This window comes from Rana temporaria, chromosome 2, assembly GCF_905171775.1.
Source record: "Rana temporaria chromosome 2, aRanTem1.1, whole genome shotgun sequence".
In the NCBI taxonomy this organism is placed as follows: domain Eukaryota; kingdom Metazoa; phylum Chordata; class Amphibia; order Anura; family Ranidae; genus Rana; species Rana temporaria.
Genome location: NC_053490.1, coordinates 432345449 through 432400696, shown reverse-complemented (window position 1 = coordinate 432400696; position 55248 = coordinate 432345449). Strand labels below are relative to the sequence as shown.

General features: G+C 43.9%; 1 protein-coding gene across 2 annotated transcripts; it reads right to left on the bottom strand.

Moving 5' to 3' along the window:
* Positions 1-317: 317 nt before the first annotated feature.
* MKS1 (MKS transition zone complex subunit 1) lies at positions 318-49520 on the bottom strand. Of its 2 annotated transcripts, XM_040338326.1 has the most exons (18): positions 49300-49517; positions 49114-49229; positions 45961-46025; positions 43019-43174; positions 40243-40340; positions 40016-40144; positions 37243-37347; positions 36840-36948; positions 32886-32942; positions 29517-29559; positions 27644-27706; positions 22755-22825; positions 19902-19971; positions 19704-19808; positions 18442-18575; positions 13785-13867; positions 7763-7860; positions 318-541 (listed from the first exon to the last, which is right to left on the bottom strand). In XM_040338326.1, exons 1-18 carry the CDS (start codon positions 49374-49376, stop codon positions 438-440), a joined length of 1683 nt encoding a protein of 560 aa, XP_040194260.1. In that variant the 5' UTR covers positions 49377-49517; the 3' UTR covers positions 318-437. The 2 variants fall into 2 exon arrangements, with proteins under 2 accessions (XP_040194260.1, XP_040194261.1); XM_040338327.1 differs by lacking the exons at positions 318-541; positions 7763-7860 and adding an exon at positions 17410-17494 and having other exon boundaries at positions 13784-13867; positions 49300-49520.
* Between the last annotated feature and the right edge of the window lie 5728 nt (positions 49521-55248).

The window sequence follows — 55248 nt, the reverse complement described above, 5'->3', positions numbered from 1 at the left end:
GTTGTGTTCTGGGAGCTGAATGTTTCTCAGAACACAACGAGGGGTTGACGCGGAAGGGCCGGACTCCCACGGGAGTCTTTACCCGGAAGTGGTGCAAATTCCTGTTTTATACAGGTATCTGCGCCCCCCTCCCCCGCTGAAAGGTGTCAAATGTGACACCGGAGGGGGGGGGGGGTTCCGAAAAACGGAGGTTCACTTTTGGGTCCAGACCAAAAGTAAAAACTTTGTGGGAAATCAAACCCAGCCCCACACAAAACTGAGAAATCCAATTGCAGCAGAGTTACTCTTTAGTAATAAAAAGTACAAAGAGAGACATATACATAAAAAACTCTTTATATAAATTTTGGGCAAAATGTAAGGAACAATAATTGTAATATTTATAATATGTACACAATTTTAAAGTCTGTCTGTAGGCTAAAATTACTGCTACAGTGGTTTTAAGCTGTTGACTGCTCAAGAGATGTTTTTGAAGTGGTCAAAATGGCCTTCGGAAGGCTCTCTCTAGCCAGCTGCATTCGTCGTCGCGCTCTCTGGAAAGCATCTGTAAAATAACAAAGAATTGGCGTTTGCTTTCAAGTAGAAATACAGAAAAAAAGGTATTAACTCTTGGAACTGAATTCCAGGAATGGAATCCATTGTATAGTTAACATTGATCCCATTTTGGCTAATATAATTATGTTTATGTCTTACCTGTGGGCCTGCTGAAGAAGCAAAGAATCACTGTAATAGTCACCACTACTACAGTGATCAATGCATGCCCAGTGGCTGCCCTGCTGCATAGTAACCAAAGTGGGTCACATGCAGGGCTGGACTGGGACAAAAATGTGGCCCTGGACTTTATCCAGACTGGCCCAGGGCACAGCACATCAGGGTACAGTGCACGACAGGGTACAGAGCCTGGCACATCAGGGCATAGCGCACATCAGGGTACAGGGCACATATCAGGGCACAGAGCCCGGCACATCAGGGCATAGCGCACATCAGGGCACAGCGCACATCAGATCAGAGTACAGAGCCCAGCACATCAGGGTACAGGGCACAGCACATCGGTGCACAGGACACACCACATCAGGTTACAGAGCCCAGCACATCAGGTTACAGAGCCCAGCACATCAAGGTACAGAGCCCAGCACATCAAGGTACAGAGCCCAGCACATCAAGGTACAGAGCCCAGCACATCAAGGTACAGAGCCCAGCACATCAAGGTACAGAGCCCAGCACATCAGGGTACTTGGGACACATCAAAGCACACGGGGGAACATTCAGAGCACATTGGGGCACATTCAGGGAACATCAGAGCACGATCAGAGCACATGGGGCACAATCAGGTCACATTCAGGGCACAGTGTTTACTTGTAGTTTTCTTCAAATGCAGAGTAGCGCCTGTAATAGGTCCTCTCTCATGTCACGCAGCGCTGCTCCCCGGCGGCCCCTCCTCTCCTCGTCCATTCCAGATGGAAGAGAGGAGGGGCCGCCGGGGTGCAGAGCTGCGTGACATGAGAGAGATAGACACTTCCTGCGCTACTCTGCATGCATCTCGATCTACCCGTCAGGCGCCAACTGTCGGCGATTGACGGGTAGATCGCTGCGGACCTCCGGGGGGAATTCACTTACCGCAGATGCAATAGGTGGCCGCTGAAACCGGCCCACTGGGAAAGTCCCAGTAGTCCTGATGGCCAGTACATGCCTGGTCACATGCTTGGCATAGGCACCATTCACAAAACACCTTGCATTTTTGTTGCGCTATAATGCTATTATGGGATTGGTTTAGTTTACATGCTTACACTAGAAACCTGATCTGAATATGTATTTTAATTCACGCTTTTATGAATGTTTTTCATGGATTATGTAGTTTAATAAAATGATTTATTTTAATCATTGGGTTCCTATAAAGTCCATGTTGTCATGCATTTCCTTTTGTGTCTGCCTATACACCGATGCCCCCTGCCCCAGCACCAGAACCAGGAATTGCCCAAAAGGTAAGTATTACAGCCCTCTTCTAATCTATTTACATTAAACTGCTGTGGTGGGGGTGGTTAGGGTGTTTAAAATAGCTTTAGTATATATGAGGTCCCAGCAAACTTGGCTGACTTTGCAATGCCACGAGCTACAGGCCTCATGTGGCTTTACTTGATATGCGCCAATCACAAATCCCTTTCTATAGAAGCATTTTCTTGAGCCAGATTATGTAATAAAAGACAAGTAATCAGTGAAGCATGTGCGTCACGTTACCGTCTGCATACCTTTGAACAGTCCCGCATTGCATGGGACTGGCTTGAAATTTTTGTAAAGTCCCAGTGTCCCACAAATCCAGGCTGTGCCCTGCTCCCAATTGCACCCCAAAGAAAACAAGGTGTGTGGGTGCCAGTACATGTTTTTTTTCCAGACAGTGGCAAGGACACCAGAGGTTCAAGATGGGCAGTACCAGAAGCAGCTGCTGTAGGAAGCCACTAGTACCCCTGAGAGGAGGACAGATCTCAGAGCTCCAGATGGATGGGAGACAACAGACCCTGCTGCTTCATCAACACTTATGAAAGCTGAGGTGGTAGTTGTAAGATCTTAGTTTGGGGTGGTATGTTAGAGTGTACGTGTGTGTTAGTGTATATAAGTGTGTGTTGGCATTTATGTGATTAGTGTGTATGCATACCTCCCAACAGTCCCAGATTCTGTAGGATTATAAATGGAATTTTTAACAGTCTCACTCACAACCTGACCCTCGGAATGTTTTGAATGGGGAAGTGAAACATTGCAAAGAGTGGAGGAAAAGTCAGAAGCACAAGTATCACTGCAGAGGTGTGGAACTACAAAAACAATATGTTTTAAATCCTTACAGTAATCGTGGAGCAACTTAATACCTGGTATACCTCGGTTTCACTAGGTAAAGATGCTGAAAATCTGTGCTAAGTGCTAAATAAACTCTGCCACTGAAAGTCCTTGCCTGTGCAGAAAGTTTGAACTGACTGGGGATCTTTTTAAATAACAACAGCACATGTTCTCATCAATGATGCTTATAATTATTTTATTAAAAAGGTTGTGAAAGCCTTTTTTTTTTTAAATAACAAACAGGTTTATACACTTACCTGATCTGTGCAATGGTATTGCACAGAGCAGCCCCAAACCACCTCTTCTGGGGTCCCCCACTGGCAATCTTGGTTCCTCCTCTAAAGTGAACTGCTTGCTAGGGGGTGCATATATGAACTCGCTCCTGAGCCAGGCTGTGTGCATCCATAGGCACACACAGCGCAGCTCGGTGCCACCCCCTCTTCACAGGATTTTTTTGACAACAGCTGGAGCGAATGGCTCCCACTACTTCCTCTGTGTTCTGTGAGGTGAGAAAGAGACCAGCACTGCTGCAGACGGGCACAGCACTAGATCAAGGGAGGGCTCAGGTAAGTATTAGGGGGGCAAGGGGGTGATACAAATACTGGAACATTTTTTACGTTAATGCATTAAGATATAAATATGTTCTGCCTTTACAACTAAAACCCTACATCCCCATTAAATCATTCTCTGCAGCCATTACCTTTTTTACCACCACCCCTCCCTTTTAGAATGTAAGGTCTACGAGCAGGGCCCTCCTGTACCTTTTGTATTGAACTGTACTGTAATTGTGTTGTCCCCCCAATACACATATTAAAAGCGCTACGTAAACTATTGGCGTTATATAAATCATGTATAATAATAATAATAATACAACTACTTTAAGTTAAAGCCCGACTCCAGGAAAAGTCCATGGGCCAGATTCAGATACAAATGTATCTTTAGGCGGGGGTAGCGTATCTCCTATACGTTACGCCGCCGCAACTTTGTGACGCGAGTATGGTATTCAAAAAGATTATGTGCCCGAAGTTACGGTGGCGTGGCATATAAGGGCCGGCGTAAGCCCGTCTAATTCAAAATTGGAAGATGTGGGCGTGTTTTATGTTAATTCAGTGTGACCCCACGTAAATGACGTTTTTAACGAACGGCGCATGCGCCGTCCATGAACGTGTCCCAGTGCGCATGCTCCAAATTACGCCGCAAATAGTCAATGCTTTTGACGTGAACATAACTTACGCAAAACCCTATTCCCGAACGACTTACGCAAACGACGTAAAACGTAAAAAATTAGACGCTGGCCCGACGTCCATACTTAACATTGCGTACGCCTTATAGAGCAGGGGTAACTATACGCCGGAAAAAGCCTTACGCAAACGACGTAAAAATACCTAATTTGCATATTCAACGCGTAAATCTCCGGAAGCGCCACCTAGCGGCCAGCGTAAATATGCAACTAAGATACGACGGTGTAAGAGACTTACGCCGGACGTAACTTAGTAAAATTCTGGCGTATCTTGCTTTCTGAATACAGAAAGAAGATACGCCGGCGCTTCCTAGAACTTACGCGGCATATCAATAGATACGCCAATGTAAATTCTATCTGAATCTGGCCCCAAATCTTGCCTTGATTGGGTCTATGCACACTGTGCAAGGGTCAAATGCTCATTTCTATCCAGGGGCAGAAAAAGCTGTTTATTTAGCCGATCCTCTGCTACCCCAGCAGTCACCGATCACTTATGCTCTGGCAATGGATCTGTCCCTCGGCATCCTCATGTCCAATGGGCCCTACATTGGTCTTGATGACACCAGGGGCATCCAACTGCCGGAGTGACAGGGAGAACCAGCTTCGAGAGTGGAAGATTAGGCAAGTACCTGGTCCCCCTACACAAACTTGCAGATTAGATGCAGGCCTACTGCAAGGGAAGATTTGTCGTTTTTCATTATTTAATAAACAGCATATATGCAGTCCATATATGAGTGTTTCAAAGATCATTTCAATCTATATAGTCCACTCTGGTGAGACAGATACACTATTTGTTATTGGAAAAGCGATCCATAGTTCTTGGAAACACAGTGCAGTGATTGTGTAGACTTGTTAACATGAATATTAGTGATGTGTTCTGTACAGTTATATGCTCTGTAGCTGAAATTTGAAATCTGACTGAAGTTTTAAAGCTACAGTGTGTCTGAGCAACAGCAATCCCCCCAACTGGCCTGTATTCTGTAGTGTTAGTTCTCTGTGTATTTTTTTATTTAATCTTTTTGGGTTTTTGTAAGATTCTCACTCACAGTACAGTACTTATGGAGTTTTTGTGAATACAAGCAGTGTAACAGTGTATACAATATGTAAGCTCAGACTCTTGCTCCTTTAAGTTACACCCAAATTTTAGCGCAATTTAGTTCTGCCCATTTTAGTCACAGAGCGCCGCATGTCTTCTCAATCCCCAAGTGTCACTCATTCTCAAGTTCCAAAGTTGGAATGTATGAGTCTCATATAAGGCGACAACAGATTCCCTCATAGTAAGCTCATGGGTGACATCACCACATAGTCATTGCAGGCGTCGGTGATCTCTCCTTTTCACTGAAGCCAGCCGCTGGGGAGATCGTGTGACTGGACCAGAGCACCCTGAGAATAGCCAAGTATAGGCGTCTTCACTTTACAGGGTAGTTGGTATAGGGCTTAGAATGGGAAAAGGAGCAGGCTTAAAGAGTAACTCCACTTTTTTTGAGAAGAAAAAAATAAAAAACATTTCCCTCTGGGTGACCCATGTACATTACAAGTATTTTAACAAACTTTGCTGCAGAGTCCTACCTTTTGTTATTCTGGAGAAATCCCTGTGTGTTTGTCTGTGTCCATGTGGTAAGTAGATCTAATGGGGGTGGTTTTATAATTATCAATCATCTACTTCACCTTCAGGGCTCTAATGAGGAAAATAGTATCCCATTAGATCAGTGGTTCTCAACCTTTCTAGTGCCGTGACCCCTTGAAAAAATTTCCCAAGTTGTGGGGACTCCTAACAGTAAAATTATTTTCATTGGTCCCCATCTACGCCACGTGCAGCGCCTATATATTTAAGCCTTATATAGTATATCAGCTTAGTTTATTGGTAAAAATACTCGTAAAATGCAGGACTTCAGTGGGTGTAAAAAGATGTCTGCTTGCCGTCTTCTAACTGTAGCCTTACTGCTGACGAGAGTACCAAGATGGCGGCGATGGAACGTCACTTCCGCGAGGTCTCGCTGGCGGAGACGGACAGACTCCGGGGGTACACACAGTAACTTCGGGTCTGTCTCGGCCAGCCTTGCAGATTGGACTAGCATTCGTGACCCCCTGGCGAATCAGCAATCAACCCCCCCCAGGGGGTCGCGACCCCCGGGTTGAGAACCGCTGCTTTAGATGTTATTTCCTTCTGGGAGTAACTCACCAAAAATAAAATTTTTGTTTCAGGGGATTCCCGATATCGGACTTGTATCCTAGTGCAAACTTCTGGGAAAATCAATGAGCCAATCACACAAGCAATTGCATTGCACTTTACAAAAAATTACAGAGCTACATATTGAAAAGGAAATTTTTAATAACATTCAATTGCAATATGACTTGAGTCACAATTGTATATGCTCTATTATTATTTTTTTTTATTTGCCATTTTTTTTTGCCAGGAAAGTAGAGTAAAGGCCCGTACACATGGTAGGACATCCAACAAAATTTCCCTTGGATTTTTGTCCTAATTGATTTGTCCGGTCACACCCATAGCATACGCACAGTCAGACTTTTCTGCAAACTTTTCTAAAACTTTCCTAACATCACGTGTTTTTTTTGCTCTTTTCTGCTCTTTACCGCCACCCTTTGGTTAACTTCTGCTATTGTTTGTTTCTTTTAACATTGGTTCTGAGCATGTGTATTTGCACTTTGTCCAAAAGTTGGTTGGATTGCTGTACACACAGTCAGGCAAGGCACCATCGGACTTTTGTTGCCGAAAAGTTGGTCCGTTCGCAGACCCAACTTTTTGTCGGATGAAACCAGAAAAAGTTGGTCCGATGGAGCGTACACACGATCGGACAAATTTGAAAAGTTGCAGATTTTGAAGTTGGTTGGCCAAAAGTCCGACCGTGTGTACGGGGCTTTACTCTAATAGGTAGATTCACATAGATTGGCCCAACTTTAGGGCGGCCTAGCCTAGCCTTTTTAGGCTACACCGCCGTAAATTAGTTAGGCTAGTAGTGATTCTCAAACCACTTACCTGCTAATCTACGGCGGTGTAGCCTAAAACGAGCAGGCGTAAGGGCGCCTAATTCAAATGACTTGGAGGGGGGCGTGTTGTATGGAAATGAGGCTTGACCTCACGTTTTTTGACACTGCGCATACGCCGGGCGACTACATTTCCCAGTGCGCATTGCGGCTAAGTAGGCCGTACGGGCCTATTGATTTCGACGCGGACGTAAACGACGTAACCCCTGATTCGCGGACGACTTGCGCAAACAACGTAAAAAATTCGAACCTCGCCATACTTTATCGTTGTTATTCCACCTCATAGGTGGAATAACTTTAGGCCGCCTAAGGCCTTACAGAAACGACGGCGTAGGCCTGGCGTACGTTCGTGAATCAGCGTATTCCCTCATTTACATAATCTACGTCGGCCGCAATGGAAGCGCCATCTAGCGGCCAACAGAAACATTGCAAGCTGAGATAGAACGTCGCAAGCCGGCCTATCTTAGCTTTGTTTAAGTGTATCTCTGTTAGAGAATACACTTAAACAAACGCCGGCGCAGATTCAGAGTTAGGTCAGCTTATCTACTGATAAGCCGGCCTAACTCTTTGTGAATCTACCTATAAGTATAGTTAGTATTTGACTGGACTTCTACCGTGAAAATTGCTACACCAAAAATGGCCACTAGGTGGGTTAGTTTAACATATAAAAAATACAGGAACTGAAATACATACCAAGGACATTGAGAATAGAGCTTTGCTGACTGGAGCCTCCCAGGCGATCCAACACACTTTGCATTCTTTTCCTCAGAGAACTGCTGTCAAGGAAGGCCCTAAGGAGCAAAACATACATAAATGGAGTAAAGACACAACTCAGAAAAGCCTTAAATGGCTGTAGGGAATGCACAAAACAAAGCATTTCTAAACAGAGAATATTTTCTGATTTATGTAAAAAAAAAATTTTTTTTTTTTTTTATTAATAACATTTATGGAAGGCCAGGTAAATGTAGCTGGAGATTAGCAGCACAGAAACTTTTTTTTAAAATGAAGGTTCCATATATTCAGGGCTATTGTTCTAATGACAGCTGATTTTCGGTGCAGGGATTTCAAGGAGTCTGGCAAACAGTTTTTTTTACACTTTCAATACATTTTTTATTGAAATTTTTCATAATACGGGTCAAAACACGAAGAAACAGAACAGAACTGACAATGTGCTGTTGGGGTTGTGGTAAACCTTTTTTTCCCCCTAACAGTACATCAGGCTGCACAGCCAAGTTTCATAACTATAAGATAGAACTTCGGCAACACAGTTTGGGTCCTTTTATATACATAGATGTACACGATTTTAGCAGGCACACCTACATTTTCAGTTTAATATAGCTGGATACATTCCAGATTAAAAAAAAAAAAAAAATGAAAAAACATTAAAACAAAATACGGGCAAAGTCGTGGGGCCTATTTTACATCTTTATATTGTTACATGTCTGTTTTTTGGGATATTTTGCAATGCACAACAGTACGTTTGGTAACCCACTGCAAGATGGAAATCAGACTCCAATGCCTCGTACACACGATCGGTTTTCCCGACGGTCAAAAGACAGTCGAGAAAACCGAGGGGAAAACCCAGAATCGGCTCGGTCCCTTTTCCCCTGTACACACGGCCTGTTTTACCGACAGGAAAACTGCCAGGAAAACTTTGGTCGGGAAAACCGGCCGTGTGTATGCTCCCTCACAGTGTTTCCCATAGGAAAACTGCAGGGAAAAAAAACGCAGCGATTTGCAGCGAGAAAAAAGAGAACATGTCGGGAAAACTGCTAAGGAGCATACACACGGCCGGTTTTCCAGACCAAAGGAAAACACGGCAGTTTTTCCGACAGGAAAAATGATCGCGTGTACTAGGCATTAGGCTAGTTTCACACTGGGGCGGGGGGCGTTAGCGATTGTAGCGGCGCTATTCGGCCACTAGCGGCCCAAAAGATGCTGCATGCAGGACTTTTTTCCTGTCCTGCAAGCGCACCGCCCCAGTGTTCCAGGCTTTCACACCGGGGCTAAGTTTTTCAAGCCCTATGTTTATCCCAAAAGCACCTAAAAAACATCTGTGTGAAAGGGGTCTATGGCTACTTTCACACTGGGGCATTTTTCAGGCGCTTTTGGGTTCAAAATAGCACCACTTCGGCAGTGGTGCTTTGCAGGCGCTTTTAACCCTGTATGTAGACATACAGTATATTAAAGCATGATGTAACAGTCATCTGTTTTTATGAAAACTATTACGGCAGCAAAGTATATTAGTGCACAAAGTGAACATGAAGAACGTTTGACCTAGAAGAGTCAATTTACTATGCAAAGATATGATGTACGGAGCACTTAGTTGAAGAGCCTATGTTGATACTGCTTTCTATGCCAAGAATAAAGAGTAGAGAGACAGAGAAAAAAAAAAGGTAGGTAGACCAAGAGCACAGAATATGGTCTAGAATCCAGAAAGACATTTACAATCAAAATGAATGCACAGCAAGCATATAAAAACACAAATCCTCCTGCCAGGGCCGTCTTTATCGCAGGGCAAATGGGGCAGGTGCCCTGGGCCCTGTCACTGTTGGGGGCCCAAAGCAACCCCCTTAAAAAAAAAAAAAAAAAAAAAAAAAAAAAAATTTTTTTTTTTTTTTTTTTTTAGGGGTCCGGAGGCCCCCAGGGGCCCGGAGGACCCCAGGGCCCCAGATGGCAACCCCCCCCTTTTTTTTTTTTTTTTAAATAATAAAAAAAAAATTATATATTTTTATTAAAGGGACAATTTAATATATTTTTATTTTATTTTTTATTAAAGGGCCAATTTTTTTTTTAGAGATCTGGGGGTCCCCAGGGGCCCATAGTTCCCCAGGGCCCCGGATGACAACCCCCCTTTTTTTATAAAAAAAATATTTTTATATATATATATATATATATGTTTATTATTATTATTATTATAGGACCCAGAGGTCCCCAGATGGCAACCCCCTTTTTTTTTTATAATTTTTTTTTTTTTATATATTTTATTTCTTTATATATATATATATATATATATATATATATATATTTTTTTTTTTTTTGTTTTATTAAAGGGCTCAGAGGTCCCCAGGGCCCCATGTGGCAAACACCCTTTATCTTTTTTATAAATGTTTATTTTTTTATTTTTGTTTATATATTTTTTTTATTTTTTTTTTATTTAAGGGCCCAGAGGTCCCCAGGGCCCTGGATGGCAACACCCCTTTTTTATATATATTTTTCTTTATTTCTTTTTTTTTTTATAAATGTTTCTTTATATATATTTTTTATTAAAGGGCCCAGAGGTCCCGGATGGCAACCCCCTTTTTTTGTAATTTATTTTTATTAAAAAAAAAAATATTAAAGGGCCCAGAGGTCCCCAGATGGCTACACCCCTTTTTTATATATATTTTTGCTTCTAAATTCGCGGCAGCCCCCCCCTGCTTCTCAATTTCAGGCGGCAGCACCCCCCATCCCGGTTCTCTGCTCCAGGGGGCCCATGCCTGAAGCTGTGTAAGTGGCCCCATAATTCCCATTAAGCCCCTGTGCTGCCCACAAATCAGGCTGAAAATCATCAGCGGCACGCAGCCAGTGACAGTACCGCTTCCCTTCCCAGTGTTTTAAAATGTACAGCACCCCTGGCTTCCCTTTAGACGCGCACTTCTCCCTTCCTGCCACTGGGTGCTGCTTGTATATAAAAGAGAATTAGAATGTGATTTTATAACATCCCCAGTTTGCTCTTCCTGAGGCTGACTTCTTCATGTCCTGCTCCTCAAGGTATGTCACTGTTTGCTAATCTATATTGTAAATTGAAGTTTTCTGTAGAGTGTGCCCAAAGTCTTTATAATATGTGATGATTCACTGCAGGTCTGGTCAGTGTTTTAAAAAGTTCCTCTATTTTACACATGGCATGGGGTCACAGCACCGTCTGTCCATTCTGCTTTAGCACCATGGGACCCCATGCCATGCCATGTGTAAAATAGAGGAACTCTTTAAATCACAGACCAGACCTGCAGTCCAGGCTGAGTAAGGTCTCAGAGCACATGGCATTACTGTCTGTATTTAACTGCTTGATGGGCTTATTTTGGGCCGGGCTGGTTCACATGTATGTGTTTTGGCGGCCCACATTTGCGCAGGCACAGCAGCCCATTCATTTGAATGGGCCGCCATGCCTGCGTTTCCTGCAAAGAAAAGCGCATGTCTCATGTAATAGGCTGCGCACACGGCACGTCTATGCCCATCAAGCACTGAAATACAGCACTGTCTGTCCATTCTGCTGTCTGCTGTGACTTATCTGCAGTTCCCGCACTGTCAAACTTGCTGCATTTTTAGACGTTTAGGTCACGCTTTTAAAAACACAGTGCGTTTGTGTGTGCAGGAAATGCAGGTAAGTAGCATGGTGCAAAAGCAGAATGGATTTCAAGGCAACTGTATTTTTAAAATGCTGAATGCACCTTTTTTCTGCAGGAAACGAAGGCATGGCAGCCCATTCAAATCAATAGGCTGCTGTACCTGCACAAATGAGGACCGCCAAAACATACATGTGAACCAGCCAGGCCCAAAATAAGCTGGAGGGGTGCCCAAAAAAAATGTTTGCCCTGGGCCCAAACCATATTAAAGACGGCCCTGCCTCCTGCGCTCTGGTGTTCCGCCAAACTGGGTACAGCAGTGTGGTCTAACGGCAAAATCAGAAGTCTTGCAGCCCTCCACAGAACAAAGGGTGTTCATATGGCTAAAACGAAAAGAAAGGAGGGCGCACCGACCTTGTGCATTACCACTTAAAATTTAATTAAAAATAGAATAAAAAGCAATGGTCCTACTCACAAGACAATCAAAATATAGGCGCTTTATAGACAGCTGGACTGGACCTCGCGGCACCTGCCAGTGGAACTTCAGACATCTGAACGGCTGACGCATTTCTGGGGCGTACTCCCTTCCTCAAAGCCTAGACAGTCCGTGATACCTCTCTCCTACTGCGTGTACTCCTTTTATTTAAGTGCATGTGTGTAGGTATGGGTGTCCCCCAAAGGCTACTGGCCAGTGGCTGCAAGCCCCACCCCTATCACGGGGCACCACCTAGCATGGATGTCACCCCAGACTAGCAGCCACAAATGGGAGGGACAGACAATGCCAGAGCAATCAAGCACCTCTGTAAATTCCCCAGTCTCTCTCTCCGTACACAACCAGTGGCAGGAGTCACCAGACCAACCAATGTATTAAAAGGTAATCACAGTCCCAAATAGCAAGCAAACAGCAAGCATATATACATTGCTGTTCCACGGACCAACATTTTAGCCAAATTGTTCTTCACATAATCACAGAAAGGGGACTCATTTGAGAAATAGAGACAACAACTCTTTTGGAAGCTTGTCAAAAGCTCATCAATGGGATCCTTAAACACTGGTGCATCCGCAACTGGTAGGGTCAGTCACTGGTCTGTAAAGCATTTGGGGGGAATGAATCGTTTATCTTAAAGGGTCACTAAAGGAAATTATTTTTTTGCTGAAATGACTGTTTACAGGGTATAGAGACATAAGAGTTAACTGATTCCTTTTAAAAATGATTAAAAATAGATAAAAAAGCAATCATATAATGTGCCTGCAGGTTAGTTTCACTTTTAAACTGGTTTCATGTTCCTGTGAACTAGAGAGACACACAAAACAAAAACAAACAAATCCAGGGCAGAGTTTTGTTTTTAAAATTAATCTGATTGGTTCTGTTAAGTTTTAGACACACAGTAATGACCGCTTAGACCACCGTAAAAAGCTCCCAGTATGATGGTTATAAGGAGCCAGACAAGCAGGAAGTGTGGAGATCACAGCAGAATTACAGCCACTTCAAAGAAAAAACGAACAACGAGGACATGAAACCAGTACTGCAGTAAGGTATTTAAGCTATTTAGCTAAAAAAAAAATTCCTTTAGTGATCCTTTAAGGAGTTTACCTGTCTCCATACAGAAGAGGTTTAAGCAAGTAATGCACTGGAAAATTGTTGCTAGTCTTGGAGTCCTTCCAAGATCCAGACTAGTAACAGTACTAGAAGATGCGGTGGCTGTTCTATTTTCAGAGTGACCGATTGAATCAATAAAGAACAATATGGTATCATTAAGCCTGGGAGCCATGGCAGGTCCTTCGTGCTCCTCAGGAACAAATTCATCCATCAGAGATTCCTAAGACTTTGTCCGATAAAAATTCAGCAATAGAAAGCTCAGAGACCATTACAGCTGCAGGTACTGTATGTGTTGGGGTTCTAAATACGATTTAAACCTAAAATGCATGTTCAACTTGCGCGTGCAAAGAAAAACAAATGCTCTGGCAGTAAGAGAGTTAAATAAATCGTCTGTCACTAGTGCTGCATTTTTGGGACTCATTTATTGGGGCAATTTAAAACATTTGTAGCCACTCTCCATTAGCAGAACTATTTGTCCCAAAGATGTGCAGCCACTCTTGTGCTCCTGAAGCTGGATGGGCTAGGCTGCTATCCTGCCATCATTGATAGAAAAGTAGGAGTCGATATACTTTTTTGTATGCTTGTAGGGGATTTCAAAGACCTCAAACTACAGGAGCTAGCAAAGGTTTGTCTCCAAGATACTCCTGTAATGACCGCAAAGTGCACTCTGTGAGATGATCCCATCAAACCACAGCTTTACACTACTGGGATCCGCAAAGCACAAGTAGACTGTAGTTCCTATTTATCGTTTGAATCACAGCTACCTCCTGTATAAATTGCTTACTCTTACCTTGACTGGTGTATAGAGTGAATTCGAAATGTCACTTTGCCAGTTGTCTCTGTTCTAAATCCAAAGCGACTCAGCCGCTCTCCCTACAGGGAAATGGTAGTAGAAAATACATTGGTTAGTGCTTCTGCCTGGCAACACTAAGGTCGTCACTTTGAATCCCAACCACTGCACTGCACTGCCTGCCTGGAGTTTGCATGTTCTCCCTGTGCCTGTGTGGGTTTCCTCCATGTACTCCTGTTTCCTCCCACAATCCAAAGACAGCTGGTAGGTTTATTGTCTTCCAAGTTGGCCTTAGTGCGAGTATGTATGAATGTGAGTTAGGGACTGTGACGGAACGTCCGTCCCACACTCCGCTTGAGTGCTTCCGTCAGTATATCGCTTCCTAAGTCTTGGAACACTAGACCAATGGATCGGTCTATAGTAACCTCCAAGAACCAGACAACACCAGTCTTGGTGTACATCAGGAATAGCCTTTTATTTGAGATCTCACACAAATATATACACAAGGATCACAATATAAGATGTAGCCAGAAACCTAATTAACATGAGCTAATTATCTAATCCTTTAGACAGCTTAGGTGACCTTTAAGTTCCTAGCCTGGCTGTCTCCTAGCTCCCTAACTACAATACACATTATCATAAATACAAACACATGACACCTTCACACAATTGCAGGGTTAGCAAAAGCAACAATGGATGCCAGAGAAGCCACACTAGACTAATTTACATTAAAGAAGACAAAAGACAGACGGGTGGTTGGAGGTGATGACATTAGCATCTCCTGAGGCCACGTACACACGGTCATTCCAAACCGATGAGAATGGTCCGACAGGCCATTTCCATCGGTTCACCGCTGAAGTGGCCTGATGGTCTGATGTGCGTACACACCATTGTTCCAAAAAACGATCGGTTCAGAACGCGGTGACGTCAAACACACGACGTGCTGAATAAAACGAAGTTCAATGCTTCCAAGCATGCATCGACTTGATTCTGAGCATACGTGGGTTTTGAACCGATGCTTTTCTGTACTAACCATCGGTTTGGACCGATCAGGCAGCGGTCCATCGGTTCGATTTTGAAGCATGTTTTAAAATTTTGGACCGAAGGAAAACAGACCGATGGGCTATATACGCGGTCGGTTTGGACCGATGAAACTGAACCTCGGTCGATTCTCATCGGTTTTGTCCGACCATGTGTACGCGGCCTTACAGTATATGTCCCAACAGTATGAATCAGTCACTCTTTCCAATATGGCATATACAGGGTTCCCAGAGTCTGTATGTCTTGGACCTGAATCCAAAGTAATACCACCTCAGGGGTCCCCAGGCATACAGCTCACAAAGAGCACCGTCGTTCCCCCAAATGCCAGAGCCCATGATCACAAGGCAAGAGGCTAGCACTCAGTCCCCTCCAAAAGCCTCTGTCCTGGCTGAGTCTGTGACCTTAGATTGTAAACTCCTTAAGGACAGGGACTGATGTGAATGTTCAATATATGTAAAAGTGTTGCGTAAATAGTCGGCACTATACGAGTACTGTACCTGTAATAATAATAATAATAACTAGCTACTTTTTTTTTTATGATTTATGTTAGTTGTCTTGCATACAGTACAACAATAAATCATTACAATGAGAAAACCTACCGTTGTTGTCTCTCCTTATTATACATTAGAGACATTAATACAGTACATTGTTTAGTTACAGGTTTGCAAACACAAAGTAACAGAAAAAAAAAAAAAAAAAAAAAAAATAAGAACTGGAGCATAAACTAACCAGCTCACTTGGGATTGCAAAGGTAGATGCCGGCCAGGCCTCCCAGATTCGGTTGTGGGTGACCTCTACTTTATTTTTGTAATATCAAGCTATTACTTTGAGGCTTGTTCACATAACCTAATTTTGTAGCCGACTTTAAGGCCCCATACACACGACAGAGTTTCTCGGCAGAATTCACAGAGAATCTCGGTCAAAACCCGGATTCTGCCGAGAAACTCTGTCGTCTGTACACTTTTGGCTCGATGGAGCCGCCGAGGAGCTCGTCGAGAAAATAGAGAACATGTTCTCTATTTTCTCGTTGTTCTATGGGAGAAGGCGGCCCGCCGAGCTCCTCGGCGGCTTCATCCCAGAACTCGACGAGGAACTCGGCCGTGTGTACGGGGCCTAAGTGTTTCAATTGTGGAGCACAAGGGAACTATACAGTAATTGTTACCAAGCAAAAACTGCAAAAAAAATAAAAGAAATGCAAAAAAAAAAAAAAAAACACTGCAAATAACTCTGGATGACAGAATGAAGATCAGCAGCTCTGCAAAGAAAATTGGCAGCAAATCACCCCTGTACACACAGATCCCATGCAGCATACCACCCCTATGCATACATATCTCTGGTAGCTCAGATCAATATTAGTTTAACTCCCTGCTGAACATATATCCCCTAGCTCCCCAACCTCGGTGCTTCTGCACAGGAGAGCAGGGAAAGGAGAGGTGAGAGAAGCTGCTTGCAGCCCTGACAGCTACTATATTAACATGCAGATATCACTGCACTGACTGGTTGGGAAGGAATGGGGGTGTGGTATTGTGTGCAGGGGAGTGAAGAGGCGCACCATCATAAGTGTTTTCTCAGAGATCAAGCTCTGTCTTCCCAATGCAGGCTGCCATTATCACTAATCACATTTAAACTTCCAAGACTTTCTTGTCTGAAAAAAAAGGGCTAGATTCAGGTAGGGGCGCGCATTGTTACGGAGGCGCAGTGTATCGTATTTACGCTACGCCGCCGCAACTTACAGCAGCAAGTGCAGTATTCACAAAGCCCGCGTAATTCAAATGTGGAAGGGGGGGCATGTTTTATGTTAATGTGTGATGACCTGACGTGATTGACGTTTTTTTACGAACGGCGCATGCGCCGTCCGTGTACATATCCCAGTGTGCATTGCTCCTAAGTACGCCGCAACAACGTATTGGTTTCGACGGGAACGTAAATTACGTCCAGCCCTATTCGCGAACGACTTACGCAAACAACGTAAAAAATTCAAAAATCTAAGCAGGAACGACCTCCATACTTAACATTGCGTGCACCTCATAGAAGCAAGAGCAACGTTACGCCGAAAAAGCCTTACGCAAACGACGTAAAAAACTACCGCCGGGCGCACGTACGTTTGTGAATCGGCGTAACTAGGTAATTTGCATACTCTACGCCGAAAACGACGGAAGCGCCATCTAGCGGCCAGCGTGAGAATGCACCCTAAGATACGACGGCGTAAGAGACTTAAACCAGTCGGATCTTAGGCTAATGTTGGCGTAGCTTGCTTTCTGAATACAGAAAGAAGATACGCCGGCGCAGCTTTGAATTTACGCGGCGTATCTATGGATACGCCGGCGTAAATCATTGCTGAATCTAGCCCAAAGTATCCTACAGTTTGTGTTTTTGGAACACATTTACTGCATTACATAGGAGGCAGGCAAAATTTAAACAAATCATCAGATTACTGTTTAAAGTGAGTAAAATGGACTGGTACACTACAGGGACATCGATGTAAAGATGAATCCCTGATGTGGTAGGCCGTGTTCCCTATTTGCATTTCAATGATTCATTTTTTTATTTTCCTTACAGTGTAGATTAATCTTAATTCACAAACCTGAGACTCAATCCTGTAGGGCCCTTAAAAATCCAGCAAGCCAGGATTTGCAGAATAGACTAACTGGTACTATAGCTTGTCCCCCCTAAGAAACATAAAATAGAAGTTGATAGTTTTTAAGAACAAAAACACCTAACTCGGAAAAATTGGCTTGCCACGGTCAATATACAAGAGGGGTACCAGTCAGTGGGCAGGCGATTGTCAACACATCCAATTATGTACCATTCCACCTAACAGATAAATACTTTGTTGAGATTTAAAGGGGTTGTAAAGGTACATGTTTTTTCACCTTAATGCATTCTATGCATTAAGGTGAAAAAACATCCGAGGATTAGCGGCCCCCTAGCCCCCCGTTTACTTACCTGACCCCTCGAAAGTCCTGCGCTGTGAACGTGCTGGCTTCTCAGCTCATTCATTGGTTAATAGCAGTGCAGCAATTGGCTCCCGCTGCTGTCAATCAAATCAATGACGCGGAACGCTGGGAGTGGGGCCGAGTGATACAGTCGGCGGCTATAGCCGCCGGCTGTATCGTGGGAGCGCGCACGCAAGCTAACTCCCTTGGGAGAGAGCTTCCTATTAAGGGGGTTAGCTGATGCGGGGAGGAGCCGAGACAGCTGCCGAGAGACCCCAGCAGAGGGGCTACTCTGTGCAAAACAAGCTGCACAGTGGAGGTAAGTACGACATGTTTGTTATTTAAAAAAAAAAAAACGGAACCTTCAGTGCCCCTTTAATACAACCTCTACCTGTGTTATAGGACTCTTTGTGAAGAGACAAAAAGGCCATTTTAAACCAAAATATGCCTTACGGTGCCTCAGACTTTGGTTAGAGAGAAGAACTGCTGCACACACAGGGTGTTTTTTTTTTATTTCAGCATTCCAAATGGAACACTCAAGAATAATAGTGAAGCACATCACCGCTAAAACACCACATCTCAATATAGGCTCCGAAAGTAACATCTCCATGGATAACAGATTTACCATATGACAGTCAAAGTTAATCAAATACAGTACAAGTCCTTAGAATATGCTTTACCTGGAAAGTTCCGGGTGTTCTAACATAAGCTATATCTTCCAATTCTGGGGATCCTCCGATAAAAAACCTTCTGAGCTCTGACACTATCCCAAGCTCTACAGGCCGCCATGTTTGTGCAGCAATCTCATGCATTCCTTGGGATAAGATAAAATAGAAAGTCTGTTTTAATTTTGCATGTGTACAATTCATGAGGCCATAAGCTCTGGAAGAATAGCCTCATCGTTTGGTTTCATTACAAGTATATATCCACTATACTATATTTAAAGACGGTGTTTATTGTTTGTGAACCAGAAACAAAATTTTAACAGATTTTAAGGCACTCTAGGTAATTGTCTCCTCTCCAAATTGGCCCTAGTATGTGTATGCATGAATGTGAGTTAGGGACTTTAGATTGTAAGCTCCTTGAGGGCAGGGGCTGATGTGAATGTACATTATGAGCTAGAAGCAGAGACATTTTAAGCCAGCGTATCTATTCATACGCCATGTAAGTTAAAGCATGCTCCGTCGTATCTATGCGCGGTATTCAGGGAACAAGATACGCCTGAATTTCTGCTTCATCCGACCGACGTAAGTGTTAGTACGCCGTCGTATCTAGGGTGCATATTTACACTGGCCGCTAGGGGCGCTTCCGTAGATTTACGCGTAGAATATGTAAATGACCTAGATACGCCGATTTACGTATGTACGGCCGGCGCATCAATATACACTGTTTACGCAAGGCGTACGACCGGCGTAAAGTTACCCCCGCTATATGAGGCGCAGCCAATGTTAAGGTATGGACGTCGGAACAGCCGTCAAATTTTACGTTGTTTACGTAAGTCGTACGGGAATGGGGCTGTGCGTAGGCTACGTTCATGTCGAAAGCATTGAGCCGACGTAGCTTAGGGAGTATACGCGACGTGATTCTGAGCATGCGCCGTTCGTACGGCGCTTCATTTACATGGGGTCATGATTAATTTCAATACAACACACCCACTACCAGCCTACTTTGAATTAGGCAGGCTTACGCCAACCCTATTACGCTACGTCGCCGCAACGTACGGGGCGAGTGCTTTGTGAATACTGCTCTGGGCTCTCTGCGCGCCGTAGCGTATATTTGATACGATACGCCGGCAAAACTATGCGCCGAGATACCTGAATCTAGCTCTATGTATGTAAAGTGCTGCATAAATTGACAGCGCTTTAAGTACCTGTAATAATAATAATAATAATAATAATAATATACACCTGGTGGGGAACAAACAATGCAATTGTTTACTTGCCTGGAGTATGTGGCAGGACAACAGATCCATAGCCTTCAACTCGATACCTTTGCCAAAAGTCCAGAGAGAGGACTTCAAAGTAAAGAACTGGCCACTGCGGCACCTCTGAAATGAAAAAAAATTGCATTTGTGTTTTTTTTTTGTTTGTTTTTTCCCTTACAACTGTATTTCTGTACTTTTCTACTTTTCTCTAATCACCTTCAGCCTCTACCTCCTCAGACAGGAAAATCTCAAAGCTGAATGGATAGCAGAAATAAGCTACATTGTCCTGGGGGAAGAGGATTAGAACATTAAAGACTCGATATGGAAATGTTGCCAAGATTTAATAGAAGAGGAAATAAATATAAAGATGCATTTCAAGCTGCTGTTCTGTACAGGTAAATAGAGACAAAATATGCCATTTATAGTTCTCATGCCGGTGGTCATCTCTGTGGGGGTTTGTATATCCAATTTGTTTTTCAGATTTTGTTTTCTCCAGAGGGTCCAGTTTCATCTGTAAAAGGAAAACTAATTTTGTTCTGGCCTATGGCCAAATAGAAAAAGTTGGGATTCTTCTCTAATGCTCTTTGCAATGTTTGAATAACCAAGTCTGAAAGTGTGATGACAGCGGCTAGTACTTATGTACATGTGTGTCCTTTACATGGTACAATATGTAAAAGCATAAAAAAAATAAAAAATCTGTTCTCTGGGATGGCTGTGGCCGTCAACACAGATGGGTACAATGCTGAACAGCATATACATTAAAAGTGAAACATACAGCCTCCATAGTGTATTTAAAAAATATAAACGACCAACATAAACAATAAAGATGGCTGCTTCTACACACAGTGCACAATTGCAAACTATTGTATGTATCAGCTGTAGAGCTGCTATAACTGTAAGGCCTTGGACCAGCCTTTCTGGTCCAAGGCCTTACAGTTGCTATTGGTTCCTTGAGCAGTGCGGAGTTAACTTCCTGTTTGATGATGCCCCAATAGTTCTGGCACCAATCTCACTTGGCAGAACCACTTGCATGGCACAAGCGTAGTCTCTCATCAAGGCTAAGTCTTTCACGTAAGCAACTACTGACACCAATGATCTTTCTGGATGTCTGCAAATCAAGTGGCATAGGACCAGCATAGCCCCTCCCAGTGATGCTCTCTCTCTCCTCATAGGCTCAGAGAAAGCTGCAGGAGCCATTTGCTCAAGCTGAAGTCAGTCAAAGCCAATGAGCAGAGAGCGGGGGGTGGCGGTCGAGCCGCACTGTATGTGTTATTGACACATAGAGCAAGCTCGGGAGTGAGCCTGCATGTCTGCCCCACAGAAAGTGCTTGCTAAGGAGACAGACAATGAAGAAGTGCACCAGCGGAAGGACTCCAAAAGAGGAGGGTCCAGGCTGCTCTATGAAAAAAATAATTATCATTAAAAAAAAAAAAACACCACAACTGATCATTTACAGTCACTTTAAGGTAATAAAATATTAAAAGGAATAATAGGTGCTTAAAATTGGAATAAATTACAAGGGTGGATTGGGCATCTGACTAAAAGCGCAGTTCCTGTCATTTGTTTGTTTATTAAAAGTCAGCAGCTACAAAAACTGTAGGTACTGACTTTTAATAAAACACACACTCACCTGTCCCCTGATCCAACGGAGCACTCACCAAAGCCGTGTTCTCCCTCGGCAGCGGTGGCATCCTTACCATATGCACCCGGCTGTCACAGCTTGCGGCTTGACAGCCAGATGCCCACTGTGCATGTGCGATCGATGCTGCGCTTTGCGACTGGTCCTCAAGTCTTCTAGGACCTGTCATGTGTCCCAGAAGACTTTTCGGGAAGGAGAACTTCTGCTTCCGATCTCCTAAGGTGACCGGAACAGAAGTGGGAGCAGGTACCTGTCAAAATTGGGTACCTGCTCTCCTCCTCCTCCCCAAAAGCTCAGCTTCACAAACAGGAGTCGGGGGGGAGGCCTTAAAGCGGAAGTTCCACTTTTGAGTGGAACTCCCCTTTAACAATTCATACTCCCCTTTGAAAATGTAGTTTTTCTGGAATAAATACAAGGCCTCTTGTACTCTCAATTTTGGTAGCTGTAAAAATGATATTGGGCAAATGGTTGAAAAAAGATTGTCTAAGAGTCACAGATGTAATGAGACATTTGTCCCCTAATATTATTCTGGAATTTTATAATTACATATGTCTGTGAAGGTTTGCGCAAGTAAAAGAAAGTACATTAAGCCATGGTATTAATACTTTGAGCAGGAGAAAAGCAGCGCCAAAATGCGCCCAAAGCCGTGTTTTAGTAAATGCGTTTAGGTGCGCCAAGCACTTGCGCATTATTTCATTGGCCAAAACAATAATTTGAATGGTATTTTTTTAAAACTCTACTAAAATAAATAGTGCAACAATAATTAAATCATTTTAAACACCTAGCATTAAAACGTGCATTTTGATGCATTTAGACGCTTTAAGTGTTTTTCTGCCAAAGTGCTGCTGCACCTGAACATGCTAGTGGTATTTTATTCTTCCTTCAAATGCCTGAAAACTCAACTGTGGGCTTGGACACATAGGTTAACATTGAGCGGTGTTTGAAGGCCTTAAGAGGTTTTGTATTGGGAGTCTGTGTTCACATATGAAAAAAAAAAATCCTGTGCATTTAGTTGACAGGGTCTCTTTATCCTCAGTAAGTAGCCAATACTGTAGCAGAACAGAATGCACGTTATTCTATGCAAAAGATAACCGGCGGAGTCACCTTATAATTATCCAATATATAAACATATAAATACAGGTCTGCTTTAAAGTGGAAGTAAACCCTTCAATTTGATAGTTACAAAAACAGTTAACATTCCCGGCATGCCGGAAATGCTAGCTGTCACATTTGTTTGTGCTCTCAACCAAACTGCCAAACCATCCAATGGCTGGTTTCATAACAGGTCACATGTACAGCATCATGGCAGTTGCAGATTAAACAGAGGTCAAGATGGCCGCTTCCTTGGCTGAAAACGATAGGAGGGTTTACTTCCACTTTAAGTGAAGAAAACAAGGGAAAAAAGCACAAAAGTGCCAGAAGACATTTACCCATCCCAAGGTTTTAGATGTACAGCTTTGAGTAACTCCTGAGAGATCCTGGAAGGCAGGACTGGACCAATCTGCAAAGCCAAGACATAAAACCAAGTAGGTAAACAGGAAAGAAACATGACTTCAGCCTATTATTTCAGAGTTTGCCCCCAAGCACCAAAATGGTACGTTTCCAAGATATAAACACCTAGAACACAGCTTGCTATAGGGCCTTTTGGAGCAGGTGAAAAGTGTAAAAATTAGTAGTAATGGATGCCAAGAAATTATCTTCTCATGACCTCATCAGTACCAGAACCATAAGTAGTAGAAATAGTTTTAGGGTAAATCCCCTAATAACTGGTGCTCCAATGAACTGATAAATGATTTCCACCTTGGTGAAGTAATCAATAGGAAGGAGGAGTGGTGGAGCCATAGATCCCGAGACAGCAGCTGCATAAAATGGGACAAAATTCAACAGGCAGTACGAGTGGAAGAACATATCCCGTAATGACAGAGTAGGAGCAAGGGGTTCATGCACTGCAGGTCCTCAGGTGCATCATCCTCTCCAGCAGGTCCGCGGGTGCAGCATCCTCTCCAGCAGGCCCTCGGGTGCAGCATCCTCTCCAGCAGGCCCTCGGGTGCAGCATCCTCTCCAGCAGGCCCTCGGGTGCAGCATCCTCTCCAGCAGGCCCTCAGGTGCAGCATCCTCTCCAGCAGGGCCTCAATAGAGCAAAAAACATTCAGTAGTGACAACTCTACAGTGCACAAGATCACAAATCTTGGTATAAAATTTGCCTGGAAAAGTCTTAGACACTGTGCCCGGTGATCTATGACTTCTCCTGTGTTGATCAGGTAAGGTTGCCTACCCCTGTCTCAGATGATGTCACACTACCAATATGCAGCGATGAAGCTACACAAACAGGAGTAGCATAGGCCAGGGTCAGGAAATTGCCATGCCCAAGAGAAGAGTTAGAGGTGTTGCTTAGCCAAAATGAACCCTACCAAATATTCTCTATAAGACAGCAAATCTTCACTTTTTTTTTCAATTCTTTATTTTTTATATTTTCTTTTTCCACAAAAATAACCATAATACATCTTTACGAATAAAACATCTTATACATGCATTCTACTTATATTACTCTTAAGTACTTTTAATTATTCCTATCCCAAGTTTCTACTTTATCTTTAAACTTATATTATTTCCCCAAGAAAGAAAGAAACCGAAAATGTCGGTTTAATCTTAGAATAGTTCAACCAAAAAAGACAAAGAAAGATAAAAAAAAAAAAAATCTCCTTCCTCCCTTCTCTTTCTTTCCTTACCTCTTCCTTTCCTGTTGGTTCCTTCCTTCTCCCTCTCTCCTCCCCTCACCCCTCCCGCTCCCTGTATATGACATAAGGAGCCCAGATCTGCCGATGCTTGTTTTCCTGCTCTTTCATACTCATAGTGAGGTTTTCCATTAGTTGGACTTCTGATATTTTTGCCATCCATTGTGCTTTACTTGGAGACACATTACTTTTCCAGAGAGCTGGAATGCATGCTTTTGCCGTCAACAGCAGATGTCTCAGCAGCAAATTTTTATATTTTTCCATCGAATGCAGGAGATCAAAGAGCAGGAAGGCAGCTGGATTATCTCCCAGTGACACATCAATCATTTCTTCTATTGTTTCTGAAACCATTGCCCAGAAATTCTTTATTTTGAACATTCCCAACAAATGTGTATCATGGTGCCAACAGACCCTGCGGATATATACGCTTCAGTACTTCTGGCATTCTATACCACCTACTCAGAACCTTATAGCTTCCCCTCTTGATACCTAGTTGCTATTGACACCTTGGCCCGGATTCACAAAGCACTTGTGCCGACGTATCTCCAGATACGCTGCGTAAGTGCAAATATGCGCCGTCGTATCTGTGCGCCGTACCCACAAACTAAGATACGCCTAAAAACAGGCTTAATCCCGCTGACGTAACTTGCCTACGCCGGCGTAGGGTGGGTGCACATTTACGCTGGCTGCATGGTGGTGCTGCCATTGAATAGCCATGCAAATGAGGAAAATTAGGAAAATACGGCGATTCACGAACCTGCGCCCGCCCGACGCAGGCTACGAGAGGTGCGCGTAAGTTGTACGTCCGGCATAAAGTTAAGCCCCATAAAGGAGGTGTAACTCAGCAGCACACATGTAAAGGTCTGCATCAGGTAACAGAAGCCGGCGTTTTTTACGTAGTTTACGTTGGACGTGTGTCTGGATGGGCGAAGATTACGTTCATGGCGTAGGCAGTGATCCGGTATATCTTGGGTAGTTGTTCCGACGTTGTTATTGAACATGCACACGGGGATGCATCGACGACACGACGCATGCGCAGTTCGTTCAATGTACTTGTCTGGCTCGCAAACCATCATTTGCATGGGGACACGCCTCATTTGCATGGGTTTGCATGGCTCACGCCCACTTCCACCTACGCCAACTTACGCCTTGGAAACCCAGCGCAGTCTAGGCAGCATTGGCTTTGTGAATTCAATGCTTGCCTCTCTGCGCTGCGTCGGCGTAGCGTACATTGAGATGCGCTACGGCGGCGTAATGTGCGCCAGTTCTCTGTGAATCCGGGGCCCTTGTGTGTAAACCTAAATATCTTATTTTTTTGTGCTTCTGAGAAAGTGACCCCCATCTCTCTCTCCCATGCCTGTATGAAACCAAGGTTTTGTGGGGCCTTCAACTCGATCACCATGGTATACAATATCGATATTGCATGTCTTACTGACTCTCCGTTTAAACATAGATTTTCAAACTTGGACGGTATAGCCATTTCTCTTGTTCGCTTCGAAATCGACCTAAGAAATGCATTTAACTGCATTCTCCTGAAAGAATCGAAACTTTCTCCAAACTCCGAGTCCAACTCTTCTCTGGACATTACATGATTGTCTACCATGACATGTACAAGTCTGCTTTTACCCTGTCGTTTCAGGGTCATGAAACTTTTATCTTTTAAGCCCATTTCAAACTCTGGTTGCCTAAGATAGGAGTCATTGGGTTTAACAGAGTCGATGTCCTAACTTTTTTAAGTGTTCTTTTGACTACGCCAAGTGTCGCTCCCACTGTCGGATGTTGCTTTACTGCTTGCGGTATGGCATAATTTTTTTTTTCGTTTTGGATTAAGTCCAGAGGGATTAGAACACCTGTCAGTTTTTATTGCTGTCTATGCCTCTGTTAAGGAGATACAACCTTCCTATTTGTCCTGTTTACCATTATCATTAAAAGTGAAAGTAAACCAAAATCCCAAATTTTGGGTCGTCTCCAGAAAAGTAATATAGGGGAAATCTTCCAATGGTGAGCTGGGGGTTCTCAAGGAATTCCCTTAATTTGCAGGGATTTCCTTTCACTTCCTGTTTGGCTATTGGACAGGAAGTGAGGGGAAATCTCTGCAATGGGATACAGAAAAAAATAATAATCTGACAGGGGTTATAACCCACCCTTGCTCTATTCAAAATGATAACGTTTTGCCTATAGTTCTACGATAAAAAGAGAGACAGGTGCAGAGCTCAAAATACAATGTCCTTAGACCCTTCGGTCCTCAGATGTTAATAATGGCCGAACACTTCATGGAATATATTTGGAGAGTGAAGAAGGGAAAATAACCACCACGGGCACCCAAACACACTGCCTCTTAGGACCCCCATCACAAGGGTCAAATGAGCATTGAATGAAATGAACACCCTTGTTCCTGGTCATCCACAATCGCCGCCCATGACGACGTCAGCGTATGACGAATCTTGTAGGGAGGAGTTTGAGACGTGATGCGTGTGTACGCTGGGACACGGTGGCGGCCATCTTATTGGCAGTATTAGCCAGGAGTTGTGTGATTGTATCCAGCAGCAAACAATTATCTTTTATTTGGAAATGCGAGTGCAGATTACTACACCATGATGATTCTTCCTTTATATTTTATGGGACGATATTATATGTGGATCCAACGGTGTGACTACTGGGACGGAGCGAGGAGATTGGCATAACTGTGTCCATCCTGTTTTATCTGCTTTATTTGATAGATTGTGGATGACCGGGAACGAGGATGATGAGGGTCCGAAGAGGAGGGTAAAAGGCAGTGTGTTTGGGTGGCGGTGGTGGTTGTTATCTTTCCTCCTTCACCCTCCAAATATATACCCAGAAATGTTCTGCCATTATTAACATCTGAAGATCGAAGAGCCTAAGCACATTATATTTTGAGAGCTGCACCTATCTCTCTTTTTATACTTGAATTTCTGTTCATCAACATTGTGCTGGCTGCTCAAGAGACTTTTGTATTATTCTCTATTTTATGGTAGATTAATCAGACACTTACCATTGTTATAGTTCTATGTTAAAGTGGATGTAAACCCGAAATGTATTTATTTTTTTATGTCACAATGTACAGTATAAGATTTCCTATCATCTGTGCCCAGTCTTGCCAGAGTTAATCCAGATCTGAGCAATCCTCTGTTATTGTTCAGTGAGATAAAACAGACTTACAGAGAAAAACATTGGTCCGTTCCGCCCCCTTGCTGTGAGCGACAGGTTATTTACATATCTCATACACTAGCCTGGAGACAGGCATTCTTTTTTAATTCCCACCCCCACTCCTTTTCTGAAGTCATGTGGTTACTTTTCTGAATTTTGACTGGATGTTAGTGATCATAGCAGAATTTAGTGTAAGGAATACACAGGAAGAAATGCATGTGCAAGGGAAGTGTAGAGGAGAATCTGCAGTTTTTCCGTTCTTATAACAGACAGAGGGGAGACATTTGACAGGTAAGGATACATGCAGGAGGCATCTATACCCTTATAGATCAGCACTATGGCAGTAGTTTAGAAAGGATGAGAGTGGGTTACATCCACTTTAACATACAAACCCATGTTCTATACTAAATACTTACGTTTAGGCAGCTCTAAGAAGAAATGTATATAAAGATTGTCACATTCATACTCCTGAGCAGACACTAAACAAAAAAAAAAAAAGAACATAGGTTTATAAAAGCAACAATGTTTCAATTGAAAACATGTTCAAACTTTTGCCTGAGAGACAGTTTCAGATATACAACATGCTAAGAGAACAAGATGCAAGGACAGTAGCTCCATCTCACATTGGTTCTACAGTATAAAGCCTGATAGGAACAGAGAAAAGCCACCACCCGCTGGACATATTTGGTACTGGAGTTTAACCATGCCATACAAGAATTCTGTAGAAATAATTATGCTTGTATTTTATCAGCACACTTTAGATTACCAAGCACTGCAGATATCAGTGGGCAATTGATGTTTATTACTTTAAATGAGATTAAAACCCATATCACAAGAGTAGCTTGTGTTCTCCTAACCCCATGAAGGTAAAGTGTATGTATGAGAAAATATGACATTTAAAGACTATGGGCCCGAATCTCCAGGTAAGTCCAAATGTGCGCCGTCGTATCTATGCGCGTATTTAGGAACTGAGATACGCCTGAATTTTGCAAGATACGACCAACGTAAGTCTCCTTACGCCGTCATATCTTGGGTGCATATTTACGCTGGCCGCAAGGGGTGCTTCCGTAGATTTACGCATCGAATATGCAAATGACCTAGATACGCCGATTCACGAACGTACTTGCGCCCGTCGGATTTAGCTACGCCGTTTACGTAAGGCTTACGTCCGGCGTAAAGTGACCCCTGCTATATGAGGCGCAGGTAATGCAAAGTAAGGACGTCGGAACAAGCGTATTTTTTTACTTAGTTTACGTAAGTCGTACGCGAATGGGGCTGGGCGTAGATTACGTTCACGTCGTTGCCATTAAGCCGTCGTATCTTAGGGCGTAAATTCGTCGTGATTCTGAGCATGCGCACGCATGCGCCGTTCGTACGGCGCTTCATTTACATGGGGTCACGATTCATTATAATACAACACGCCCACTACCAGCCTACTTTGAATTACGCGGGCATACGCCGGCCCATTTACGTTACGCCTCCGTAACTTAGGGAGCAAGTGCTTTGTGAATACTGTACTTGCCTCTCTAGGTTACGTCAGCGTAGCGCATATGAGATGCGCTACGCCCGCACAGAGATACGCCAATCTCTCTGAATCCGGCCCTATAATTTTACTATAAATATAACAAGAGAACCTGCATCTCAGTGTTTTAACCAGTTATTACCAACCCAAAACCATCACCTCTATCATTTCAGTACAAATGATTTGTTAGTATTATACATTCTTGGCTCAATTAATTCATTTCTACTGTGGTCTGCTTTGTCTATAGCATAGCAAGCACAGTAATTGCCCATAAACATGATCCGAAAATCGGACAAAAAATACCGCTTTCGGCGCGATCGCACTTTAATCGGATCGTTAGTACAGAGCTTTCGAGAGCCGATCACGACAGTTCATCCGATATTATTTTATCAGACATGCACAAAAAAAAAATTCTCGGATATTAACAGATTATACGATTTTCATTCAATCAGTACAGTTGTCATCCGAAAATATAATACAAATACACTACAACACATGACATCACTTTTGATTTTTTATTCTGTCATACGAGAATTTTCGTAACATTACTAAACTCTTCAGGTTTGATATATGACTAGCATGCAACAAAAGATAAAAAAACGGACGATCTGTCGTCTGATTTTCGTATCGTGTGTGGGGGCATTCGAAAATCAATTTTAACAGCATGGTTAACGGACTGACACAGCTAAAAAAAAAAATCATACAGTAAACGGCAAGAATCGGGTACAGTATATATTATACATGCACAAACAATTTAAATCACTTACCAATCTCCCCATTTATAAAAACTCTCAGAGTACCAGCTGGCGGCTAGAAAATAGATAAACTAGCATAATCAGGATTGCAAAGCAGAGATATCTAGAATAAAAGGATTTTTGTACTTACCGTAAAATCCATTTCTCTGAGTTCATAGACGGACACAGCCTTCATTGACCTTAGGGTTATGCTTATTCCTACCAGGAGATTAAATCTCTTGGTAGGAAGAAGCATAACCCTAAGGTCAATGAAGGCTGTGTCCGTCTATGAACGAAAGAGAATTTTTTTTTTTTTTTTCCAGAAACAAGTTTATTAAAGAACAAGTTTTACAAACATGTCTTAACTTCCAGTTCCACCATATCACAGGTTACATACATTATATCTTGTCAACTCCACCCCTGTGCCCAAGGCGTGGTAATTTCAACATACATTTTATGAAGGTTGCCCAGCCACCTACATGGCACGCTGCGCCCGTCATCCTCTAGCGATGAAATCTAGCATTATTCCTTTTACAATTGACTCAACGCAGTAACCTATCGAGTATGAGGTCTACCGGGGATAAGCCCGGGGAGCTCAGCCAGGGTAACCACTGAGTTTCAAATTTACTAGGACTCCCCGTGTTGAAAGATAAACTTTCAAGCCGTAACGTGTCTCCCACCTTGTTAATTCCATTCCCTGTGCAAGGGGGGGATTGGTCGCCTTCCATCACCTAAGGATCAGAAGACGTGCCTGAAATAGGACTCTTGCAATGGGCGGTTTAAAGTTGTCCTCTAGTGAAAGGTCATCTAGGATGCCTAAAATACACGGTTTGGGGTCAGTCGGGATAGTCACTGAAAAGGCTTTGTTGATGGTAGTCAGAACCCCTGTCCAATATAGATGTATTTTGGGGCAGCGTAACAGCTAATGAATTAAGTCTCCATGATCTCTCGCACACCTTGGACAATCCGAGTTTGGTCTAGCCCCCATTCTGGCCAATGCACCCTCAGTATAATGTACAGCTGTGACAGGCGCTGTGCTACATTACAGGAAGATATTCGTAACGCCTGAAGCGCCTATTCCCACTGTTCCCCCTCTAGGGAAACCCACGTTATGCTCCCCCCTGGTCACTGTTCCTAAGGGGAATCCCGTCAGGAATACCCAGAGTAACATCGAGTAGCAGTTGGAAATAAAACCTCTAAAGCCGATCGCCTCCTCCATATAGTGAAATATGGGGGTTGGGGATAGAGTCCCTGGAGTCCCACCAAACTAAGCCCTGATCGCGTGTTGCAGTTGGAGATAGTAAAAGTGCATTTTCGGTGGAAGCCGAAATCGCTCCCGCAGATCAGCAAAGGTGCTCAATTTACCTGCCACAAAAATGTGGCGTAGGTGCGTGACTCCATGCCTCCTCCACCGAGCCCCACACATTAGTGTTTGTAGTTCCGTGTAGTACCCGTTGTTCCATATTGGGCTGTATTTGGTATAGCCTTCTACTGCCTATAACTGTCTGGACTTGTTCCATGTTTTCTGGACTAGGGCAAATGTGGGGAATCTCGTATTGGACTTTGCGTAGGCCAACAGCTCTAAGCCCTCCGCTACATCTGAAACCCCCATTTCGTGGCACAAGAGTTTTAATGGAGTCTACAGCGGATTGGCCCTCCATCCCTCCGTCCAGCGGGGTAAGGGCTTGGGGCACATGCTGCAGCTGGGAAGTGATATAATAAAGCCACAGGTTAGGCAAGGCCAAACCCCCCTCGTCCTTGGGTTTCTGCAGTTGTTCCAGCTTAATCCAGGGGGGCTTGTCCTGCCACAGAAAGGACCTAAAAACGGAGTTAATAATGCATTTTTTTTTTTTTTTAGGAGGATTACCATGGGAGTTTTATGTAGTATATAGAGGAGCTGGGGCATGAAAATCATTTTGATCAAGTTTACAATTCCTACCAGGGACTAGAATAAGTTATTTAAATGTAATGTATCTAAAAGCAACAATGTACCAAGAATAAAATGTGCTTTAACGCGGTAGTACACTCTGTTAGTCATCGAGCCCCCAGACACTCATGTAGTCAGAGGACGCATACCCAGAAGGAAGACTGAGGGAAGATGTCAGCCCTCTCAGCGCGGCACTGGAAGGCTTCTTTCTAAGGGTAGTCTCTCATAATGTGCTAGTATGCCAGCACTAGTAGTCCCAGTGTTAGCTGGTGTCAAAGGCTAGGTAACACCACTACCTCAGTCATGTGACAAAACTTGGGCCTAGCAGTTGGCTGTTAGACCTGGGCAAAATTACATTGTGGGTGGTGATATGCTCCCCCATAACTCAAAAATTGGGTAATGTTGTATGCTACAAGCGAGGAAGGAGCACTGTCAAGCTGATTTCTTAAGGAGTCGAGGAAGGGTAAAGTTGTGGGAGACCTTTATACGGTTAGCACACAAAAAAGTGGTCAGCTGCTTTTTAAATGATTTTTTTATCCCTGGGATTGAACAAAAAAATTAAAATACTGGAGCTGAGAGTGCCCCCAAACTGCATCTCTTCTTTAAAGTGGAGGTTCCTCCAAAAAAAATATATTTCACCAAAAACCTAAAAAATAAAAATAAATGTTTTACTCACCCTAAATCGCTGTTGCTATGCGGAAGTGCCGAATCTGCCTCTTCATCGTCCGCGGTGGATTCTCTTCCTCCTCCTACACTGGGCGTCTTCCTGTGAATGGGGCGCGCTGCATTCTGGGAACTGTGTGTGTCCCAGAAAGCAGCCGGCCCATTCACAAAGCGCCGTGCTGCTCGCGCATGCGCAGTAGGAAACGGGCAGTGAAGCCGTACGGCTTCACTGCCTGTTTCCTTTACTGTGGATGGCGGCGCTTGGAGCTGCCAGGATCGAGGATCGGCCTCTGTGGGGGCTGACATCGCTGGCGGCTAGGACAGGTAAGTGTCCTTATTAAAAGTCAGCAGCTCCAGTGTTAGTAGCTGCCGACTTTTAATTATTTTTTTTTTTTTTAATGGAACCTCCTCTTTAAAGTACTAAAAAGCAAAGCTGAAATAAAACTTGAAGCAACTACTCAGAATAACAGTAGATATGTCACAAAATAAACAGGTCATACTAAGCATTTTGTGAAGAAAAAAAAAGTATCTTTAGCAGAGACAATCAGTAAAGACAGAGATAAAGGCAGATGATATGCAAATATTTATTTTTCCTTCCTGTTAAATTTCACCTTCAAGACTCCTTAATGGTCTTTGTGATGGAAGTCCACACTGTCAATATGGAGGCTTGAGGTGACACCAAGTATGACTTTTACAGGAAAAGCTGTGCTTTGCGTATCTTAAGTATAACATTTGCTGTAATATTAATGTATTCCATTTAAAACTACATAGAATTACTGTGTGTAAACAAAAACAATTACTGGTTATCTCACCATTTCAAAATCAGAGCCCACAAGACTGTTCAGATATTCTTTATGCCTGCCATACAACTGAAAAGAAAGCATTGGGAGAGTAAAATCATAACACAGACTTACCAATCAAAACAGAATATGGATTCAAGTAGTTAAAATGGCCAACATATCCTCTCCATGCTATATGACTGCCTAACTAGGTGTAGGATACTCCCAATCTATGAAGTTTTAATCTAACATACACATCCTAATCCTGTGCCCTATAATCCAAATAATATGACACAACCAGAAAAGTAGATAGAGAATACTGCAGCTTGTTTCAAATGGCAATGTCTGGAGAAATACCAGCATCTGGCACGGTACTTATGAAACACTAAAATCCTAGGCCCAGATTCACAAAAGAGATACGCCGTCGTATCTCCTGATACGCCGTCGTATCTCTGTTTTAGGGTCTTCCTAACTATGCGACTGATTCATAGAATCAGTTACGCATAGTTAGCCCTAAGATCCGACAGGTGTAATTGAATTACACTGTCGGATCTTAGGATGCAATACCTCGGCCACCGCTGGGGGGAGTTCGCGTCGTAAACCAGCGTCGGGTATGCAAATTAGTATTTACGGCGATCCACGACGTTTTTTTGCGCTCGCTACGTCGCTGCTAGTCTAGTTTTCCGTCGCAAAATTAGTCGTCGTTTTTGCTGCCCTAACTTTACACAGCCCACGTTTGTGCTGTATGGGCGTCGTTCCCGCGTCGAAATTTGAAATTTTTTTGTTCTTGCGTAAAACGTCCGGGAATACAAAAGTACGCTACGCACGTCGCCGTTCGAAAAAATTACGTCACTTCGCACAAAGCACGGCGGGAATTTCAAAACGGAGCATGCGTAGTAGGTCCGGCGCGGGAGCGTGCCTAATTTAAATGGCACACGCCCCTTTGAATTACGCGGGCTTACGCCGGAGGCCGCCAGCGTAAGTTTTCATGCAAGTGCTTTGAGAATCGGGCACTTGCGATTAAAACTTGCGGCGGTGTAACGTATCTACGATACGTTACGCCGCCGCGATTCTACGTGAATCTGGGCCTTAGTACTCTCATGTCAGTCTCCTAAGCAGACAGACAACAATCTGTGGTTCCCACTAAATGCTCAATATATACCAGAAATTGTGTTAAGGGAGTATTTTTCCTTATTTAGCATTTTTTTTTTTATTACCTTTTTTCCCCCCAACAATGTACTAATCTACAAGTTCTATGGAAATTTGGTAAAAACCTGGGATTACTAAACGTTTTCCCAATGTTGGTCTATAAATAACAGGCACATGGAGGAACTATGTAAACAGCTATGTAATTGGGGTGGCTTATTTGCTTAATTCAGTGTTTCAAGTTACGATTCTGTTGTATATTAACCACTTCCATACAGGGCATTTTCACCCCCTTCCTGCCCAGACCAATTTTTAAGTTTTCAGCGCTGTTGCACTTTGAATGACAATTGCGCGGTCATGCAACACTGTACCCAAATGAAATCTTTATGTTTTTCCCCCCACAAATAGAGCTTTATTTTGGTGGTATTTGATCATCTCTGCGGTTTTTATTTTTTGCACTATAAACAAAAACAGAGCAACAATTTTTAAAAGACACCATATTTTGTACTTTTTGATTTAATAAATATCAAAAAAAAAAAAAAAGTTTTTTTCCTCAGTTTGGACCGATACGTATTCTTCTACAGATTTTTTTTTTTTTTTAAAACGCAATAAGCGTATATTGATTGGTTTGCGCAAAAGTTATAGTGTCTACAAAATAGGGGATAGATTTATGGCATTTTTATTTATTATTTTTTACTAGTAATGGCGGCGATCTGCGATTTTTATTGTGACCGTGACATTGCGGCGGACATATCGGACACTTTTGACACGTTTTTGGGACCATTCACATTTATACAGGGATTAGTGCTATAAAACTGCACCGATTACTGTGTAAATGTGACTGGCAGGGAAGGGGTTAACACTAGGGGCGCTGAAGGGGTTAATATGTTCCCTGGGAGTGATTCTAACTGTAGGGGCAGGGGGACTCACAAGGGGAGGAGACTGATCTGTGTTCCTCTGTACTGGGAACACACATCGGTCTCCTCACCTCTGACAGGAGGTGGATCTGTGTGTTTACACACACAGATCCATGGTCCTGCTGTGATTGCCGGCAATCGCGGGTGCCCGACGGACATCGCGGCCGCCAGGCACCGGGTCGCGAGCTTTGCCGGCGACGCGCGAGCCCCCTAGCGGCCACGATGCAAAGGACGTCATATGACGTCCACTCTGAGGGACAGACAATTCCTGCCGACATCATATTACTATGGCTCGGTAGGGAACTGGTTAAAACGGGTTGTAAAGGTAATTTTTTTCCTAAATAGCTTCCTTTACCTTAGTGCAGTCCTCCTTCACTTACCTCATCCTTCTATTTTACTTTTAAATGTCCTTATTTCTTCTAAGAAATCCTCACTTCCTGTTCTTCTGTCTGTAACTCCACACAGTAATGCAAGGCTTTCTCCCTGGTGTGGAGTGTCGTGCTCGCCCCCTCCCTTGGACTACAGGAGTGTCAGGACGCCCACTAACACACAGCTCCTTTCTCTATCTGCAACGTAGAATGTCCTGACTTTCCGGTAGTCCAAGGGAGGGGGTGAGCACGACACTCCACACCAGGGAGAAAGCCTTGCATTACTGTGTGGAGTTACAGACAGAACAGGAAGTGAGGATTTCTCAGAAGAAATAAGGACATTTAAAAGCAAAATTCGAAGGATGAGGTAAGTGAAGGAGGACTGCACTAAGGTAAAGGAAGCTATTTAAAGGAAAAAAATTGTACCTTTACAACCCCTTTAAGTATTTTGGATGAACTCGACATGGAGGCGTTTACTAAAGAGGCGATTGCAGGAGCAAAGTGCAAATTGCTATTGGTTCACTGGAAATCACTCGCTCACCTTAGGCCCCGTACACACGGGCGGATAATGCACTGAAACCGGTCCGCCGGACCGTTTTCAGCGGACATGTCCGCCCGGAGATTTCTGTCTGATGGTTGTACACACCATCAGACAGAAATCTGCGCGTAAACAATACGCAGGGCGTGGCCGCGGCGACGTGGGCGGCCCTGGAAGTTCAAAGCTTCCACGCATGCGTCGAATCAGTACGACGCATGCGAGGGATGGCGGTCGGTCGGACGTGTCCTGTGAGTCTGTACAGATGACCGAACACGTCCGACGGACAGGTTTCCAGCGGATAGATTTCTTAGCATGCTAAGAAATTTTTATCTGCTGGAAACTGTCCGATCCGCCGGACAATTGTCCGCTCGGGCCTACACACGACCGGATCTGTCCGCTGGAACTGGTCCGGTGGACCAGTTTCAGCGGTTCGATCCGGTCGTGTGTACGGGGCCTTAGGAGAATGGATAAAATGTATTGGTGATACCCTAAGGTTGGAGAAACAGGTCTATTAGGGATGCAACGATATCGCGGCCACAAAAATCATAGCCCAAAAATAGGCTTTTTCACTGATATATATAAAAAAAAAAAGACAACAATGGCATGCTACCTTCAATTGACTTCAAGGCAAAAAGCGCGACCCGTTGGCTTCAAGGCAAAAAGCGCGACCCGTTGGCTTCAAGGCAAAAAGCGCGACCCGTTGGCTTCAAGGCACAAACGCTAGCCACATTTAAATGTATTTTTTAAAAACTATCCATTTTGGTTTTTGGCCAAGTGCATCTTGATTTTCACAAGTTATTACATGGGGCATACATTGATAAGCCCCAAGTCTTAAAACTACTTTTGACTTTCAAGTCCTAATTAATAAGACAGTACATGCCACAGCGTTCTTATTATAATTATACAATTTATTATATTGTCTTTGTTGCTGAATAAAATCTGCAGTGCTTAAAAACAGACTATTTCCTCTTTCCAGTCCCCATACATCCTCAAGCATTCTTCATCCACTGCCCCTTACATCTTTGTATACTGCTTCTTCCCGCTCTTGTTCCTCCCTCTGGATAGACTCCGAAACATGATGCAGAGAATATCTCCATAGCTCGCGCTTCTGATTCTCAATTTCCAACCTAAGAGGAATGCAAAGGAAGTTTGGCTTTAATGAGATCTTATGAAATGAATATTATCTCTGAAAACTCCTCTAATCGCCTTGCACCAAGCATAGAACAATTCATACGAAACGCCTTATCCATTAAATGCACTGTTGGAAACGGTAGATATTTTAAAGAATCCAGGTCACCGACATAAAAAAAAAAAACATAAAAACAAATTAGGCAACACCTGCAACTTGGAGAAGCACTGCTACCCTGCAACTAGGATTTGTCAAGTCCTGTCCTAAGCTACAACAATATAGCTGCATGTACCTGTAGGGCCCTTTTGTTCCAGTGACATCAGGCTTCAGTGTGATGACTCCATTACCATCTACACGTATTGTACAAAGGACATGTTCATTTTCCTTGAATCCCAGTCTAGAAATGAGAGCAAAAAACACATGAGGGTATGAAAATGCAGCTTTTAAAAGGAAATTCCACCCAAAACTGATATTTATAGTATACATGTAGCTGTCAGTAGACTGAGCTCTCGTTCCGATCTTTACATGAAATAACAAGTCCCAAGAAAACAATGCTGTATACAGCTCCACCATCCAGCCATGGTCATTATATAGTCAGTGGGGTAGATTCAGAAAGCAATTGCGTCTGCGTATCCATAGATACGCAGCGCAATTGCTAATTTGCGCCGGCGTATCGACTTTTCTGTATTCAGAAAGCTCGATACGCCGACTGCAGCCTAAGATATGACTGGCATAAGGCTCTTATGCCGTCGTATCGTAGGCTGCATTCTTACGATGGCCGCTAGGTGGCGTTCCCGTAGTGGTCAGCGTAGAGTATGCAAATTGCATACTCACGCCGATTCACAACCGTACGCGCGCCCTGCGTTCGCATTTTACGTCGTTTGCGTTCGTCGGTTTCTGCGTAAGGCTGTTAATACTATTAGCAGGGGCAGCCAATGCTAAGTATACCCTTCGTTCCCGCGTCGCGCTGGACGCCATTTACGTTCACGTTGAAGCAAATGACGTCCTTGCGACGTCATTTACCGCAATGCACGTCGGGAAAGTTTCCCGACGGAGCATGCGCACTACGTTCGGCGCGGGAACGCGCCTAATTTAAATGATCCACGCCCCCTACGGGATCATTTAAATTACGCGCGCTTACGCCGGCCAGTTTTACGGAGCGCCCGCGCAAATTACGGAGCTACTGCTTCGTGAATGAAGCGTAGTGCACGTAATTTACGGAGGCGTAGCGTAAAAACGGTACGCTGCGCCTCCGTAGTAGTGCGCGCTCCTACCTGAATCCACCCCAGTGAGTGCACTACATCTGGGCGATTTTGAATTCTGTACAAAAAGGAACTCATGGGGCTGGATTCAGATACATTGGCGTATCTGTCCGCCCGGCGTAAGGTATCTCCGATACGTTACGCCGCTCTAACTTTGGACGCAAGTTCTTTATTCAGAACGAACTTGCGCCCTTAGTTACGGCATCGTAACGTATGTGTTGCGGCGTAAGGCCGCGTAATTCAAATGTGGAAGGGGGGGGCGTGTTTTATGTTAATGTGTGATGACCTGACGTGATTGACGTTTTTTACGAATGGCACATGCGCCGTCCGTGTACATATCCCAGTGTGCATTGCTCTAAATGACGTCGCAAGGACGTCATTGGTTTCGACGTGAACGTAAATTACGTCCAGCCGTATTCGCGAACGACTTACGCAAACGACGTAAAATTTCAAAACTCGCCGCGGGAACGACGGCCATACTTAACATTAGCTACTCCTCATATAGCAGGGGTAACTATACGCCGGAAAAAGCCGAACGCTGACGACGTAAAAAAAAAAGCGCTGGGCGGACATTCGTTTCTGAATCGGCGTAAATCCTCATTTGCATATTCCTCGTGTAAAAATACGGAAGCGCCACCTAGCGGCCAGCCTGGAATTGCAGCCTAAGATCCGACGGTGTAAAACACTTACACCTGGCGGATCTTAGGGATATCTATGCGTAACTGATTCTCTGAATCAGTCGCATAGATACGACCGTCGGAACTCAGAGATACGACGGCGTATCAGGAGATACGCCGTCGTATCTCTTTCTGAATCCGGCCCATGGTGTTTAGCAGCATCAGAGTGGTACCATTGGAATGGGCTCAGTGGCAGGCTGGAGTTAAAGTTGAACTTTAGTCAGAAAGTCCTGACAGATCACATCAGGTCGGCCCCTTCTGCAGATATAGCTATGCAATACGTTAAAAACAAATCCCTACACTCTTTAAAATGCAGTAATGCACTGTCTCACCCTGCTCTGCACATGCTCAGTTGCTCTTTATTCTCAGCACTGTACCTAAACTCAGAGCCACTAGAGGCCGACCAGCTGACAGCTTTAGGAATTACTGTTACTGAAGGAGAAAGAAAGCAACAGACAAGACACAGACTGTGCAGAGGAAACACAGATTAGGGAGTGAGAAAAGAAAAGAAGGAGAGAGGTGACAGGACAAACTCTGCTGCTAGAGAGACAAAAAAAAAAAAAAGGAGAGTGTCTTATCTCATCTCCCACATTCGCTCTACTTTAGTCATCAGCAGCTTGGGTTCACACATGTGCGAACACAGACATTGCATGCGATTTGCACCTGCATTGCTGATCACATGCGATGTCTGTGCAATGCGAGTTCGCATTGGATTTGCACAAAAAAGGTGCAGGGACTTTTTTTTTCTCCAGCACTTCAATAGATTCCTGTCTGAATCCACAGTTCGCACTGTGATCTGTGAACCGATCTGGTGTTGTCATTAACTTTGTACTGACACCCGCAGCAGTTCGCAGAGGGCAGTGTGAACTGCCTTCGGGGGAGATGCGATGCGAGAACCCGCACTGGAATCGTGCTGGTTCCTGCATCGCAAGAGTTTGAACCCAGGCTAAAGCTTCCTACCAACTACTAGTTTGTTTCAACCCAGGGTTGAATGAAGAAAAAAAAAAACTGACAGCTCAGGTCTGAGCCGCTGTACTAACAATCCGATGTTAGTACAGCGATCTCCCCTGCTGTGCTATTGTGTTCTGACAGAGGGAGCCCCCTGCTGGAGGCTGGAGATACTCACTTTCCCCTGGGACCGAGATCTGCCATGATGTACATCGTCTGTACTGGCGTATTTAATATGTGGTTAGTTTTGATAAACTCTTCTGAGGGATCCACAATAACAAGCCGATTACGTATCCCAGCTCCATCCCTGAAAGTTAATTACAGGTATTAATTCAATCCAAACTGTTAATTTCAGTTATTATCATGAATCAATGGTATAAATGTACTTTAGCTCTAATCACTTACAATTGTCTTTTGTCTTGTCGACGTCGCCGGACGTTTGCCATTCGTTCTGCTAAGAATGTGGGGGTCTCTTTTTCAGAGGTGGTTACTGACTGAGCGTGCTATATAAAAAAAAATATGTTATAAAAGTAATCGAGCGAAGGCAAGAAATTGTGCCTAAAGTATATCGAACCCCAATAATAGAAATGGAATACATTGCAGTTTACCAGTCCTTGGATGTGGTGGCTGCATTAATTTTCCTTTTTTTAGGCCAAATATATTTATGCAAGTACAGAAAAATACCCAACGATCCTATAATATATCAAGTGCCCTTGTAACATCCAAAGCTTTAAATAGAAATCTCAGACTATCTTGTGTAAACAACAAAACAGCTCCTCACTATGTAATGGGGATGGGAAGAGAGAAACTATCTGTAGTCTAATTCAGGAGAGCAGCCTACCGTGACCCCTTTATACTGCTACAATTGACCCGTCATTGAAACCCCTAATCAAAAGACACTGCAGGAGCCAATCAGCTGGGGTTTGCTGTTGTGCAGAGAAATGTGTAGGTTGCCATTACTGAACTCTTCTTTTGAGAATGCCATTCGCCTGGCAGGCGTGCCGATTCTTTGGTTTGAGGCCAGCAATGAAAACCCCTATATTTCACAGCGACTTTTAGCCAATGCAGAGATTCCTTTTCACAACAGTGGGCCGGATTCAGGTAGAATTGCCCATTATTTACGGAGGCGCAGGGCAACGTTTTTGCCCTGCGCCCCCGCAAATTTGCTCCGCTGCCCTTGATTCACGGAGCAGAAGCTCCGTGAATTGCGCGGGCGCGCCGGCAAAATGCCCGGCGCAGGAGCACGCAATTTAAATGATCCCGTAGGGGGCGGGAATCATTTAAATTAGGCGCGTTCCCGCGCCGCTCGTAGAGCGCATGCTCCGTCGGGAAACTTCCCCGACGTGCATTGCGGCAAATGACGTCGCAAGGACGTCATTTGCTTCAAAGTGAACGTGAATGGCATCCAGCGCCATTCACGATTCACTTACGCAAAGTACGTAAAATTCGAATTTCGCGATGCGGGAACGACGGGTATACGTAGCAGGGGCAGCCTTGCGCGGAAACCGCTGTACGTAAACGACGTAAATTGCGTACGCAGGGCTCGCGCAACGTTGTGAATCGGTGTTAGTATGCAATTTGCATACTATACACCTAGCGTCCACCGCAAGAATGCAGCCTAAGATATGCAGGCATAAGAGCCTTATGCCGCGCAGATCTTAGGCTGCAGTCGGCGTAACGAGGTTCCTGAATCAGGAGCACTCGTTACGCCGGGGCAAGTAAGCAATTGCGCTGTGTAACCTATGGTTACACAGGCGCAATTGCTTATTGAATCCGGCCCAGTGTCTTTTTTATTGGTGATGGTTGGCAATTCCTGTCTTTATACTTACCATTGGATTAATTTTGTGTATAATAAAATTTGTTACGTTTTTATAGATTGAGCTTGGTAATTTATTACCCAATTTCTACCACAGCTTGGAGGCTCACATACATGGTCCTTAAGGCGGTTCTGTTTATCTGTCATTTTTTTATATGCATTATATTTTTGACCATAGAGCCCCTCTTTATTTAAGTGAGTGGGTAATTAGAGGTCTCCCCTCATTAACAAAACAAAAAAGGAAACCTACTTTTAATTTGTAGGTTTCCTTTTTTGTTTTGTTAATGAAATGCCATTAGCAGACCTCTAAAATGTAAAGGTTCATCTATCAAGGTAAGAGCGTGCCCACATGGGAAGGTGAGGTCACGGTTTGGATGGTTGTCCGATTCCTTGTAGACGCACAGGCCCAGATTCACAAAGCACTTACGCCAACATATAACAAGTTACGCTGACGTAAGTGCAAATGTGCGCCGTCGTATCTGTGCACCAGAGCCACAAACAGACATGCGCCTAAAACCAGGCTACACCCCGGCGACGTAGCTTGCTCATGCCGGCGTAGGGTGGGCGCACATTTAGGCTAGGCATGGTGCCACTCCCATTGATTAGCCATTCAAACATGCAAATGAGGGAAATACGGCGATTCACGAATGTGCGTGTGCCCGGCGCATGCTACGCGAGATGCGCGTAAGTTGTACGTCCGGCGTAAAGTTATTCCCCATAAAGGAGGTGCAACCCGGCAACAGACATGCACAGGTCTGCACCAGTGAACACAAGCCGGCGTATTGTGCGTTGGACGTGTGTCTGGCTGGGCGTAAGTTATGTTCACGGCGTACGCTGTGATCCGGCGTAGCTTAGGAAGTTTTGCCGGCGTGGTTGTGAGCAGGTGCATGGGGTTGCGTTCACGTCACGTCGCATGCGCAGTTCGTAATACGTACCTGTCTGGCGCTCGGCCCATCATTTGCATGGGGTCACGCCTCATTTGCATGGGTTCATGCCCACTTCCACCTACGCCGACGTGCGCCTTCGAAACCCACGCCACGCTGGCGCAGTGTTGGGAGCACTGGCTTGCTGAATGCAATGCTTGCCTCTCTGCGCTGCGTTGGTGTAGCGTACGGTGGTTACTCTACGGCGGCGTAATGTGCACCTTGCTCTTTGTGAATCTGGGCCACAGTTTGCAAGATTCAAAGATGCCAAAATGTATTTTGAACGGTTTATACAGAAATATATCAAATTTAGATATATATTTGTTGTCATTACTGATCGTGAATGTTCATATGTTTAGTTTATTGCACAGAGGGTACAAGTGCAGCATAAATAATTCTTTGATACTGCATATTTAATCAGCTGTTTTTTTTCCAACGATACCTCTTCTAGGTTGGTATATCGATCATAGTCTGTATAGGTAAAGATACGTCCGTTTTTTCGTCCACCACTGCGTTCCATAGCCAGTATGTCTTGGTGATACTGACGATCCAGAGGAGTCCGGCAAGCCGCCTCATTTTTATACAGCTCATACTCGAACTAGAAAAACATTCAAAATATGCATAAAATATCTGTAAATGCATCCGGGAGCGGTTTTAATGACTACTTTTAATTTACCATCAACCTTCTTCGAAGTCAAACAATATATAAAACAGATCTTTACATGCTTCTACCTCGATCCGTTGTTCAAATGAGATAGTACACCTTACCAAATCAGCCTAAATGTTGTCTAATCTGGAAGTAATGGATACCAGTATGTTATGAACCACTGAAAGACTAAACCATATAACCTAAATTAACTCCTCATGAATGGCCAAACATTTCCTAGGGCTATATAGAAGTAGAAAAGAAAAATGATGATGAACCACGCACCTTATTATTCCATGCTACATAAACAATAAAATGCAAATGTGCAATATCATGAACGACCACTAGATGTCCCTAATGGATTAATTGCCATTGGTGAGCATACAAGTTATTGTGTATAAATCATTATTAACCAATTGTGTATTGAAATTGCCACCTATGGGGGTCATGCAAGTCCGGTGAGTAGGCTGTGTGAACGGTATTGGTGGAGGAAGATACTAGTCACTTGTTTGTCGGATTTATGAAATCATATGTACTACTGGAAACCATTTGCTGACAATTTTTGGACATTTTTACTAATATGTTTTTTGGACACTACACAATATCTGTCACCTACTGGTAACAATAGGTGGCAATTTCAATGAACAATCGGTCATTAATGATTTATTACAATAATTTGTATGCTCACCCATGGCAATTAATTTACTAGGGACATCTAGTGGTCGTTCATGATATTGCACTTTATTGTTTATGTAGCGTGGAATAATAGGGTGTGCGGTTCATCACCATTTTTCTATTCACTAGGTTTTCTAACCTCACAACGAGCAGCCCCTAAATTAATAATATAACACACAATTTATAAAGCTTATTCAATTGATATATTTGCACATTTAAGGGAACAATATCAAATTGGTTCCCTCATTATAGTATATAGAAAGACCCTAAACCAGCAAGTAGCCGCTATACTGGGTCAGAGGGAATCACATTTGCATTAAAATCAAAGCAATCCTCTTTTAAAAAGTACGCCTCACCCTGGACATCAACTGAAACTAGATTTAAAGTGGAACTTGCATAACAAACTTGCTATCAAGCAGGCTTTTTAATACAGAAGAGGCATACTATATCTACTTGCTGATATACTGTACTACCTGCCAGTTCACACTGTATACCGAGATGCATGCGCTCAGCTCAATGTACAATTTTGGCATTAGCTGGGATGAATAAAAGGCTGTAAAGCCTTACTTATACTCAGTAAAGTGACTGGCCTCAGGTGATACACAGAGATGAAACAAATCCTACTACATAGGTTGTACCCGTTTATCTGCAGTTCTCCCTTCTCTACCTTCTTTCAAAAAGCAGAATCTATACAGCTTGTCTGAGCTTCCAGAAAGCATGGGGGATGAAGTTGCACCCTGCAGAGCTCAGGGAGGAGCGCCGATTGGAGGGAAGTGACACACCCCCCTACACAAAGCACAAATTAAGGCTGCTTTCACATTGGGCAGCGGAGGTGCGATGACGGTATAGCCACACTATTTTTAGCGCCGCTATACCGTCGTATTTACCGCGATATTCTGGCGCTAGCGGTGAGGTTTTAACCCCCGCTAGCAGCCGAAAAAGGGTTAATAAAAAAAAAAGGGTTAATACCTCTGCAGAGGCGCATTGCGGGCGGTATTACCGCGGTTTCCCATTGATTTCAATGGGAAAGCGCGGTATAGGAGCGGTAAACACCCCGCTCCTTTACCGCTCCAAAGATGCGGCTAGCAGGACTTTTGGAGCGGTCCTGCTACCGCACCGCTTCAGTGTGAAAGCCTTCGGGCTTTCACATTGAAGCCTGCAGGGCAAGATTTATTCATGCGGTATAGCAGCGCTATTTTTAGCGCTGTACCGCATGAATAACGCCTCAATGTGAAAGGGGCCTTACTGTTGAGGCTGTCATAGACTGTGTGCTGGAGCTTCCTCCCCTGTCATTTTTTTTCCCCTGGTGTCAGGAAACCCTGCTGAAAGTGACTCATGCTGATAGCAGAAGAACAGGGCAGCAGACAGGAATTACACTTAGTGCTCTGGATTGAGACAAGTATCCACTATAGAGTCATATGCTTTGTTCCTATATCATGTCTGATGTTTACAACCACTTGAACACCAGCACATGCGTGAGAGTGATGTAATCTTGATGCAGCCAATCATCGGAACCCAGAAGAAAACCAAATAAAGATTTCAACAACCAACAGGGAGCTCCTGGACACTGCATCACTAGAGTGGAGGCAGTATAATTCTGATTTAAAGTGGAGTTTCAGGCTAAAACGATCTACTCTTAAACCCCCTCCCAACCCCCACCCCCCCTTCTAACTCCTATTCTAACTATCCTGTAAAAGGAAAATGCTTATACTTACCTATTCTCATGGCACAACGTCCTGTCATGTGATGGGATATCCCCAGTGAGTGCCTTGAAGGGAGAGGTGAGAGCTCCGACAACGTATGGAATGCATGGGCGGTGATGTCACCCACAGGCATCAGTTGTCGGCTGTGAAGGCGCTGCTGGCAGCCGATCACACGACCAGACCAGAGCGCCCTGAGAATAGTTAAGTATAAGCATTTATCCTTCTACAGGGTGGTTAGAATAGGAGTTACAAGGGGATGTTATCAGATTTTAGATAAAGATAGTTATAACCTGGGCTTCCACTTTGCATGTTAACATATCAACTAATAGTTTTTTTTTATTATTCAATTAAATGGATTACCTCACTAAAAAGCTTCTCTTGCCAGGAAATCACAATTTCTTCCTTGTCACCATGTAGATGTCCACCTTTTGTTTTAAAGGAAATGAAAACACACACTCTTATGTAGCACAATATACACAGTATTGAAAAGTAGAAAGTCATAATATCATTTAAAAAGCTGAAGTCACATAAAAGTTTAAGTTGAACTTGTATGCCATAGCAGGCGATTCCATGTGTCTGCATATTCTGAAAATCCTAGAGTGTGAAACCTGCAGTTCTGGGGCAAGCACCAGCTACTATGCCCAAAAGCCGGGCCAGTCCCTGCCACAGCTTACCACTGACCTGTTATTTGCTACTAGTGAAGTGCAAGAGGCATGAGTGGCAGCCACATGCTCTAGAAATACTAGAGTTGGGTGAACAGTTCAAACAGAGCATCGCCTGTTACGTGAACACCCAAATTTGCAGGGCACTCGGCTGGATGTTCGCCCAACGAGCGCTGCACAGTGCATTCTAATCCTCGATTGGGCAAAGCTTTGCCCAATCAGAGCACAGTGAATAGCTGGTTGTTAAAGCTTTTACAAGGTGGTCTTAAACTAAAGACCACCCCTCATTTTTGGATTTTTATCTCATATATATAATTTTTTTCCCCTTCATACCTTTTTTGTCCCCCGATGTAGATCCATCATCAGTTAAGATGACACTGCCAGACACGGAAAAAAAAAAAAGCAATGAAGGCTAAACCGCTGACTGCAGGCTCTGCCATTTGGCAGTTCTTATATAAGTAAGGGGCAGGGCCACCTGGCGACGTCACCTGGTGGCACCACCCCCATGCAACATCACCGACCAGGTTGAGGTCAGGACTCTGTGCAGGCCAGTCAAGTTCTTCCACCCCAAACTTGCTCATCCATGTTTTATTGGACCTTGCTTTGTCCACTGGTGCGCAGTCATGTTGGAACAGGAAGGGACCATCCCCAAACTATTTCCACAAAGTTGGGAGCATAAAATTGTCCAAAATGTCTTGGTATGCGGATGCCTTAAAAGGGGTTGTAAACTCTCCAGGTTTTTCACCTTAATGCATTCTATGCATTAAGGTGAAAAACCTTCTGTGCTGCCCCCAGATACCCCCTTTTACTTACCTGAGCCCACCCGTTCTAGCGATGTGCATGAGCCCAGCGACTCCAGCCGCTGTCTCTGTCCTTATTGGATAGATTGATAGCAGAAGGAGCCATTGGCTCCCGCTGCTGTCAATCAAATCCTGTGACATGGGGGGCACAGCTGAGTCATGCTGTCTGTGTGAATAGAAGCAGCAGCAGCAGGACCAGTGAGTGCGCCCGCACGGGCGCCCACAGGGAAAGCTGCTCTCCGTGGGGGCACCCGATGAAGGGGAAAGGCCAGGAGCGCAGCCAGGGCACCCAAAAAGAGGAGTATTATGGCCTCTCTGTGCAAAAACCTTGCACAGAGCAGGTAAGTATGACATGTTTGATATTTAAAATAAATAAACCTTTTCAATTACTTTAACCACTTGAGACCCGCGCTATTGACAAAAGACGTCAACAGCGCGGCTCTCAAGTGCCAACTGGACGTCTTTGGACGTCTTTTAAAGTGCATTACCCGAGCGCGCCTCTGGGGGGCACGCAGCGGGTAAACACTGTCCCGGCGCATCGCTGAAAAGCGGATACGTGTAACTGGCGGCCGCGATGTCCGCCGGGTACACACGATCGTCGGGAACACAGCAGGGACGTGGAGCTCTGTGTGTAAACTTTTTTTTAAATTGTCGCTCTTTTTTTGTTTATAGCGCAAAAAATAAAAACCGCAGAGGTGATCAAATACCACCAAAATAAAGCTCTATTTGTGGGGGAAAAAAGGTCGTCAATTTTGTTTGGGAGCCACGTCGCACGACCGCGCAAATGTCATTAAAGCGACGCAGTGCCGGAAGCTGAAATTTCGCCTGGGCACGAAGGGGGTTTATGTGCCCAGTAAGCAAGTGGTTAAACACTTCAGCCCCGGAAGGATCTACCCACTTCCTGACCAGGCCATTTTTTGGGACATGGCACCGATACGCTTTAATAGACAATTGCATGGTCGTGCGAAACAAAACAAACACAATAAATATATTTTTTTTACACAAATAGAGCTTTCTTTTGATGGTATTTTATCACATCTGCGGTTTATATTTTTTGCGCTATAAACAAAAAAAAGAGCGACAACGTTGAAAAAAAAAACTAAATTTTTTACCTTCTGCTATAAAACATTTACAAAACAAAATGTAAAAAAAACAAATGTATTCATCAGTTTAGGCCGATATGTATTCTGCTACATATTTTTGGTAAAAAAATAAATGCAATGAGCGTATATTGATTGGTTTGCACAAAAGATATCGCATCTACAAAATAGGGGATAGATTTATGGTATTTTTTTTACTGATAATGGCAGCGACCAGTGATATTTTTAGCGGGACTGCAACATTGCTGTGGACGGATCGAACACCTAACTGACATTTTTGATACTTTTTTGGGAACCAGTGACATTATTACAGTGATCAGTGCTGAAAATGAGCACTGTTATTGTACTAATGACACTGGCAAAGAAGGGGTTAACACCAGGGGCGATCAAGGGGTTAACTGTGTTCCTGTTTTGTGTTTTCGAACTGTATGGGAGACTGTGTGATTGGGGAAACAAACAGATCCGTCTTCCTACTTAGCAGAAAGCCATGATTTGTGTGATCTCCCTTGTCAGAACGAAGATATGCCTTGTTTACACAGGCAGATCCCTGTTCTGTCACTGCGGGGAACGATCGCGGCTGACCAATGGACATCGAGTGTGCCGGACCCACTGATTGGCTCCCCCGCTGGCCAGTGGGAGCGCAAAAAACATATTTTTGCAAAAACAATTCTCAGTTTTTTCGGGGGGCTTTACCAAATAAAAATACAAGCGGTGACTAAAATAAAGTTCTATTTGTGCAAAGAAAATGATAAAAGTTTGATTACAGTGTGGTATGACCGCGTAATTGTCACACAAAATACGACAGCGCTGGAAGCTGAAGATTGCCCTGGGCAGGAAGTGGGTGAAGTGCCCGGTATTGGGGTGCTCAGGATCAGTGCACCTCACTTAGTAATCCAATCAGAAAGAAGACCCCCCCAATATGACAGGGAGGATGGGGAGTGTAGGGATTACCTGTGCCGATGTTGGAGCTCAGTGTCCGCAGTGCGATGTCTCCTCTGCCCCCCTCTTCCTCCTCTTGTACCCGCTGGACCAGGGCACTGACCGGAGTCACCCTCTGCAGCAGCACCCTACGGATACACGTACACGTTAATCAAAGTTAAAAAAAAAAACATTCACCCGGCTCAACACACACGTTACCTGATGTTCAGGTTCTTCACCGGATCCCGGGACCTGTACACCACCTCCCCGGTGTCCTGATTCCACTCCTCCGCCATTACAAGGCCGCGCGTCTCGGTCTCCCCGGTAACCAGAACGTGCGCGCTCACGAGAAGGCGTGCACAAGCTGAGAGTAGAGCGCGGGAATTAGATTGTGTGAGGCTGTCCAGGGAGAGAGCGGAACGTCAGGAAGACTGACTGACTTCCAGGAACACACCGAGCTTTGCCACCGTAAAGTGTATGGCAAGGCAAAAAGGAAAAAAAAAACAATGCAGTACATGTGTGCCATACGGGCACATTTCCCCATGGTTATCCCTTCACACCACATACTTCTGTGCCAAGGGGTTTAGGGTTAGCTGAGGAGAGGAAGCCTGTACAAATCAGTGATATAAAAAAAAAAATTCAATGGTATATTGAGAGAGAGTAGTTAAAGCATTCGAAAAAACAAAAACAGCAAGACAAAGGCGGAATTGTGCTAGTCAGTGTTGACAATCACCCGTATTTTTAAGGGCAGCCCATAAAACCAAGGCACTTTTCTCCCTGCCTGTAAATGCCCGTAATTGGTCAAAAGTACCAGTAAAAAATAGCCATGGCGGCTTGGAACTGCGCAGTTCCAGAGCTAGCAGATCCTGTATTCGGCGGACGGATTTCACAGAGGTTGTGCAGCGCGTTACTAGCGAGACGAGTGATGTCATGGCGCATCCCGCCAGGCGCACCAGCCTGTAAAATCTGTAACCAGGAAGTTAAGCATGCGGAACGGAGGAGCCCTCGTTGTGGTCTGCATCCAGGCAATCCGGAGTCCACGGGGACGGAGTGACATCCCAGCCCAGGTGATGGTGGCAGTAGGTGTTGGTGACAGGTGATGGAGGCAGGAGGTGATTGGACAAAAACTAATGGACTAAATAAGCCTCCCTTATTTTATCGAATATAACAAAAATATGTTTTTTTACCTTTAGACCTCTTTTACGCTGAGGCGGTTTTCAGGCGTTTTAGCTCTATAAATAGCACCTGTAAAGCGCCTCCCATTCATTTCAGTGTGACTTTTCACACTGGGGCGGTGCGCTTGCGGGACAGTTGGGAAATTCCTGCAAGCAGCATCTTTGGGGCAGTTTGGGAATGGTGTATACAGTGCTCCTCCACCGCCCCTGCTCATTATAATGAATAGGCAGCGCTTCGGAAGTGACGCAACAGGGGCGCTTTTAACCCCTTCTTTGGGGTTAAAAGTGCCCCCCCCAGCGACCGAAAAAGTGCTGCTTAAACAGTGCTAAAGAGACGCTAAAATGAGCAGCACTTTTGGGCTAACACGGCCACGGCCCCAGTGTGAAAAGGGTCTAATAACTACCTTAAAGGGGTTGTAAAGGTTTGTTTTCTGAATAAGTTCCTTTAAGCTAGTGCATTGTTGGTTCACAGTCAGAACAGCTTACTGAGGAGGAACAGGAAGTGAGAATTTCAGACAAAGAAAAAAACATTTAGAAGGGAAATTGAAGGAAAAGGTAAGTGAACCAACAATGCACTAGCTTAAATGAACCTATTTAGAAAATAAAAAACAAACCTTTACAACCCCTTTAAATCACACTGCTATTTGCTAGTGTACTTGTTTGTAGTCTAAATACTGAAATTTGCACTTAAAAATTTAATTTACTAACTTTTGTAAAATGCTAGTAAAAACGTGGCCGTGCCAGTGAGTTTTGGGCATCATGCCAGTAAATTTCAATCTGGTAGGTTGGCAACACTGGTGCTAGTATGCATCACATTCTAGCACATTATGAAATACTCACCTTTAATGAACCCCTCTCAGCAGTGCCCGCATAGGCGTGCGCACAGGGTGTGCCCAGGCACACCCTAATCACCCTGTGCAGCACAGATTCCCCCTACTTCCCTTCCCCTTTCTCCCACAGCGCCGCCGGCTTCCCTCCTCTCCTTTCCCGCTGGCTGTTGCTGCAGAAATGTTTTAGGATGAGTGGGTGAAGGGGACGGTATATATGTAATTTACCGGCCCCTTCCCTTTCTGATGGAACATTGTGAGTTATCGGTAATACGTGTTTGAGCTTTAGGGTGCACACCCTAATGCAATAGGCTGCGCACACCTATGAACGCCCGGTCCCTGCTTAGAGGGCTGACATCTTCTCCCGTCTTTTCTTCCAGGATCACAGGCTCCAGCGTTGTGAGTGGCCAGAGCCGTGATGACGTCACTCCCGTGCAATGGCGGCTGGTGCTAAATATTTTGGGGGCAAACAAACCTGCCCCCCCCCCTCTCTCGCACATAACGCTGCCACTCTAGCCAATCAGGTCTCAGGACCCGCTTCCTGATTGGCTGGGAGAAGTAGCAGGAAGACATTCGCAAATATTGATTCGGTAATGTCACACAACTGGGTGGGCTCAGGGTGCAGTTCTCTGCGCCCCGTGCCCACCCTTTTTTTAAGCCACTTAGAGACTCAGCCTCTAATCATGTGCTTCAAAAAAGAAAAAACACTCGCTGATGTCCGGCGGATGCATGCAGGGTGACTATCTCCTAAGCCGTGCAAGTTTAGGAGATATTCATTTTATAAACCTCCTTATTATATACATACTCTTTAAATCAGGAGTATTGAATAAAATTCACAGAGGTGCAGTCAGTAACATCTTCTTTCTTTTCTTGTGCTACGACTCAGCACATAGCGTTAGCGTTAAAAATAGCACATGCAATCCGCCCTTAAACAGCTGTCACATTCACTCCAGTGTGAAAGCCCGAGAGCTTTCACACTGGAGCATTGCGCTAGCAGGACGGTAAAAAAAGTCCTGCTGGCCACATCTGTGGAGCGGTGTGTTTACCGCTCCTTCACCGCTGCTGCTCATTGAAATCCATGGGACAGCGCGGCTATACCGCTGGCAATGCGCTGCTGCAGCAGGGCATTGTGGGTGGTTTTAACCCTTTCTCGGCCCCTAGTGGGGGGGGGGGTGTAAAACTGCCCCGCTAGCAGCCAAAATGCGCTGCAAATCTGCTCATAGCGTCGGCGGTAAAAATAGCGGAGTTTTACCGCTGACTCTATGAGCGGCTCAGTGTGAAAGGGGTCTTCTTTTATTTTCCATTCTATTTTATTCTAATTCATTCTATTCAAAGTAAACATTTTGGAAGATGGTTATTTTCTTTTTATTTTATTCTATGCTATTTTTTTTCTATTGTTTTCTATTCTATTCTTTTTTTTCTATTCTCTTATTTTATATTGTTTTGTATTCTATTCTTTTTTTATTCTGTTTTCTATTCTACTTTTTTCTATTCTATTTGTCTATATTCTATTTATTTATGTTCCATTATATTTGATTCTATTGTTTTATATTCTATTCTGTTCTGTTTTACAGTATTATTTTATATTCTATTTCTTCATTTTCTTTTCTATTCTTGTTTTTCGATTTCAATTTTGATTAGAATTTTAGCAGAATTTTTGTTGTTTCAGATTTCTTTTACTGTAATTTTGAAATTCTATAAGAGCGTTTTTAAACGTAATTTTACAGGTGTATGGCTAGCTTTGCACTGGGTCAGAAACTTGGTAACCACCTGAAGTACAAAAGATAGGCCGTATGGTAGGGCTACAAATTGGAAGTGGGCAGGTCCACAGAAAAGCAAAGGAGTCACTAATGCACTAAAAAAATTTAGGTACATGTCTTTGATGTCTACTGGCCAGAAAGTCTTCATGATAGAGGTGGATTATGACAGACCTGGTGGATTCCATGTGGAATTTTTGAGCATGAATGAAGCTACCTAGGACTTTGAGATCCAAGAAGGGGCACGTGCCTCCCATGAGTCTGGAAACTGAACAGGTTGGAGTAGAACCCCTGGAACTGTTCCAGTACAGGGACAGGGAAAATGATGCCCTGTTCCAGAAGACCCCCTGGGGCAGCATGGTCTGCTAATCTGTGCTGTGACATAGGTAGGTTGGAAGTAATAAACTGGGGAGGCATCACTAGCTTGTAGCCCCTGCAAACCACCTCCTGCACTAACAAATCTGAGATACTCATTGTCCAAGTATCCACAAAGGATAATAGACATCCCCCCAACTTTGAAAAGTGGGGCCCCCTCATGCTGAAAAAGATTTATCTGAGGGTTTGGGGACCTGGAAATCGGAAATTTGCTGGCAGACCGGGAATCAGACATCAGGGTTTGGCTTTGAAGTTAAGGCCTATGTAGGGTTGCCACCTCATCCATTTAAAAACAAACACATATTAATGACTGATTAAGGTAATAAGTAAACCCACTTAGTGCCTTATCTGCATTAAATTGGCCAGCAGGACCTGTGTAATTCATATGTATTTGGGTTTAAAGGGATAAGGTGGCAACACTACCTTTAAGTAATGAAAAGGATTCTTAGCTTCTGGTGGGGAGTGAGCCTTCCCAGCATGAGCATTAAGATTTTCCTGCTGGGGAAGATAAGTACTCTTACCCCAAGTGACATCTTTGGTGAGGTTATATAGTGCAGCTGTCCCGCATGCATGTCTCAGGGCATGTAAATAGCGAGTGCTATTGCCTGCCTTGGTCTGGCTGTCTTCTGAAGCTACAGGTTGACTCTCAAGTTTTAAAATGCTTCATACAACACACACATCAATAATGGCTGAAACAGTCTCCTTTAACTTTGGAGTTATGGTAGGAGACTGCTGCTCCCCTGGTGTAGGTTCAGTCTTTTAAGGACTTGAAGCAGGGACCCTACACCGCTTTTAAAAAAAAAATTGGGAGGTTCCCCCCAAAATCCAATCAGACACAAAGGGCCTGGTATGGATTTGGGGGGGACCACACGCCATTTTTGGGGGGATTTTACATTGGTAACATTGCATACACGTGATCTCAGAGCACAAGTCGAATCAGTTAAGATGGCAATTCGAATTGGATGCGAATTCCATTCAAATCTATGGGCTTAAATCGTGCCCAAGTCAGACCAAAGTAGTGCAGGAACCTTTTTCAAAGTTGGACCGACACAAGTAGGACCAGTTAAGACGGCTCTCATAGGGAACCAATGATTTTGACATGTCATGAGACTTGTGCTTTCGAAGTCGGAGCACGTGTCTGACCAATGTGAACCGGCCCTTAATGTCATTACTGACTTTCATTGCTGATTGCTTGGCTATTATAGTGATCCACTGGCTTCAGTACTTTGAGTCATTGACCTCAAAGAAGTTTACATGGAAGGAAAGTTAGACAAAAGTCAGAGGTCTTTTTTTCAATATTTGTTCCCAGTGACTCAACATATTGAAGCAAGGAGGAGTAGAATGGCAACTAGGCATCTGGCATATGCAGAATGAAAAGTCTGCAATGCCAGCCTCCTGGCTTGTGTCCTTATTGGAAAGGTTTCCTCTCTCATCTTGTCCTAGAGGCATATTAGGAAGCGAGAGCAAATCTTTCTCAACAAGGTCGCAGAGAGAAGTTCCAATCCTTTCCCACTCAATCTATTAAAAAAAAGTTTTGCCTTGTTGTTGTAATATTAATATTTATGTGTAGGTATGTATGGCACAATATATTGTATTACATTACCATATTGACCAGGAATTCAGTTGAACTGTCCAAGCCAGCTGAATTCTAACATATCAAAAGGTACAGAAGACCCTTAGATGTGTTAATCTTATGCAAGACTACCTAGGTGTGTGTGAGGTATGGCCCCTTTAACCTCAAAGGTTATATTGTTTACATACGTTAGGAAGTATTTATTGATGGTAATTAGACTTGAGGGGGTATTCATTCATGAGAAATATTTGGTTGGGGTCATTATCTGTCACTCTGAAAGACAGGATGTAGATCAAAGACGGCCAATCAAATTGCTCAGCTATTCAGTGGATAGGGAATATAATCCTGGAGGTGAGTTTTGTCATTTACAATATTCTCTGTGTATTCTCTGGGTATGGCACAGGTCTAGAGCTGATCTAGTCAGATGGGACTTTGAATTACTCTGTTGGATTTGTATCACC

Coding starts and splice junctions, on each gene's coding strand:
- MKS1 (XM_040338326.1), bottom strand. CDS start 49,376: ATGGCGGAGGAGTGGAATCAGGACACCGGGGAGGTGGTGTACAGGTCC. Junction 19,809..19,901: donor TGAGGAGGTAGAGGCTGAAG/GTGATTAGAGAA, acceptor TTTTCATTTCAG/AGGTGCCGCAGTGGCCAGTT. Junction 18,576..19,703: donor TGTCCTGCCACATACTCCAG/GCAAGTAAACAA, acceptor TCTTATCCCAAG/GAATGCATGAGATTGCTGCA.